Here is a 55,621-nt window from a genome sequence, read left to right on the forward strand (position 1 = left end):
TAAAAATCAGACAACCCGAGAGGTCAGGTCGAACAGGTCTCATATGGTTCTGACCAGGAGGCTTTGAAATAAATGGGTTCGGGGTGACCGCAAGTGCCTTCCAAAGGCGATTTTCTATTGTATCGAGATTCGGTCATAGGGGGGACAATATGAACCTCGATGAGGTTGGTCGAACATATCGCTGAGGAATTTTTTGTCAAGGACCCTCCGGTTTAAATAGGTAGTTTGATAAGAATGAAGAATGAAAGCAAAATTTGCTAATTAGAGTCATTAGACCAAGTGGTTTTTGTCCGAGATCTTATATTGTTATGCACTTCTTTCTAGTCTGGCCTAGTGGATTTTTGTTCCCTTGGGCTGGTGACTGAATAATGAACAAGCAATCATGGTGACTGGGGGGAAATCAATACAGGTGTGTGGAGCACAAAAGCTATGGTATCTAATAGCCTTTTTCCATTTCTGCTGAAACTTATTCTGCAATCTACTTGTTTGTGTTTGAAATAGATGCGAAGTGGTGACTTGGGTAATGCCTCTTTCCTTCTCGGTTGAAAGTAAAAAAAAAAAAACTCATTGGCATTCTACCTGTTTGCTTGAAACAGGTAAAGATTGGTGACTTGGGTATGGCAGCGATAGTTGGGAAGAACCATTCAGCGCATTCCATCCTCGGGACACCGGAGTTCATGGCTCCGGAGTTATACGAAGAGAATTACACCGAGCTGGTGGACATATACTCATTTGGCATGTGTGTGCTTGAGATGGTGACTCTTGAATTGCCGTATAGTGAGTGTGATAATGTTGCGAAGATTTACAAGAAGGTATCATCTGGAGTGAGGCCTCAGGCCATGAACAAGGTCAGGGACCCGGAAGTGAAGGCCTTCATTGAGAAGTGCCTTGCCCAGCCGAGGGTGAGACCCTCAGCGTCCGACCTCCTAAAAGACCCATTCTTCAACGGAATTGATGATGACGAAAATGATGTTAATGTTTGCTCATAGCAACCGAGTTTTTTCCCTCTTTTTTTTATCTTTTTTCTCTGGTGTGGATAAATCAGCCATCGCTGCTGTTTTGTTCTCTCGTTTATGTGTTTCAGGAAGTTGGGTTGGTTTGTGTAGCCTCTAAATGTATCATAATTTGGATTGTTTCAATTACATTACTTCTTACCAAAAACAAAGAAGAATTACAGAGTTGAAAAGAGCTGCTGGAGGGAAGTGGGGGAGTGATCGATTTGGCTTGGTGTGATGTAAATAGATTTTTACACGCAGATATGAACTGCAAAAGATTTGATTAGATTTCGATTCCCTGTTTGTGGGTATATATCAAATTATTCACATCTTTCAATCTTCTCCTTCACTGTTACTCTTGTTTCTTTAGTTTTTCGCATTACCTCTCATGTAAGTAATTGCATTCAAAGTAGTATTGTTTTCTTTGAAGTATAGTCAAAGGGAAGGAAATAAAAGAGATTTTTTTTAGCAGCCTATGCACAATCCCTCCATCAAGTTCAAGGTCAGGCTTTCTTAATGCCACCCAACCACCTGAAGTCATGAACACTCCAACGGCCATTTGTAAATAGGTGGAAATGTACGTTGAACGGATTGTAGTCGGGATTTGAATTCTTTTCTTTTTTAAAAACCAAGAAGGTGAATCAAATGAGTACACGGTCCAGTTCATAAAAGAGAGCTTTTTATTTGGTGGGTCTACTTATATAGTTCATGTTTTTGAAATCCAAATCAAATTCAAGCGGCATAATCTTCTCTTTCGTTATTTTCTCGTTCACTTAACTTTTCAAACAATCTTTCATGCAAATTATTCTATTTAATTTAGGGTTTTTTTTAGAAGTGGGGTCAAAAACGGTCCAGTTCATAAAAAAGATTTTTAATGGGTATAGCTATGTTCATATTTTTGAAATCAAATTATTCAGACCTTCTAATCTTCTCTTTTGCTATTTTCCCAATCCCTTAGCTTTTCGGATAATCTTTCATGCAAGTAGCTTGTGTTCAAATTAGGGTTTTTTTTTTTAAATAATAGGAGGGGTCAAAGGAAGGATTATGAATAAAAAATGATAGTAAAAGAAAATGTCAAAGCAAATAAATTAAGTGAAGAGAATATGAAAGAGAGGTCAAAGGGTTTGAATGAGCTGTGCCATGTTCCAGAGTGCCAGCTTTGAGGCTTGAGAAATTGAGACTAAAGCAAGAAATGCTTCACTCTTGAAAGGGATTTGGGTTAGTGCTGTGGGAAGGAACAAAGCATGTGGGGCTTGGGAAAGTGGGTGTGGGTGGCACAATGACTTGGTCTTGCTGCTTTCTCTCTCAAATTTGTTGGCGAAGAAATGGGAGAAGGAAAAAGCAAAGAGAATTCTCAATGGTTGGCTTGATTCCATTCCCTAGAGTAAATGGAATTTTAAATTCTAGGGTTTAGTAGTTCCTACACTCCTCCCACATGGTTAAAGTAGGTAATATTTTAAGATTAGATTGAAAATATTTTAATATTTTGGTTTTTAATACATGGTGTGTGATTCAATTGATGTTGATCTTAGAATTAAATGCATATCTAGCCATTAAATTTTGAATAATATTTTATCTTGATTAGGGTGGTCGTCAGTATCTTTTGTCTTCGTAAAAGATATCGATAACCCTTCAAATATTAAAATTTTAGAGATTTCCTTGAAGTTTTAAGAATTTTAAGGACTTTTCTAAAGTTTTGTAAAAAAAAAAAAATCATAAATCTTTTATTGTATTTTGTAAAAAGATAAATCTTTGAGGGAAAGTTTTTATCTTTTTGATAAATCTCATGAGAGGGTTATGATATTTTTAAAATTTGAGGGAAGGTCAATGAGATTTTTGAAATCTCAAAAGAGGTCCCTATCTTTTTGTCAAACCTCAGGTGAGATCACTATTTTTTTTTTTTTACCTTTTTTTAATATATATATCCTCTATGTGTTTTAAATTGTTGCAATTTGATGCAAATTCCATATTATTATTTGACTGAAATTGTAATGATTTAAAATGCAATGATTAAAATTTTACCGATTTAGAATAAATAGGAACTACATTAGAAAAATTTGTGACAATTATGATAAAAATATTTAAAATTAAATGATTGAGAATATGTTTAACTTGCCAATTTCTTCATATCAACACCCCTTATTAATGACACAAATAATTATTTTTAGACACATTAAAATAGAAAATTCGCCAAGAAATGTCTTGTACACAAATTCCACATAGGCAAGAGAAAAAATGCGTTGTAGCGAGATCGTAAATATGAAATCTTTATTTTTAGACTTGTGCAATTTTGTACAATATTTAATAAAACATTATATCATTTAAAATTCAATGGCATATGTGCCAAGAAATTTTTATCAATTATTTAATTAAATTATTTATATGTAAAATTAAGGAGTCCAAACAAAAAGAGAATGATGGTGATAAATGACACCCTCTTTAACTTTGTTTCTTTATTTTTTACAATAAAGATACCACTTGGGCCAGCCCAAATTAAGATTCCATAATTAATGGGTTGAATCAAGCCTGGTTTTTGTTGGGCTATTGTGGAGATGGATAATAGGGCACCAGTGTATCAGGCCCACTTCTCAAGATACAAGGTTGAAATTATCTCAGAGGTCACCACCCTTTCTAATATTTACATGGAGCTTATACAAATTGCAATGACCAGTTATTAAGGAAAGTATAATAAATTAATGAACAAAAATTTGATTTTACATATTATTAATATTTAATTTTTTTTTTTTAGTTTTTAGTAATAGTAGAATATATATTTACTTTTAATAATATTTGATACGGAGAGGAAATATAGTAGAAAACGAGTTTTCTTCCTATTTTCTTTTTTTTTTTTTCAACTAAAATTCTTGACTTAAATGCATCTTTAAAGGTTCACTGAGTCTGGATTACACGACTAAAGATAACGCATCTCTCGTCTGATACTTCTTTTCACCCCATATTGGGAATCGAACTCGGTACTTTAAACATAAAAATTTCAAACTTTTATTAGTACATACATATCCGGTTCTAGATAATTTATATTATGTGTAAGTAAATGTGGGGAGATAGTTTAGGTAAGGAAGGGTATTTATATGAACGGTTTACCTTATGGTTTGCTTAATAAGGATGTCAAAAGAGGGGAAAGCAAAGTGGCTCACAAAGAGAGTAATGAAGGGTCCATCCATGTGGTGGTGAAATTCCATAGCACAAATGGTGAAATTTCCTCATCTTCTGCTCATCATGATGTGAGAGTTTTCAATAATGGGGACCTCTCCACCCCCACTCCTCTCCTCATCTAAACACCCCTCTTTTTTTTCAATGTGTCTATTTCTGCCAGTAACACTGGATGGTGATATTATAAACACACACACACACACACATTAATATGATAGTTTTCAATTTGGGTTTTTTTTTATTTATTAATATTATATTTTGAAGGATTTTTAGCATTGAATTCACATGTTAAATTTAGATTTGTATGAATTTGAATAAAATATAATACAAAATTATATTAATTTTTTTTTTTTTTTTTTTTGAATTTACACAAATCCAAATTAGAGCTCTAAAATTTACACCCACAAACTCTACTTTGAAGTTGTGATTGTGAGCATAGATTTTAGGGATCGAATTTAAACTTACGGGTTTAGACAAAATTCAGTACAATTTCTTGTGATATTTAATCTAAATACACACAAACTCAAATTTAAGATCTATCTTCAAACTTCTGAAAATAAGGTTAAGTTGTGTTCAGAACTATAGATTTGAGACTTTAGATATGAATTTATATAAATTTGAACGAAATGTATTTTATTTAAATACGCACAAATCCAAATACAAGGTTTAAATTCTTTCCAGACACGAGTTTAATGGGTGGTTTAGTAAATATAAATCATACCTTTAACGATCCATACTCTTCTTAATTTTTGCACGCTCATCTTTATAACTATTTATGATTATCCAAAATGAGTATGAGAATGTTATTATGTGCAAGTGAGTCCACCATCATTTGTGAAGGATTTATTATTCATCACAAGAATAAATCATGAAATGTTCTGGCACCCCATCGTCTTATAGAATCACTAACATTTTTTCACCTAATAAATTTTAAGAAATTATGTGATGCCTTATCACTTGTACCAAATCAGATTTGTATAAACTTAATTAGTAAGTAGAATACAAATTAAAATTTTTTAAAATGCTTATCCTATATTTGGAGAAATATTGGATTTTGGAACTGTATTGGATTTTGATAAGACGTAATAAAAAATATATATTAAAATTTGTTCAAATCCAAACCCAAGATCTAAAATTAATAGTCCAAAATACAATATTAGTGTCACAGATTTATAATATTACAAATCAACGAGTATCAAAGTGGAAGAAGAGAGACTATAGACCTGCTTTTCCTCCCTGATACTACGTCATGAGCTTATAATAATCATAGATCATTGATATGTAGTACTGTTGTAAAATCTCAGTCAAAATCAAATTTTTTTCCCCTCTTCATCTTATATTATATTATATATATGTATATATTTGTATTACTTCTAGGTTTAGCCACCAATGGTAACGTGCCACATCACCCACATAATCATTCTTATTTAACTTAACTTAGTTTTTAGTGGTTGTTGATAAGCAAGACATCACTTATTAATCAAGGAAATTTGGAAGCCAAAGATCAAATAATAATTATCATTATTTGTTATTAAAATTGCACGATTGAGATTTTGAGAGGGACTAAATGGTAATTTTGAATATGGAGGGGCTGATTTTACCCACGTGCAGTATGACAGTATGAGTAATTAAGGCCGTATATACTGTAGAGGTGGCTTACACGGATGGTATATATATATATATATATATTATGCGGTTATATATTTATTTCATGAGACAATACAAGTTTGCAAAATTTTCGTAAGTCAAATTGGTCGGCCAATGAAAACGCATTGCCAATTACTTCAATGGACAGAAATTGACTATTACTCCAGAGGAAGAAAGTATATTTGAGATGGTCTTTGGATTATTTTAATGCTATGTTTGAATTAAAAATTTTATTTTTAAATTTTATTTTTTATATTAATTTTTTTTCAAATAAAAATTATTCTAATATAACTACTTTTTTTTTTTTTTTAAAAAAAGAACCAATGATTTTTTTTTTTTAAATTGATGTAACGTGTATTTTATTTTCTTTCTTACTTCAAACACAAAAAAGTAAATTCTTTTATATATTTTTTCCTTACATCATAATTTTTTTTTTAAAAAAAATGACGACACCTCCATTTATTTATTAATATACCTTCACTATTGGCGGAAGAATACCGTAGTTACAAGATAAAACAAAAGGGAGAGTACAAAAAAACCCTTCCAAAACTAGCAACCAACCAAATTAGGATAACAAAACTAAACATAATTAACATATAAGATAAACACATAGATACAACAAAAATTAAAACAAAATATACAAAATGAAATTCTAGAGTTGAACTAACAACAAACGGAAATAAGACTCCACCTATTCATCCGAAGAATACATTTCAGATAACGTGGTAAAATGTGTTGTTTTTCGTAAATTACATTATTTTATATTTCTCTTTCTTTAGCAAAAAAATCAGCCACACTATTGCCTTCTCTATATTAATGCATCACCGTGATGTTCAATCCTTTAACCTTCACCACGAGCTCCTCCCAAAATTCTCAAAGATACTACAAAGTACATCTATTTTTCCGAAGGCAATCAACTACAATTCGCGAGTCACTTTCAATAATCATATTAAAATAATGCAAACGTTTGTACAAACAAATTTCTTTCCTGATTGCTTTTAATTTCGCACTATTATTTTGTATCATTTCCAAAATAACTTGAAAAAATCGCTTTTACCATATCATGGCAATCCCAAATAATTCCTCTACCTCCTGAAGTGCCCAAATTGCCCCTACAACTCCCATCACAACTAAGTTTTATTTAATGCTAATTAAGATATATATATAATAAAAAATACTTCATTTTATGTTATTTGATAAGCCTCACCGGTCTATATATACTAATATTTTGCATCCGAGTCAATTAATATAAAGATCTTAAATTTAAACCCGGTAGATATATAACTTATAAGCATGTATGATTCATGTGCATTCGGAAAATCTTTTATAGCATATCTAGATTTGTCTCCATTCAAATTAATTTATAGAGATTAAATATTAGTACTATAGAAATACTTCCTAATTATATTGACGACATACAGAAACAAGTTAAATTAATTTGTAGATTTATCCTCTCCTAAATTGATTATATAGAAATGGAATTCTCAAAACTTTTTGAAAATTGATAGCACATAAATTAAACGATACGATTAGGTGAATAATTGCCCTGATCATATATATCGAAAGAGCAGTTCAATAATATTGAAAAATGATTGAAATATAAAAATTTGACAATAATTATTGCATATATCAAGTTGTTTTGAAATTTACCAAATTGAAATAAATTTTGAAGACTACTTAGCAAAACATTATTATTCTAAAACTTTAGTTTCGAGCTTTACTTACTCAAGATTGCAACTAAAAATAGTATGATAGTAAGAGCTTAATGAATACCCAAAATTTTAGTATTATTAAAAGAAAAACTTACGGTAAAAAGTTCGAAACTCGAAATATATATCACTAAACAGATAAAAATATATCTCAAGGAAAATAGGTATTACTACAACCGGTCAACAATCTTAACTTCGTCACTAATTATCTACAAATAGCAAAGTATAAAAATGAATTGCACCAAACACAAAGCCTAATTGTGCCTAAAAAAACTAGAAAACAAAGGTAAAAATAGGGTATTATCTGGCCGGTGATTGTTTTATAGGCATTGTCATTTTTCCATTACCAAGCAATCTAAAGATAAAACTCAAACACTAACTTCAAATTAATGAGTCGAGTGCCTAACTAGATTTGAAAAATTTTCCACCTTTGTCACATGGCACCTTTGAAAATTTTGTGCCATAAACATATAAGGCCATTTTCTTTCGTTATCGCTTGCATCATTAATCCTAGTTGTGACCACGTATTGCTTGCATACCCTACAATTGTTAGAGTAAATTTTTTAATTTTAAAAACAAATATTTTCTTATTTTATTATTTTAATTAAAATAGGAATATTTAAAAAAAATAAAACATATTTATATGAAAATGAGAAAAAAAAAAAAGATCTTCATTGTGTCAGCAGAGATTTGAACATGGTTGGGCTATTTTTGGAGGACTATGCCCTTCTTCTACTAGTCATAGGGAGACCCTCCCTACAAGTAGAGGTCATTGTTGAACACTGTGTTCCAATGGGCATGTGTTATGTGTATGGATTAGGTCTGGCTTTAGGTAATTTAGGTGGCATATGCATCCTTTGTTTTGATATTGGGTGAGGTTTGAGGTTTAGGGTTTAAGAAGAAAAAATTTTAATTTAGCTCGAGGGAATCCGACCACCACAAATGGGGATTTATGGGTATGACCCATTTTTGTCCTCATCAATACAATATTGATTCTTTTATTGTGTATTATAAAATTCTTAGGAGTTTATTATCTTGTTTGTTTGTTTTTTCAACATTCAAAAAATTATGTATTGTTTTCAATTTTTTTCTTTTTAATTATTTTTCAATATTGATTAATGGATTGTCTTTTCTCCTTCTTATTTATTTCAACATTTAAAGTTTATTTGTGTGTATGTGTGTGTGTGTGTGTGTGAATATATATTTATATATATATATATATTAAATTAGTTACTTATATTTATTTAAGGAAAAATTCATTCGTACATCGGAACACCATTTTGTCATTTTTCAAGAGAAAATAAATCCCTAATTATTTACTTTTGGTGATCAGAAGTTTATTTTAAGAACAAAATAAGATGAAAGTGGAAGACCAATTGTGCATAATAGTTTTTTAAAAAACATTATTATTCTGAAAGAATGACAGTGCAAAAAGTTGGTTCTATTTCAAAAGTATAAGATAAAAATAAATACATGTTTCATACAGTAAAATATGAGAATATTTATTTCTAAGAATAACATGAACTTTGTCCCAATTAATCATTTACTTTGAAATAGTGTTGACTTATTAGTCAATAACTACTTTATTCATACTCGTATTTATTTTGCAAACTAAATATAATATTAATCGTTCTTGTAATACATCTTAATGATTAGAGTTTGAAACTTTGATGGTAGAAGTTTCGAGTTTTAGTTTTGAGAAAAAGTGAGAAAGGTAATGGATGATAAGTTACATCCTGTTGTACAACTCAAATTTTATAGGTATTCGATATACCAAATGAGATCATTTAAATAAGGTAGATATTAACGACACATTTGGTATATATGAAGAAAATGAAATCAAATTTATCTTTCCATTTCTCCATATTTTTCATTTGATTCATTCTATTTTCAATCCATTATTCCATTTCAAAAACCATGCGAAATATATATTTTTTAAATTATTCTTATATTAGACAACATACTTCTTGCATTTCGGATATCTTTTGATAACTAAGGGCTTGTTTGGTGTTATTGTTATTTTCTATTTTTCATTTTATGTTTGCATAATGAAGAAATAGATTATAAAAATGCATTTATTTATGTTATTAGTTTTCTATTTCTATTATTGGTTTTCAACTATTTATAAAACAACTTAAAATCAAATTTTATGACTTTCAGTTGTTTTGAGAACTTGTTGTCAAAAATCATAATATCTAAAAATAGTTTTTTTTATTAAATCATTCATTTTATACACTTTTAAATTAAAATAAAAATGAAAAATCATACAAATTTAAATATAATTAAAATAAAAAATATACATGTATTTTTTAAAATAATAATACAAGGAAATTTGCAAAATATTTTAATAATTTTTCAACTGTTGTGTCCAATAAAATTTTTATGGTAAAGTAAAATTTGAAAGTATAACAATAATTAAATTAATTTTTATTTTTACTATAATTATTACTATTTTTATTATATTTTATAATATCATTTTATCCAAAGAAGAAAATGAACCTTTTTAATTAAGTTTTTAATTTGTTTTTGTTTGATAAATATTAATCAAACAAGTTGCTAGTTTCTGATTTTTTTAATTTTTATTTCTAATTTTTTTTCATTTTTGTAATTTTTAGCCTGATATGGAACCACCCCTATTTACATTTTTAGTTGTAAGATACAAAGAGAAGGTTTTATCAACCAACCCACTTGTGGCCATCTCTCTATAATTGATATTTGAAAACAAATATTAATAGTAATGTGTTGTATATTATACATTTAGATTAGTCGCATTCCCCAATTATCGCATTTAAATTCAATAAAGAATATGCAAAATATGCTATTGATTTAATTCTTTCACTTCTAGTAGCTTAATTTAAATGAGTAAATAATAATTAGTAATAATTGGAGCAATTAATGTGTGGGATTAATAATTAGTAATAATTTAAGCAATTTCTTGACATTGCAATTTTTACAATTGATGAATTAGCATAAGAAATATTAAATATTTCAATGTTATACGGGATATTTATGTAAGAAATTTTGTGTTCTCTTATATTATGTAGAGAAAACGTGTAATTGACATATTAAATTTTTTATCTAATTTAAAAAATAAAATTATAAATGGATAATTACAATTATGTCTTTTCACTAAAATTGTTATACCTATCTGAATAAATTCATTTGATATTTTTCTTCCACAATTAAAATTTTATATGCGTCAATCACTAAATTTTTTGATTTTTTTTTAAAATTTTAGTCGGTACAAATTTTTTAATATTTTTATTGTTCATGTAAAATTATAACCATTTTTCTGTAATTTCTAAATAGTTTAAATTTAGTTGAATAATTAATTAAAATTTTACATGAATTGTATAAATTAAAACGTACCTAGTTATATTTAAATAATTTATTTACGGTGATGAAAATTAAATTCAACTCATTATTCTTGCAACTTGAAATAAATAAGTAATTAAATAAAAAATAAAATATATATTTTTTGAATTCCATATATATCTTTTCTTTTTTTTTAAAAGGCAAAAAAAAAACATCATCTCCTGTCATCTCTCTCAGGCTCCTCCAAATATTCTTACACCAGAGGATTGCAAATCTATCTCTCTCTTTCTATTTATAAATGTTTCTTACCCGTCTCAGCTACAAATCGCTTTTCTTTTCATTTAATTAAGGGGAAGTGGAATCAAAGAGAAAGAGGGAAGAAGAAGAAGCGAAAGGCTTCGGAGGAAAGAGAGGATGAGCACGTCCCCTGTTTTTATAAAAATAATATTAAAAGTAATCATCCCCTCTTCTTAGATCTTAGTTTCTCTCACGTTCTCATCTGGGTTCCCTTCAAATTGTGAGCTTTCTTTCTCTAATGGCTTCGCGTCTCTGATCTTCATCAATTTTTTGATGCTCAAGTTTCATCTCTTTCAGATTCTCAGAAATCAAGGGTCGGGCTCTGATGGTGAATGCATGAAGGATCCGTTGTTCCTGGATTGAATTGAATTTGACAATACCCACTTGGTATTTTGTCAGAACACCAGCTGGGTTTTGTCTACTTCCGCGGATAAGGCAAGGCCTTTTTTTTTTTTTTCTTTTCTTGTTTGATTGTGTTCATCGGCATTTCGATCTGCTCTGTTGTATTGGTTTCTATATCTGAGAAGATTTCATTTCTATTCTCACCGTAATTTTCAATTAATCATCCATCTGTATAATCGCACAATTTGGATTTGTCCGATGCCAAAAACTTACCTATGTTGACTTGATTTTGAAATTGCAAAACTTAGATTAGTCTGATGCAGAAAACTCACCTATGTTGACTTGATTTGGAAATTCTACATGACTTATATAAAGGGAAAATTTTCTGTTCTCTCCTTTTCTGTTTGTTGGTGGAGCGTGGGGGTGGGTGGGTTGGTTCTCATGTCTGAATCCAATTGGGAATGCTTGTGCTTAGTAGTTTTGTGTGTATGACCTTGGGGGGTTGATTGATGAAGTAATTCAATAGGCAATTGCAGAACTGATGGAATCGGATCTGGGTAAACTCTTCATCGGTGGGATTTCTTGGGACACGGATGAGGATCGCCTTAAGGAGTACTTCAGAACATATGGGGAAGTGGTGGAGGCAGTGATCATGAGGGATCGCATGACGGGTCGTGCTCGTGGGTTTGGTTTCATTGTCTTTGCAGATCCTGCTGTTGCAGAGAGAGTTGTTAGGGATAAGCACATTATCGATGGTCGGACAGTAAGTAACTCAATTGTGAATATCTTAAACATGTATCAGTTGTAGTGTTTGGTCCTTTCAGTTAAGTCTTCTAATTTGACTTGTCATGACTTTATTTTTTTTTGGAAAAAGAGGGCGGAACCTCCTAGCTTTATTAGAAAACCCCTCACTTATGGTGGAGGAATACCGTGGTTCCAATCTTGACTTGTCATGACTAGTAGAATGTGTGATCTATATCAAGAAATGCTGTAGTCTCTAAATTTAGTTTCTTAAATGCAGGCAAAGATATAATTTGTACATTCTCTATCTGGCTTTGAAATAGTGAATTGGGACTTCTTTTCCAACTATAATTTCTAACATATGATTTACAAACAAAAGAATTATAAAGGAAATAAGGTTTTTTTTCTTGGGTCATTGGAATGAAAAAATAGCAGGTTACTGTTAATTTTTATTATTGGGTTCTCAAAATTTCAGGTTGAAGCAAAGAAGGCTGTTCCTAGGGATGATCAGCATATTTTGCAGAGGAGCACCGGTAGCATTCATGGATCTCCAGGACCTGGACGCACAAAAAAGATTTTTGTAGGAGGTTTAGCATCCACAGTCACAGAGAGTGATTTTAAAAAGTACTTCGATCAGTTTGGTACTATTACTGATGTCGTAGTCATGTATGATCACAACACTCAAAGGCCAAGAGGCTTTGGATTCATTACTTATGATTCTGAGGAAGCAGTGGATAGAGTTTTACACAAAACTTTTCATGAACTCAATGGTAAAATGGTTGAGGTGAAGAGGGCAGTTCCGAAGGAGCTATCCCCAGGGCCTAGCCGGAGTCCTCTGGTTGGATACAACTATAGTTTGAGTAGGGCCAACAACTTGCTTAACAGCTATGCTCAGGGATATGGTATGAACTCAGTTGGAGGATATGGAGTCAGGATGGATGGTAGATTTAATCCAGTTTCCAGTAATCGAAGTGGGTTTCCTTCATTTGGTGCTTCTGGCTATGGAATGAATATGAATTTGGAGCCTGGGCTGAGCCCAAGTTACAATGGGAATTCATACTTTAGTAGTAATATCGGATATGGGCGGATGTTGAGTCCTTATTATAGTGGCAACTCAAACAGGTATACTACTCCAATTGGGTATAATGGGGTTAATGGAAGAAGCGATTCTGTATTAACTTCAACAACTCGGAGTGTTTGGGGAAATGGAGCCCTCAACAATAACACAAATCCTGCTAGCCCAGGTGCATACTTGGGCTCTGGAGGTGGAAGCTTCGGAGCCTCTTTTGCCGACACTTTAGCAAATTGGGGTACTCCTGTTTCAGCTATGGGTGGAGGGAGTGCTTCGGGCTATACTAGTGGGACAAGGAGTGGAGAAGGCAGCTTTGAGTTAGGAGGGATGTATGGAAGAAACAGTGGAACAGCTGCAGGATCAGCATCATCATTTACTCAATCGGCTGATAGTTATGATGGGTCCTATGCAGACTTGTATCGTAATTCAGTTTATGGTGATTCATCTTGGCAGTCTGCCTCTGCCCCCTCTGAGTTAGACGATTCTGGTTCCTTTGCTTATGGTCTTGGAAATGCAGCTTCAGATGCCATGGCTAAAAATTCTGAGGATTATATTGGAAATTATAGTGTTACAAATAGACAATCAAACAGAGGTAACTTTTTCCTTCTCTAGTCTTTAAATTTAGTAGACATTTTCTTTAAACTTGATCTTATTTTATCGTAGAAGCCTATAGAGCAGTCCAAATTGCTATAAAGTTCAAATTTGGTTGAACTTTGTTAACTCTAGATGAAATTTCTAGCCTGGATTGAAGACAAAGGTTTTGATATAGTCTTTTCCGAAATAGTATATTTGACTTTAGGCCAGAGTTTCCCAATTTTAAAGTTGGTTTAGTCTTAACAGAAAAAGAAAAACAAAAAAGAAATTTTACTAATCCATTGAAAGTCATGGAAGTTTGAACCCTATAATGGAGATTACGGTCTCATGCATGTTAGTTCATGATAACTTTCTTACAGATGCTGCACATGGTCATTCGTCTAGACTCTAGAGAGTGTGCTAACGTGTTGAAAATCATGGAACTTTAGAAAATGATTAACATGCTCTACTATGCTTAGGCCATGATACAGTCTTAAAAGGATTATGTAGCTTGTCCTAGTCACCAATTCGATACGTCAATCTCATTATGCTGGTCCAAAGAGAGGGAGGTCCAAAGAGAGGGGGATTGGGCAGATGTTTTAAACCTTGAACTCATATTAATCCTAGAGGATGACCTCCTATACCAGTAAAAGCCAGAGATTCCCATTGAAATACCGTAGGGATTTTCATGCAAAGTTGATGAGCAGGAAGTGCAATGGTGCGTTTTTAATATTTTTAGTCAGCACATATATCATTTAATATTTGTCGCATATATACACCTGATATTGCTAACACATGCATGTGCCTATCCACACTATATTGATCTACACCCCCTAGCATGCAAATTAGATTTTCTTAACTTCTTTGTAGCCCTGAGATTGTCAAAATATTACACATTGTATGTCCATAAAAATATGTTCGCCAGCTTTTGTTTTGCAACACAAATGTTATGTCAATTGGACTAGCTGAAAAATTCAACTGATATTAAATGCAATATGATAATGATGATGAAGAAGATAACAATAGTAAGGCCTTCTCAACTGCTTTGGATACAACAGGTCTACTATGGTATAACTGTAACAACATAATCTAGTAAAATTCGAAATTTAAGATCAGAAGATACTGCTCTGAGAGGATAACGTCAATCTTGTCATCAGTTGCTACCTTGAAATGCTATTCTCCATCACCTGTACAGGCTGTGCAAAATAGGATTAGAGGAAGAAGGAGGTGGGGGTTTGAAGAAGAAAATTAATGGAAAGTGTAACGCAATATTTTCAATTAAAAAAAAATGGCACATTTGAACATTTTTGTTACAACATGAATGTATTTTGTGCAGCTGAAACAATCTGCCAAACTATATTCCTAGCTTGACTTGATAGTGCAAGGGCACCCAGCTGTATTAGTATGTTGTTTTTTTTTGTTATTGTTCATATTAGAATAAAAATGCTATCTGTGGTATTTATTTATTTATTTTAATATATTGTTCAGGAATTGCTGCCTAGGATGTATTTATTTGGACATCAAAAAGGTAAATGTAGGTGAGGAGAATATGGTGAAACAGGTAGAGGATTGTGAATTTTCATACGTCTGCCTCTTGATATATATATATATATATATATATATTAGCTTATGAGGAAATTGATGGTATAGAGCTAACGGGTTCGTCTACCGAAGTATACAAATTCAGAGAGAAAGAAAGCAGTTACAAGAGATTTTGTGTTATGGTTTGAGATTTGATTTTTTGGACTTAGGTTCCTTTATTGTCATTGATTGATGTGTAAAATCTAAAATCAGACCGCGGGATATACTCAAGCAGATTGGTTCCAGATAATGTACTGTGCATCTTCGGCGAGGCATGCCACTCGTAGTACATCAAAAGTAGAGTATTAATTCTTTTTATTTTTTACCCTGCTGTAATGTCTTCAAAAGTCGGTCCTTCTCGTTGGTATATTTTCTTCTTCCTCCTTTCCAATTTGTTTGTGTCAGATTGTATGTGAGCTTCTGTTTGATTATCTAGTGTGGAACGATAGAGGGGATACCCATCTAGGATCCCCCATTAAATAAGTTACTGAAATTCTGATTCATTTTCTATTGGAGATTGTCCTTACACCTACAATTGTGTATGAAATGGACACTTGATATCTCCATATTTTGCTTCAACTATATATTGTCAGTGTTTTTCTTGATTTACATTCTGTTTCCTGTATTGTTGCATTACTTTTATGTAGATAAACCCATGAGCTACCCACTCTTTGTGCAGACCTCAGAATGATGCACCTCTTTGAATATTTTCTGGGTTTTCCATCTGCAAAAGGATTTTCTCTTCACTTTCTGACCCAAAGGACACTCTGATCTTGCTGATTCTTATCCAGACTAGCACACAACAGATAGGTTTTCTGATTAGGCTTTTTACATCACTCTCACTTGAACTTCCCCATTTTGAGTGCCTCAATAGATATAATACATGTGGCTCTCTCTCTCTCTCTCTCTCTCTCTCTCTCTCTCTCTCATGCACACACACACACATCCACACATCAGTAATGGGGGAATATGTAGAGCCCATTCCTTGGTGATTGTGGGATGCACACATGACATTTTAACGCACAAAAAATGGAAATGACATAGAAGGGATGATGGTGATGGGGTTGGGAGATAATGGGAACCAAAGCATATGTGATATCCCAATATCATATTTCATATTACATTTAATGGGTACATATTCCTTCTTATTTGTCTGACCCTACTGGTTCGGTGGTTCCCCCTCATGAGTGAAGCATACACATTTTTTTAGGCCCACTTGGCTTTGAAGTGGCAGACCCCTACCCCAAGATGGACGGCATCTCCTCCAAAAGGCTTGCTTGAGTTTAGGAATTCCTTTGCTTCCCAGTTTAGAATTCAAATTTTAGATTTAAATTTATTTGCATTTAAATAAGTTAAGAGCACAAAATTATATTAAAATTTATTCTACCTTCTCGCAAAGTCTTCAAATTCATTTCGAGGTCACATAAGCTTATTGGACCGTCTCCCGGTTGGCCATATTTGTGCCCCAGCTAAGTTTCTTTTCCCCAATGTTTCTAGGTACAAAACCCAATTAGGTTTTTGGCTAATCCATCCTTTGGCTACCCCATCTGAGTGCTTTTTTCAATAATGATAATAACAATAAAGTAGTGAAGGAAAATTTTTTATACGTATCTTAGATTGTGTTCGGGAGTATTGACTTCTCAGGTTTTAAATTTGCAAATAAAATTTATTGTAATTTATTTTGCAATTTATGTAGGTTCAAATTTTACGTTTTCAATTGCTAAAATTGTGTCCAAGAGAATAAATTTTAGTGTTTATGTTTTAATTATTGTCAATAAATTTGACACTATTTTGTTCAAAATGATCTAAATTCAAATTTAAAATTCAAATTGAAGAATTAATTTTCTCGCATTTCCAAAATTTAGTGTACATTCTCATGGCCAGTGCATTGGGGAAGAAGCATTTTCTGGTGCACAGAGGCACCAAAATCTGGACATATGATTACTGCCCCATGGCCATGTATTGGGCCCACCCATGGAATCAATAGCCTCCTTTTTGACGGTTTCTAACTGGGCCTGGGCTTGGGGCCCATTAGATGGCAATCAAGACCCATCTGCCAGTTGTTAGTTGCTGCCAGCAAAACAAATGAATTTTCACATCTTGCCATGAATTAGCCTTAATAATGCTGCTCTCAAAAGTACAATAAAAGAGAAAACTTAAATAAATAGTACGGTATCGATATCGATATCGCTTATGTCACGTATCAATATCAAATCGATTTATAATGACCCACTTGAAACCGATAAAATTTACTTTTTTATAAATTACAACGGATACCACAAAAAATGATATGTTAATTTAGTATTTGATTATTGGCATAATGATGCGAATTGCAAAATACAACTATATCAATTTATTTATGACTGACATCCATAAGCGCCCTTAAATTCAAACTCAAAAGGACTGCTTTCATTATTTATTAGGATCCCTTGAGAAGTGGGTAATTTGTCAAGCACTGATTTGCCTTTTCCTTCTCCTTTATAGGATTCTTCACTCTTTCCAGTGGGAAAGGAAGAAAAGGAAAATCAGAATTCCTGTCAAAAGTTCCAAAAAGCGAACAAACCCCATTTTAATTTTCATCTCCTGTCTGATCATCTAAATGTGAACTGATGACCCAATTTTCTTTTACAGCTGTGAGTTTGACTTTACTCTTGTGTCCATAATGAGGGTCAAATTTTCAATATGTGCATTTGTGTGTAGCCAATATTGCTATTTGTTATGGGCCCGTGATGGTCATAGGATCATACCGATCTACTTCGGACTCACAATTGCTTATCAAGTTGGTCAAAATGATGTCATGGACCCGTGATAAGCAGTGTTTTTTAAGTGTTTTTACTTTTAACTAAGTATGAGTTAAGGAGAGACAAAAGTTTAGCACAATACACTTAGTACCATGTGGACATGATTAATTCAAAATATTAAAGGAGAATAATGTACAGAGCAATCCATACCTTTGTCACAAAATTGTAGAAAAGAATACTTTAGAGGGAAGGTGGGAATGTGATATACCAAAATTAGAATTCTACCACTTGTGTTGAAAATAACTATCTTCTTGTAAAACAAAATGAGGAAATTAAAGGGTGTTGAGATTTTCCATGGTTGAAATCTTCCGATGCTCAAGTTAGATGACAGAAGAAAGAATAATAGGAGCTTACAAGTTATTCAGAGACTACAAATTAATGCATGTGTGAGTGATGTCATGCCTATTAATGAAGTTCAACGACCCTCTTTTTATCCATAAGAACCCTAATTCTAGTTAGAAATCAATTAAGTCAAAGATTCCCACTTACTAATGTGTGAGAGATTTTTTAGGATCCTATTAATGATCTTGTGTTGTAATTAGGCTTTGTCTATTCATCCTAAAAGCCTAATGCTTTCCTAAGTTTCTAGTGTATCTTAGAGCCAATAGAGTTAGTTATGTAACCTTAGCCGCTACTAAATCATAACAGAGTTAATCACCCAATTTTTTTTTTATGTATAATAAAAAAAATGAATTGAATAATGCAATTATTTGGAGGGTAAATGGCTTATCCAAATTTGAATGACAGCTCTAAGTAGAATTACTTCTAATTAATGAATCTTTTAAAAAAAAAATTTATACAATTAAAATTTTAAAATTTGCTCAATGAGTGAGAATATATATATATATATATATATATATATATATTGACACTATGTTTGGAAAGACTTAAGATTTGGGTTTGTATTGAATTAAAAAAAAATGCAATATAAAATTATATTAAAATTTATCCAAACCTAAATTTAAGTTCTGAAATTTACATTTTCAAAAGTAAGAACAAGATAACATGATTTCAAAGCTCCAACTTATCAACTTCATGATCATATTTCCCTCATATATATATATAATAGTGCAAGTGATAGTGATTGTAAATTAAGATGTCCATTTCGATGGAAAATGTTTTCTAGAAATTTTAAATTACAAAATGTGGATTCAAAATTAAGTAGTGCCCTCCACACTAATTGACGTAAATTCAATTAAGGAATTGCTAAAGGAAGAAGCAACAGCATAATTTTCCAAAGCTGTCCTTCACAAGTATTGATCATGAAAAGGATAGATGTTCTTTATTTTATTTTATTTTATTTTTATTTTGCTTGGTGATTGATGTTCTTTAATCGATTCTGAAGTAAATAAAGCATATAAGTTAACCCCGCCCTGTACATGTAAAAGTTCGATGTTCTCACCATCCCCAATGGCAGCAAACCAAAACCAGAACCTCAGAGGTCTCCAATGGCTTCTGCAAACCCTCGAATCAGGGGGCCTCAGCCTGCACAACATCTCCTTCTACCTCTCCCAACCCACTTCAGGTTGCTACCAGGAAACAGAAAACTCCATGAAAGTAGACGTTTCCAAGGACAGCATCTTAGATTTTTCTCACCTCCTCATAATGTTAGGAATAGCCAAAAACTCCCAACCATTGCTGCGAAACCTGGAATTCCACCGGGTCGAATGGGAATTGGAGCAACTACAAAATCTCAGAATGTTGCTGGAGAATAACTCTAGCATCAAGCAGCTTGTATTTCAGAGAAACAGATTCAACAGGGTATGCTTATCAGAATTATCGAACATTCTAAAAAGAAATGCAGCAGTCAAAGAGATAATGTTCTCGGAATCGGGCATGGGCTCAGCCGGTGCAGGACTTCTAGCTTCTGCTCTCATGGTGAATGAGAGCTTGGAGGAGTTGCAGATATGGGAAGACTCAATTGGATCAAAAGGAGCAGAGGAGCTTTCGAAGATGATCGAAGTGAACTCGAGGTTGAAGATGTTGACGATCTTTGACTCCACCTCAATCACGGCAACCCCTCTCATATCTGCAGTTCTGGGAAGAAACAGAGCCATGGAGGTTCATGTTTGGAGTGGAGAGAATGGAGAAAAGACTTCTAAAGTGGTGGAATTTGAACCTGAGAACAGCACATTGCGAATTTACCGCCTTGACTTTTCTGGGTCTTGCAGGGTCGCTTGCTCTCTTGGCATGAACTCAACAGTCAAATCGCTGGATATGACGGGAGTCCGGCTGAAGTCCCGGTGGGCTAAAGAGTTTCGGTGGGTGTTGGAACAGAACAGGAGCCTCAAAGAAGTGAACTTGTCAAGAACTTGTCTTAAAGACAAGGGAATTGTGTATGTTGCTGCTGGACTCTTCAGGAACCGGACCCTGCAAAGCTTGTATCTTGATGGGAACTGGTTTAGTGGAATAGGGATAGAACACTTAATGTGTCCTTTGAGCAGGTTCTCAGCCCTGCAAATCCAAGCAAACGTAACTCTCAAGTCAGTAACATTTGGAGGGGGAAGGACAAAGATTGGAAGGAATGGGCTCACTGCCATTCTAAGGATGCTGACAACCAACCAAAGTGTGACCCAGCTGGGGATCTACGACGATGAAAGTTTAAGACCAGATGACATTGTCAAAATATTCAAGAGCCTGGAGAGGAATGCCTCTTTGAAATACTTGTCTTTGCAGGGTTGTAAGGGGGTTCGAGGAGATTCGGTTGTGGAGACAATTCTGGAGATGTTACAGGTGAATCCTTGGATTGAAGACATCGATCTTGCGAGGACACCGCTGCATCACTCTGGGAAGACAGATGGAATTTATCAAAAACTGGGTCAGAATGGAAAGGCTGAACCAGAACCAGAAATTGATGTTCTAAAGGACATGACACTTACGGTACCCAAGAGCTGTCGAATCTTCTTCTGCGGGCAGGAATTTGCAGGTAAAGCAGCACCAAACTTTGCAATTCCACATTGAAACATAGTCACGACTGGTCTAGAAATCAATTTCAAATTTCTCATTTGCAGGTAAGACCACACTTTGTAATTCCATATCACAGAATTTCTCGACTTCAAAGCTACCCTACTTGGATCAAGTCAAAACTCTGGTGAACCCAGTAGAGCAAGCTGTTAGAACAGGAGGAATGAAGATCAAAACACTCAAAGATGAAGACACAAAGATTTCCATATGGAATCTTGGTGGTCAGCATGAGCTCTATTCCCTTCATGATCTCATGTTTCCGGGACAAGGGAGTGCATCATTCTTCCTGATTATATCCAGCTTGTTCAGGAAACCCAATAACAGAGAACCTAAAACTCCATCTGAGGTTGAAGAAGATATACAATATTGGCTGAGGTTCATAGTCTCCAACTCCAGAAAAGCAGGCCAGCAATACATGCTCCCAAATGTAACAGTAGTCCTCACACACTTCGACAAAATCAATCAATCCTCACAAAACTTGCAGGCTACGGTGACTGCAATTCAGGGGTTGAAAGACAAGTTTCAGGGGTTTGTGGACTTCTACCAAACAGCGTTCACCATTGATGCAAGGTCATCTGCATCGGTGAGTAAACTCACCCACCACCTTCGGAAAACATGCAGAACAATTCTCCAGAGAGTGCCTCGAGTCTATGAGCTCTGCAATGATCTTACACAAATTTTATTAGACTGGAGATCAGAGAATTACAATAAGCCAGCAATGAGATGGAAAGAATTCAATGAGTTGTGTCAAGTTAAAGTCCCATTCTTGCGAGTTCGATCAAGGCACGATAATAAAGAGAAGGTGGAGAAGAGGAGGCGGGCTATTGCCACTTGCCTTCACCATATAGGAGAGGTGATTTATTTTGATGAACTGGGGTTTCTGATCTTAGACTCTGAGTGGTTTTGTGGGGAAGTTCTTGGCCAACTTGCTAGATTAGACGTTAGAAAGCAAAGCTCAACAGAGAATGGTTTGATAACCAGGAAAGAGTTGGAGAAGATACTAAGAGGAAGTTTGCAGAGTCATATTCCTGGAATGGGTTCGAAGGTCTTTGAGAACTTGGAGGCCAGCGACCTTGTGAGGATGATGTTGAAATTGGAGCTGTGTTATGAGCAAGACCCATCAAATCCAAATTCTCTGCTTTTGATCCCCTCAATTCTTGAAGAAGGGAGAGCGAGGCCACAGAGATGGCAGCTGAGCACACCTGAATGCCTTTATGTAGGGCGGCATCTCGAGTGTGATGATTCAAGCCACATGTTCCTCACTCCAGGCTTTTTCCCCCGCTTACAGGCAAACAACCTTTCCTTCTTCCTTTTTCTTTTTCCACCCATTTACCTTTTTGCCCTTCTCTATTTTAGTATTGCTTTTGCTTTTCCCAATATGAAAATTCTCTTTCCATGTTTAAATCCTCCATAGACAATGAGTTTGCACAGTGATCACAAAGCCACCAGCATAAGTCAAGTTAACTTCTATATTCTATAAAATTATGCTAGGAGTCTAGTGGAATAGTGTTTATTTTTTATTTTTTTTGAGTGAATGATAATATATAGATAGTTGATGGCCCACTATGATAATAAATTTTTGTCATGATTTGCTTTTTCCTCCTCAAATTTGACCAATGGTGTTTTCAAAATATATTAATAGTGGCATAATGGAGTTAATGATCTGTGTCCAGTGTGGATTCTTCGACATTAAGTATAAGGGCTGCTCCTAATAACCTCATATGATTAGGACCTTGCCTTCTCTTTATTTTCTTCTACCATACATTTTTTCATAACAATAGAAAAACAATTTATACAGTTGATCCTATATAATAAGACTTGCTTTTGTTTTTATTATTATTATTGTGCTTCTGATGATTTTTCAAGTAAGTTGCAACACCTGCAACATTTCATTTTCTTGCACAGTGAATTGCTAACAATCTTGCTTTCTATACTATGATTCTGTGACGTTACATATTTAGGCTGCTACTTTCATGCTCATATTTTATTAATAATTTCAGAAAAGGATTCATATAGCTAACCCAGCATACAAAAAGCCTCTAGTCTTGTTTTTCAAGTCGCTGTTCTGCCTCTGATGACCTTTCAACTGACTCTTAAGCCTTTTGCAATACCTCAGTATTTCATTCTTCTCGCAGTTGATTATCATCTCTCTCTTTTTACTGCTAAAGAATATTTGGGGGGAATTTGACAGACGGCCAAACGCTAAATTTTATGTATTCAGTGACACAATATATCAATATCACATTTTCTGCTTTATCAAAAAGCGCCCAGGTTGAAATATTTCTCCTTTGTGGAAAACAGGTGCATCTCCACAACAGACTTACTGATTTAAAGAACGAGCATGCAGCAACTTACAGCCTTGAGAAATACCTCATTTCAATAAATATCAATGGTATGCATGTTAGAGTAGAACTTGGAGGGCAGTTAGGTTACTATATTGATATCCTCGCATGCTCCTCCAAGAACTTGACAGAAACTCTAAGGCTCTTCCACCAGCTCATAATCCCAGCAATCCAGAGCCTGTGCAGTGGTGTTACATTGACTGAAAATGTTCTCCGTCCAGAATGTGTCAAAAATCTAACACCCCCAAGATATCGGAAAACTCAGTTTTTCCCGCTGCAACGACTGAAACAAGCTCTACTCTCAGTCCCCGCGGAGAGCATGTATGATTATCAGCACACCTGGAGTCAAGTCTTAGACTCTGGTAGACCTATTCTAAGTGCTGGATTTGATTTTGCTCGGAATCTCTTATCTGACGATGACTTCAGGGAAGTACTACATCGAAGATACCGTGATCTGTACAACCTCGCAGAAGAACTGCAGCTTACACCAGAATACAGTACAGAGGATGCAGATCACACACTATCAACCAGAGCAGAATCTGATACAGTTGAACCAACATTTGGTGGACTTGCGAAGGGTGTTGAAATGGTTCTGCAAAGACTGAAGATCATCGAACAAGAGATCAGAGACTTGAAACAGGAGATTCAGGGGCTGAGATATTATGAACACAGGCTCCTGATTGAGCTTCACCGCAAAGTGGACTATCTGGTGAATTACAATGTGCAAGTCGAAGAAAGGAAAGTACCAAACATGTTTTACCTTGCAAGAACTGAGAACTACACGAGGAGACTGGTCACCAACATGATTTCTGGGATGACTGCGCTTCGGCTGCACATGCTGTGCGAATTCCGAAGGGAAATGCATGTTGTAGAAGATCAGATGGGTTGTGAATTGATGCAGGTTGATAATAGAGCAGTTAAGTGCTTGGCTCCTTACATGACAAAGTTCATGAAACTGTTGACATTTTCTCTGAAGATAGGAGCCCATTTAGCGGCTGGGATGGGAGGAATGATACCAGACCTGAGCAGGGAAGTTGCTCATCTGGTGGACTCTTCTCTTTTATGTGGAGCAACAGGGGCAGTTGCAGCAGGGGCTGTGGGCGCTGCAGCTGTTGGAAACATAGCAGGTAGCAGAAGCAGAACTGCAAGGGACATGCAGCAAGATCAGAGAGCAGCACAGCAGTGGGTGATGGACTTTTTGAGGGAGCGACATTGCACAACTGGGAAAGAAATAGCAGAAAAGTTTGGATTGTGGAGAGTGAGATACAGGGATGATGGGCAGATTGCATGGATATGTCAGAGGCATATGCACATAAGAGCAAATGAGATTATTGGAGTACCCATTTGAAATTGTCCAGAGACGATGGGGATAAACAATGGAGGGATTTCATTTTCATTTATTTTTTCCCTTATTCCCCAAGGCTCCAACCTCCATTTTCCATTTCTTGATAATTTTTAGTATTCTCTTATTGTATCATATCAGGTCAAAGAAGTGCCTGGTCGCATACAAGAAATATGGGCACATATGACTCGTTTAGTGAAAAATAAAAAATAAAAAAAAAAATTCACTGCTGAAAGATATTAGCTTGTCGCCCATGACATTTAATAGGAAAAAATGGGAAGAAAGAACACTCAATCTACAAATTGATGGTCTTGGGATGGCACATTTTCAAAACAAGCAGGTCTCTGACGCCCCAAAAATTAAAAATAAAAGTAACAATTTAGCTCCGATTCATCATACATTAACAAAAATAAAATAAAATCACTTGGGTCCCAAAGTAACATGAAAAACATTCCTGTGGATGGAAATAAGAGAAAGAGAGATTAAAAATCTTGCAGATTTTGGACCTCAAAGTGATATGGCCAAAATAATGACAGATGCTTTAAGAATGATACAACTTTTTGTCTTGAATCAATGCGTGGATGTGGGACCCAGACATCACCATTAACTCTTAATACAATCCTCTATAGCTATATCAAATTCGATATCTCAATAATTGAGGATTGGAATCAGAACAAACAAAAGTAGTCAAGCTCCCATTTCACATCAGCAATAGCTAGAATCTGAAAAGAGGGAAGATTAAACGGAATAATTCCATATATACTGACAACAACAGAAACAGAACAAAGTCATGGTTTCCCGTCAGCTAAAGCTTCTCAACATAGAAGTAAAACACCATACTAACTCAACACATTATTCCACTTTAGTACTAGCATTAGTCTCAATTCTAAAATCTAGAGTCACCTGGGCGCCATTTGAACCAGTGAAAAACAAAAGATCAAAAGAAGGCTCTGCTCCCATAAAACACTCGGGAGCCGGTGTTCTTCGATGCCTGCAATTTTTGATCAGTGCTTGAATTCCCAGAACTGGTTTGTCCACTTTCAATGTCCATAGGCAGCTTCATTTTTGCCAATGATTCAGTAAATTGCTGCATACTTTTCATGTACATGTCCACAATATCTTGTTGCACAACTTTTTGCTCCTGTTCAACATTCACAGTGAGAACCGGTTTGGCAAATGCACTACTTGGCACCCCATCAGAGGAATTGCTCTCAACATTTCCAACATTTTCATCCCTCTTCTCTTTTAGCTTAGAAACATGCTCCTGGTCTGGAGATTTTGAAGCAGCTGCATTATCAGAGGACTCGGAACTTGCAGGAAGAGAAGCATGTGGAGGAGAACCATTAGTTGAAACACTGCTTGGGGGAGAATCATGAGTCTCGAGTTGGACAGAGTTGACTGCACTCGCCAAGAAGCTTTCCACAACTTGAACACCTTGTTCTGAACTAAGCTGATTTTCATTGTCAGAAGAGACCAAGCTCTCAGAGCTTTGAGAGTCCAGGCTGGAACATTGGATACCGATATACTCCGAAACCATCAAATGGTTTTCATTCACAATCTTTGGGTCTGGGAACTCAATCTTATCGAAGTCACTGGGCTGTGGTTCAGTTATTTCGGAATCCTTTGCAGTTGCATTTGTAGCAAGAGATGGAGGCATCCCAGGGATTGCCATTACCTCAGGAGAAGCCCCACTGTATGAAAGAGATAACTGAACAAATCCAGCCGGAGAATGGAAAAGATCTGTGGAGGACAGAGAAAACTCCTTTTCTAACTTCCCATTACTTATGAGGACGTCCGAAAGAGGAACCAAAGCAAACCCCAATAACTGGTCTTCAAGATAATTCTTCACCCTGCTCAGCATCCATATCTCACACTTGAGGGAGGAATCTATTTTCCAGACATTGAGCCGGAGATTTTCATTGAATACAGGGTTCTTCCCACCCCCATTAATAATTTGGGTGGAGACAGATTTCTCAGGATCACTGGTGAGGCAAAGTTTAGCATAAACATCTTGCTTATGATATATGCAGATGTTATGGATGTCCCTAGCCTGATGTATGTAAACCTCAAGGACACCAATGAATCCATCCAAGCCATACACCGCAGCTTCCTTCCTTTGGACCTCAATTCCCTTGGTCAAGCGACCAGAGTTGTGAACAAAAAGGTCAGATCTCTGATTCACAGGCTCAGAGACAAGTGAGTTCTTGAATGGTGACACGACGGATTGAGGGGAATCCATGATAACCAGAAATCAAACCTGAAAAATAAAAAAGCAAAAATGAACACAGTTGGATTGAAAATCAAGATTATGAAACTAAAACGCTAAAATTATAAGTCAAGAACCCGACCAAAGATTCAAACTCAACATGAGCAAGAGGTTATTATGATTTCTACAACTCAAAAGCCCAACAGTTAAACCAATCCCCAAAGCCTGAATCAAAACCCTAATTTAAAACTTATTTAAAACACTTAGCAAAACCATGAGCAAAGACCCACAAAACAAAATTTAAAGTCCCATGCAGACTAATATGATTATTAGACCTCAAAACCACGCAATAAAACCATTCCACATGCCCAAAACCTACCGGAGCTCAAATAAAGCCAAAATTCTCAGAACCCAGCAGCGAAAATCTCAAAACAAGAGAGGCCGTTCAGATGAGCACTCCAAAAACACAGAAGCCAAACTGAAATATAGGCAAATCCCAAAACTAAGAACCAACCCACAAGTCCAAAATCTAGCTAAAGCTAAGATGAGCACAAATTTTCAAGACTCAAAAAACCAAAAGCCTCCTGTGAAACATAAACTTTCACATGAACTGCTACTACTTGAAAGCCTAGACCCCTGGCTTAAAAACAATCACAAGGCGCCAACAGTTGCAGGAACAGATTCCAATAAAGCTATGACTTTTACTTCACAGAAACATGACCATCGGTATCCAAGGAGAAAGCGGGCAGGAGAGAGAAAAAGAACAGTGACCCAGATCTTATCCTCTCTTCAAAAGACTAACCCACTTAAACTTTACCATTGATCCCTCTAAAAGCATACGAAATGAACAGAGAAAACCAAAGCCGAAGCAGAAAGAGAGAACCCGTAAGGCTTAAACCCTTCAAAACACACGAATTGAACAAGAAAATTAAATCGAAGCAGAAAGGAAGATATAAAACTGGGATTAGTATGCTTTTTCCTTGCCTCTGGGTTCAAAGTCAAACGGATTTGCGCAGATTCTGTGCAGCGAAGAGCTCTAATCCAAGACCAGGACGGCGACCCAGTTCGCGAATGGAGGCAAGTGTGGAGAACAGGGTCACAAAACTACAGATATACGGAAGAATACAGCATAAAATCTGGGGGGAAGCTTGTCGGAAGCCTCTGTATTTGTGTGGGGGTGGGTGTGCGTGTATTAATATCTAATACAGAGGAGTATTTATGGATTTTTGTAGCGAGACTTGCATTATCTAAAAGGAGGGTGGCTTCTGGGTCTTGACTCCATATGAGAATGAGACAGAGGTACACCGACCCATGCCCATCCCTAGGGCCACGGCTCCCAATCACAGAGGCTTTGAGTGCGCCTTTGCAGGTAGGTCCCAAAGGCGGGAGCGTGGGAAGCGCGTGCGTTGAAATTTGTCCTCGATTTGCGGTTAATTGTCAATGGCAGCTCTGTTTTTTTATCCCTTTCCCCTGTTTTCAACCTTTATTTTTCGGTTTAGAATTTTTAATTTCAGCATAACTTTAAAAAAATTATATAAGTTAATAAATTATTAATAATATATTAATAGTCTTGTTTATTATCCTTTTTAAAATGCGCAAAAGAAGCACACTTTATTGGAGACTTAATAAAAGGATGTATTTATTTATGAAGATTACAAAATTTAATAAACTTTTCTTAAAATTTAACAAAAAAGTTATGAACTAACCTCAATATTTAAACCCTCTCTTAATATTTGAAGAAAAGATAAGTCTAATGACTTGTATAAGCCTATTAAAATCAAACATTAAAAAAGATTGTGAGATTTTTAAAATCTCAACAAATGATCGTATCGTCTTATTAAAATTCTTTTTAAAAAACCTACATTTTAATTTTATTACAAATTTGAACTGAAGTTTCTATCCAAAAATTATTATTCAAATAAATTTTTTATACATGCGTATATAGATATATATAAACTTTGATTTGTTAATTTTAAATTATTTTGAAAGAATATAAAAATTTATAACATTAGAGTAGTCCCGAATTGTCTAGTAAATTAACAAATTACAATTAACTATGTTTGCTTGAATAGTTAATACCCCCATCTCCATTTTGTGAAGATACGAGTTCAAATCACAATGAGTGCATTGTTAATTAACTTTAGGCATTTTTTTTTAAATTTAAGGTGTGACTTCAGGCACTTCCTGTTACATAGAGATTCTACAATAATAAATTGACGAAAAAAGATTCATATATTCGATCCCACTTAGTGGAATTTAAGGCTTCATTTTGTTGTTATTATTGTTTGTTGAAAAATGATTTTACCATATACATATATATATATATATATATATATATATATATTATGAATTGTTGATAGCAGCAGCAACAACAGAGTGGAGCAGTCTGAGCCTGCAGCAGTTTGTTAGTAACAGCAGCAGCAAAACTGTTAGCAACAGTAGACTAATTTAGTTATAGTTATAGTTTAGTTATTAAGTTGTTAAGAAATTTGTTATTATCTTCTTGTGTATATCTTCTCTCTTGTAAACTCTTATTGAATTGTAATGCAATAGAAATATTTTCACAAATCTTGATATGATATCAGAGCAATTTTAGAGCATTTTTCTCAAGCCTCTCAAATGGCCGATACTCCAATTTCATCCTCTCCTTCTTCATCATCAACCATTGATGATTTTATTAATCCGTATTGTCTTAGCAATTTAGATCATCCAGGTGTTGTACTTGTTTCTCATGTTTTAACTGGAGACAACTATCATACATGGAGTCGATCGATGCTCACTTCTTTGAATGCAAAGAATAAAATAGCTTTCATTGATGAATCTCTCCCTTAACCACAAACTTATGATCCTCTTCACTATCCATGGAGCCGATGTAATAGCATGGTTGTCGCATGACTTCTCAATTCAATTTCTAAAGAAATTGCAGCTAGTGTCATCTTTGCAACCACAGCTCGTGCAATTTGGTTGGATCTTCGTGATCATTTCTCTTGCAGCAGTGGTCCTCGAATTTTTCAACTCAAGAAAGCTATCTCAAATTTATCTCAAGGACAATTTTCTATTACTCAATATTATACTCAATTAAAGGGTTATTGGGATGAACTTCTGATGGGGATTAACATGCCCTATGTATCCCTTTTACTGATATGATGACACATGGACGACCTCCTGATGTCCACTCCTTTGCTGACATGGTGACACGTGGACGACCTCCAGATGTCCACTATTGTTTATATCTATTTTGCGGGAATACATGGGATTAATTGAAGATCTTCCACTTCTTTGATGGAAGACCTTTTTTGACTTTGCTATTGTGTTAATTTATATTTTTCATGGATATGTTATTTCAAGATTATTAGGTGCTTGAAGACCCAAGTGAAGTATTGAAGTAAAGTCCAACTCAAAACCCATGTGGCCCCCACATGGCTCTGATGGGTCCTACACAGTTTTGGCCTTCCTTTTGGAATGTGTTTAAATTTCAAATTTGAATTGTAATAATGCAAGACAACTAAGCTTGACTTGTGTGCTTATGAGTTGGAGTTCCTTGTTTTTTAGTAAGTATTAATTGTGTTAGCTTAATAGTTGTTGAAAGTTATTGAGAGTTGTTGAGTGTTTAAAGCTTTGTCTCCAAGGCTATACCTATAAATAACCTTCTTATTGTAAGAACAAAGGATATGAAGTTGAAGTTGAATATTGAAGAAGCATCTCTTTGCTTGAGCTTGTAAAGCTTGTTCCTCTCCTTGTAAGTGAGTAGTGTGAGGTTATGGCGTTCTCTTTAGAGATCAAGTGGTGAGAGACCACTAAACTATCCAACGACTCGATCAACCCCTCCTCGACCATTCCCGTCCTACATCAACTTCAAAGCTATCATCCTTCTCCCTTCTGTTCTTGTGTTCCTTCTTGTTCTTGTGGTGCCATACAATTTGTTATGGATTTTCAACATTATGATCATGTTTTACAATTTCTAATGGGATTAAATGAATCCTATAGTCACATACGAGGTCAATATCTTTTACTTGATCCTTTTCCGCTGATCAACAAAGTATTTTCTCTTTTGCTTCAAGAAGAGAGTCAACGACAGATTACAGTTCCATCTGCTCCTTCTTTTGATTCAGTTGCAATAATTAGTTCTTCTGTTCCAGCATCTTCCACACGAAGGAACACAAGGTCTTTTGTCAAGAAAGATCATCTCGTTTGTTCGCATTGTGGTATAACAGGTCATACTGTGGAAAAATGTTATCGACTACATGACTTTCCTCCAGGATACAAATTTACTAAGTCTAAATTTACAGCACCAAGTTCAGCCAACAATGTTCCTACTGAAACTACATCTGATTCTCCATTATTGCCTTTTACTCAAAAGCAATATCAGCAATTGTTAGCCCTCATTCAGCCACGAGTTTCGTCAGCCTCAACAGTCACTGGTGCTTCTTTGATTCCAACACACATGACAGGTATTCTCTCTCATCATTCTTGTTCTTCTTTTTCATCCCAATCACATGCTTTTGCTTCGCTTACGGGTAACTCTCCTTCCACTTTATGGATAATTGATACCGAGGCTATAGACCACATGGTTAACTCGGTTACTTTCTTTTCTTCCATTACATCCATTGTTTCGAGTTTTTTTATGCTTCCTAATGGTATTTAAGCACCTGTTACTCATATTGGTAACATTATGCTTTCTGATTCTTTAGTTTTAAAGAATTTTTTGTGTGTTCCTTCTTTTATATTCAATCTTATCTCTGCCAGTAAACTGACTTCAGATCTTTCTTATTCTTTCTTTTTTCTTTCTTCCTTTTGTTTTTTACAGGACTTGCAGCAATGGAGGATGATTGGCTTAGGGAAACTGGTTAATGGTATTTATCATTTGATGTCGCCTTCTGCTTCAACTTCAAAGTCTCTCACTGCTGCCCATTCTTCTTTTGATGTTTGGCATAAAAGGCTTGGTCATCCATCTGATTCCAGACTGTTATTACTTTGTGATTTGCTTTCTTTTTCTTCTTTTAAGTCTACCAATAATTGTCCTTGTAATATTTGTCCCATGGCTAAGCAACATCACTTGCCATTTCCTTCAAGCACTTCGGTGACTACTTTTAATTTTCTGCCTGTTCATGCTGATATTTGGGGCCCTTTTTCTATGGCTTCCTTACAAGGATTTCATTATTTTATTTCCATTGTAGATGATTTATCTCGATATGCATGGATATATTTAATGAAAAATAAAAGTGAGACACGTATGCATCTTCAGAATTTTTTTTTATTCTTGTTGAAAATCAGTTTAATACATCAATCAAAATTCTTCGCACTGATAATGGGTAGGAATTTCTTATGTCTGATTTTCTTGTTTCAAAAGGTATCATCCATCAATGCACTTGTGTTGCTACACCTCAGCAAATTCAGTTGTTGAACGAAAGCATCAACATTTGCTTAATGTTGCTCGTGCTCTTCGATTTCAAGCTCACCTTCCTTTATCTTTTTGGGCAGATTGTATTCTCACTGCAACATATCTTATAAACCAAATGCCTACTCCTATTTTGTCTAACAAATCCCATTTTGAAGTTCTCTTTTCTAAATTTCCTTCTTATAATCATTTAAGGGTATTTAGTTGTTTCTGTTTTGCTTCAACTTTATCTTCATCTTGTCACAAGTTTGATTCTCGAGTTCAAAAGTGTGTGTTTCTTGGTTATCCTTTTGCTGTCAAAGGTTATCGATTATTTGATCTTCACTCTCATGAAATTTTAATTTCACGTGATGTTATTTTTCATGAAACAAAATTTCCTTTTTCTTCTCTTCCTCCAAATTTTCTCACATCTACTTCTGATTTTCTTTCTTCTTCTTTAGTTCTTCCACATCTTTCTGATGATATTTCTTTTTCTTTTCCATCAAACATCATGGTCTCTCATTCAAACACTTTGGATTCTCCGCATAATTTTGTTTCTAATCATTCTCATGTTACAATTTCTGATTCTCCTCGTCGTTCTACTCGTATTCGCCATCCTCCATCATATCTATGTGATTATCATTGTAATATAGCCAATGTTTCACACCCCAGCAAATTTGTACTTCATTGCTCTCGGCCTTCTTCAGGTAAGGCCTATGATCTTAGTTCAGTTCTTTCATATACTTCCCTACCTCCTTCCTATTATTCTTTTGTTCTTAATGTTTCTTCCACTAAGGAACCACAGTTCTATCATGAAGCTATTAAGTTTTCTCATTGGAGATATGCTATGGCTGCTGAGATTAAGGCTCTAGAAGAAAATAATACATGGACTGTCACTGCCTTGCCTTCCACACATCATCCTGTTGGTTGTAAATGGGTATATCGAATTAAATATCGTTCAGATGGTTCCATTGAACGTTATAAATCTCATTTAGTAGCTAGAGGGTACACTCAATGTGAAGGTCTAGATTACATTGAAACTTTTTCCTCGATTGCTAAGCTTGTTAGTGTTCGGTGTTTACTTGCGATTGCTGTCTCTCAGAATCTTTTTCTTCATTAGATTGATGTATTGTCCGAGGAAGTATATCTGCTACTTCCTCCTGGTTTTGTAGTTCTAGGGGCGAATATGGTTTGTAGATTAGGTAAAAACTTGTACGGTTTAAAACAAGCTTCTCGTCAATGGTTTTCCAAGTTGTTACCAGCCCTTTTATCTTATGGTTTCACTAAATCGAAGGTTGATTTTTGCTTTTTACTCTTGCTACTGATGCTGATTTTACAGCTCTTCTCATATATGTTGATGATATTATAGTTGCTAGCTCCAATATGTCTTGCATCACTGCCATTAAATCATTTCTTGATGAGAAGTTTAAGATTAAGGATCTTGGTTCCTTATGTTATTTCTTGGGTTTGGAGGTAGCTCGTTCTTCAAAGGGTATTTCTCTTTGCCAACGAAAATATGCCTTAGACATTTTGCAAGATTCAAGTCTTTTAGGATGTAAGCCTGTTGTTTTTCCAATGGTGCAGAATCTCAAACTTAACAATGAAAATGGTGAGTTACTTGCTGATCCATTATCTTATAGAAGGTTGGTTGATCGCTTGCTTTATCTTACTATCACTCGTCTTGATCTGACCTACAGTGTTCACATTCTTAGTCAGTTTCTGGCAAATCCACGCACTCCTCATTTACAAGTTGCTGAACGTGTCTTACGTTATTGGCTAGCTGCTCTACAACTTGACGATCTCTTACTTGTTTTTGTGTCTTTCTTGGTTCATCTCTAATTTTCTAGCGCTCTAAAAGGCAAACTTTAGTATCTAGATTGTAATGACCCCAAAAATTATGTGCATGGAAATGCAAATAAATAAATAAATAATAAAATGAAATTAAAATTAAAAATTAAAATTAAAAATAAAATTAATTAATTTTTAATTTTTAATAATTAGTATTATTAATTAAATAATATAATATAATAATAATGTAATATTAGAATAATATATATTATATATTAATAGGATTGAATCCTGAAGCTTACAAAAGCTTTAGGAATTCAAAATTTGAATTCTTGTAGAGCTCTTGCGTTCTCTCCTTTCCTCTCGTCTCTCCCTCATCTCCTCTCCCACTCTCCTTAATTTTTTCTCTAACATTCAGCTGATAGGAAATTCGAAGATACCGTTGGGTTCCTACCTTCACCACCGACATTCTTACTAGAGCAGATTTGTCATGGGAGTGACGTAAGCATATTTCCTGAGGTAAGGTCAATTTTTACATTTATCTCAATTTTTATTAAATATTAAGCCTAATTAACAAACAAAAATTGTCAGGAGGTTCATAGGGAGATTCTTTACAATCTAGTTGGAGTGAGTTTTCAAGTTGTAGCTCTGGGGCACCAACCCTAAATCGGGGTAAGTTTAACAATTTAGGTTTTTAATAGGCTATTTAGGGTATTCAGAATCTATGGGAATTTTAAGAAAAATTATTCTAGGGATTGTGATAAATAATATGGTAAAATTTGAATTTTAGGGTTTTAGGAGTTTTGAAGGCCGTGAGGCATAGGTCAGGGTTTTATCGGGCTTTTTAGGAATCAGATAAGGGAGATTAAGTTAAGTTAAGATTTTATTAAACATGAATTTATTAAATTGTTATATATTTATTCATTTATTTGTTTAAGAAATTAAATGTTATTTTGAAAATCAACCGTGCAAAATAGATTTTACAAACTCGGGATATTTGGTATGATATCTTGAATAAAATAAACGGTGGAAAACTTTTTTGTTTATATGGTTATGTTAAAATGTGGAAAATCGTGTGGCAGATGATTTAATTGGTATGGATTATAGTATATCTGGATTTGAGATTTTGAAATACTGAATTGTTTGAGAAATACTAGAAATGCTTGTGAAAATACTGGAACTGTTTATGAAATGTAAGAGTTTGAAATAACGGCTAGTGGCCGGGTATTTTTTGATTGGCCAAGGGTTAGGATTATTATTTGACGGTCGAGGATCGAATTTTAATTGACGGCTATATGCCGGATTGTATTTGTGGCCCGGGGCCAGGTTTTTGGAATAATAGGAAATATATGTAAATTGATATTTTAAATGGTGATTTTTATTATCTAAATTTCATGATATGCTTTAGGAACCCTGGGGACCAGTGTATTGTGAGCATGGTACCGTTGCTAGTTAGACCATGTGCACCCACACTATTCTGGATAGAAGTGTAGAGAGTCCCAGCCGACTGCCTGCGTGAGATTGAAGTAAGGGTGTCGGACCTACAACTTTACTGTGGATGCCTGCAAATGTACTTGTAGAGGATGTTTCTTTTGAATTTGTTTGGGCTGATCACCCAAACTTAATCCAGCCTTTGGGCTGCACAACCCGTACCATGTGAGAAGTAAATGGTGTGTTTGTCACAGGGATTGTCTTATATGCATATCTGTTAATTTATGTGAATACGAATAATTAATAAGATAACTTCGAGGGCTTTCTGAGAAAGGTAAGTGCCCTAATAACAGTAATGGTATTAGAGTAGAGGGAAACTACTTGTATGGGCGTGTAATTTTCCCTATCTTCAGCTAATTGTGTGTTTGAGTGTAAAATAAGAATGATTTTATAAATGTATTTATCTACTTAGTGACCTCGTTATTTTCTGTACACTAAATGCATGCTGGCCACACACTGACATTAACTTAGTCTTTCCCTTACCAAGCTGTGTCGTACCCCTACTTTACAAACTATCTTTTCAGGAAATCCTAGAGATCAAGTCTAGCAAGTTAGAGGAGTCGGGCTAATGGTGTAAATTTATGTAGGTAGTGTGTATAGATAGAGATTTTATTTTTGTTTAATTTTATGGGATGTAATTATGAGAAAATAGATTAATTTGTGTTTAAAGGTAGTATAGAACTTTGGTAATGAATATTTGGAGACTGTATCTTTTATTTCCGCTGCATTTTATATAATGAGTTTGGTATCAGGTACACAGATGTCACTAAAGTAGCACCCCGGACCCACGTGGCAAGTCGGGGCGTTACATAGATCCTCTGCTGAAGCTGAGTATAGGACTATGACGTCTACTACTTGTGAGCTAGTTTGGCTCATTTCTTTACTTAAGGATCTCTGTGTCTCTCATCCGCAATCTATTGCTCTATATTGTGATAACCAAGCTGCTATGCATATTGCGTCCAATCCAGTTTTTCACGAACGCACCAAACATATTAAAGTAGATTGTCATTTGGTTCTGGATCATGTTCAATCTGGTTTTCTTCATCTGCTTTATGTGCCTTCACGTCATCAACTGACAGACTTCTTTACCAAAGCACTGGGTTTGGATGTCTTCCATCATTTACTTGCCAAGTTGGGCGTAATAAACATACACCATCTAACTTAAGGGGGCATATTGTTGATAGCAGCAGCAGAGTAGCAGCAATAAGCAACAGCAACAACAAAGTACAGTAGCCTGAGTCTGCAGCAGTTTGTTAGTAGCAGCAGCAGCAAAATAGTTAGCAATAGCAGGCTAATTTAATTATAGTTATAGTTTAATTATTAAGTTGTTAAGATTTCTGTTATTATCTTCTTGTATATATATATATATATATTCTCTTGTAACGACTTGCTTATTAAATTGATTTTTTTTTCAACATACTCTGATACCATAGCATTAACCTAAGCAGTAGGAAGCAGAAATCATACAAACATAACCATCAACTACTATATACAATACCAGAACCAATACCAGAGTGCTGTAATGTTTCCAAAATATACAAAGATAATTGTATCCCCAAAAATGCTCTCAACTAGCTAGGGCTACACAAAATCATTCCCAAAAATGATACTCACTCTCGGATGGGGTACTACAGACGCCCTCTATTTGTGAGCCTGATCTGCTCGCCTACTTGGATCACCTAAAAAATATTTCAACACTGGGATGAGCCAACGCTCAGTAAGAGAAAATATGCTATTACTAATGTGTGGCAAATGAGCTACATATATATATATATATATATATATATATATCATGAAATGAACATGAATAACTGAGTACAAGAGTACGGTAAACATAATAAAATTCATCACCCTTTTCCATGTTGCTTAACATAGCAGTTTTATAGGTTATAATATCAAAATACTTCTAACATACATAAATAGGGTCCCTGTTGCTGTAAATCCATACATATATAGTAGTAACTGAAACTGTTCCCTGTGGCTATCTGTGTCATGACATGCCCCTAATGACGAGATTGTGCGGCCCGTAGGCTGGATTTAACTTGACTGGCCAATCAGGAATAAATCACTGAGCTCCGTCAGTCGACCTGCCCACCTCAACCCATATCTGGATAGGGAGTCTAACCTCTTCAAGGGCCTAGGTGGTCGACTTTACCACGTATATCTGAATAGGTGGTTGCACTCATAAAGTAACATAGTATTTGTAGCAACAGTATCGTGCTCTGTAGCTGCAAGTCCAACAGGGTCTGATATCATATAATATATTTCTATACATAACTAACTGATTTACCATGATTCTGAAGTAATTATAATAACCATGAAGCTGCATAACATACTGAAATCTGAATAATCATAACATGGAACTGCATATTCGTAATATTGGAATTCGTATAATCATGGTACTAAAATTTGTAAAATTATGGTACTAAAGTTCACATAATCATAGTACGTAAATTCGTAAGATCATGGTACTGATATTCATAAAAATCATGAAACTAGCATTCGTAAAACATATCCCCGTACTACATACATAATCACAAGCCACACCATGCTAAAATACATAATTTTCGTAAATAAATATACTGTATAATATTTAGAAATATCTTAACATAGCATATTTCCCTTACCTTAACTCTGAAAAGCCCCTATTGTACTTTAGTCTGATACCCGCAGAGCTTCTACAAAACACCCTGAAACCAACATATGTCAGAACTAAACATCAGTATTTTTCTGCCTATATCATTTCCTATAACTACTATAAGGCCAAAAGGAGACTAAAAGATCTTATCCTGAATTCGGGATGATTTCCAACTCCGATTTCCCGACGATCCGCTCCGGTAGATGCGTGGAGAACTCCGTCAGGCGCGTCGTAGTAGCTTCAGATCGTCGATCCGGCAACTGGTGGGGCCGGAAATGAAGAGAGAAGGGAGAGGGAGTCGTAAGAGAGAGAGAGGAGAGAGAAATGAAGATTATCCCGGATTTCCACTATTTATAGAGCCAGGTTCGTCGACGAGACCCTGTATTCGTCGACAAACCGTTCACAAAATTCGTCGACGAGGTCCTGTGTTCGTCGACGAAATTCAGAACAGCCCAAACCGTCTCTCGGTATTTTCTCGTCGACGAAACCCTGTGTTCGTTGACGAAATTCTGAATACCTTCGTCGACGAAGTTTACGGCCTCCTTCTGTTTCTAGTTCTATTTTCTCTTCCTCTTTAATATTTAAAATGCTATTATTCTTCGGGTCACTACATCTCTCTTGTAAACTCTTATTGAATTGTAATGTAATAGAAATATTTTCACAAATCTTGATAATATACAACTTTTGTGCAATATTGGTGTTGCATTTTAACTTAATAGGTTTTAATTGGGAGCTGCAGCTCTCTCGGATGCATCAAGCTGACCACTTTGCTATCTTCCTCCAAGGTGAAAACCCTCCATTAGGCTTTCCATTGCAGAAAAAAACAAAGCCACATGACAGCACTGTTGCTTGATGATGCTCTTATTATTATTATTATATATAATCATAATTCATGTGATCACATGAATACTCAAATTAATTAATAATGCATAAAATGAACAAATGATGCATGAACAGCATTCCTTCATCAAATTCAGATAATGACCACTTGTGAAACTTTAAAAAAAAAATTGAAATAAACTAAAGAAGCAGTCACTTTCTTGCTCCAAAAACAGCAATAGTGGTTCCTCACTCCCATCCCCTCAATGACAAAAACAAATAATAGCAAAAAGGGCGTGCACTGCAGAGCTGCAATTTGCAGATGCTTGGCTTAGAAAATAAAGCCCTAAAGAGAACAGTCAAGAGCAGCCAGCCACCTAAAAGTAAAGAGAAAGAAAAGAAAATTCCTACTTTGGCAGCAAAATTAAATCTTCTTCCTCACCAAGTCATAAAGAGAGGGAGCACTAACATCTTTCTCCTCCCAAAATTTTAAAAAAGTCCTGCAAGTCTAGAGCCATGGTGGGGTCTGCGTGGTGCACAGTGCATATAGGGATGACCATTCAATCATCCTTAACTATATGTTTGAAATTATATAATCAATCCAAAGTAGACTTTTGAGGAGATTGCCTGGTAGACCCTCCTCAGTCCTTCCCAAACCCTCAAAAGGGCTGCTTTCCCTTTCTCAAGAATTAATGAGCTTGCCTTAGGGTTGGGTCACCCTTGATAGGGACTAGGGAGAGGTGAAACTCTTTTGGTTTTTTTTTTATTTAAGGAAAATTTTAGTGGGGCTTCTAGAGATGAAGAAACCCATATGGGTTGAATTTTTTTGAGGTGTGTTGTCTATATGCTGCCCTCTAGAACCCTTACATAACCTTTTTTTAAATGATTTTATATTGCAATTTGAGTATCTATTGTTTTACATTTTCGAAGCGAAATCATTAGTACCGAAATTTTCTCCCTTTAATTTTCTTGGCGAAAGTACACTAATAGCATCCTTAAAATTTGAAAAAGGCACTTATTTTTTGGTATTCAAAAATAAAGAAAGTGGCACTAATATTTAAAAATAATGACATTTATATCCCTTTATTTCACCTTGATTACTTGTTGAGTTTTGGCTCATATTCAAAATGAGTGTCCTCTAAAAATTCATAAATAAGTGGATCGTTTCCTAAATGGTACATTATTTTTTAAAGAATATGTACTGTTCACAAATATTATTATATGGGTTGACATATTTTGAAATATTCACATGAGACTGTGCACAATTCTAAGAATCTATTCACATGGGTCAACTTCCTAAAGTTATCAAATGTTTGTATAGATTGGATAAAATGAGTACGACTCATATGAGGTATATTTAGTTGGTTTCCTTTTGGTATTGGTATATGATTATTTTCTTTTTTTATTTGGTTTGATGCATGAGGTGTTTTATTGGTTATTTGTAAGCTCAAGTGTCCTTTTATTTCCACGATATTCTTCTGTCATAAGTGAGAGTTATTAATAAAATGAAGAAAGGAGGTCGCGCCCTCTTTTACCAAAAAAATTAAAATAAAAAAATCCTAAAAATCTAACATTGATGGTACTTAAGCAAGGGTGTCATTGACCTAAGCACATTAACAAAACGCCATGAGATACTCACAAGTCACAACATTTCTCATGAAAGCATAATATGTCTATCTTAATAATGAATTTGGCCTCCTAAATGATTAGGAGAAGGTATATATATATATATATATCCTAATATGGTACAAAATTACTTGCCATTTTGAATGAATTTCAAGTTGATCCTAAATAATAAACAATTATAGCACTAAAAAAAAATACATTTATAGACCGTAGAGAATAAGTTGAATGTATGTAACAAAAAAAAAAAAAAAAGCATTTAATTTTGCATTTGTTTGTCTAGATTATTTTACAATACTTGCCAATTATGAAGAAAGGCAGTGTAAAAAATTTTATTAAGCATTCAATTTTGTATTTATTTGTCTAGATTATTTTACAATACTTGTCAATTATGAAGAAAGGCGGAACATGCTAACTTTTATTTTTACTATAGATGACAAGTTGACAATAATAATATAAGTATAATTATATTTAAACGTTACACGCCGAAAAAATCATATCTTTTCGATATTCTTAAATTTTTTGGTGATAAAAAACTTTATAGTAGCCTCTTAGACAAGAGATGACACCCACCACTAAACTACTCAGCTTTGTAGTTATAAAGCTATAAATGGATTGTGGAGATTGAAAAAAAGAAAGAGATGAATCTTTAGAGGCATCAAATAATGATGGCATGCATTTTGTTTTCTGTAGCCTTTGTAGGCTCCCTCCCTCTCAAAGAATGCATCAATAATTGCCCTAACTGTTGGTTTGATCATTGAGTAGACAAACAAAAAATTTTAAACACATAAAATCCCAAGAAACCCTTAAAGTAATCCCCCACCAGCGACCAAAACAAGCCAAAAAAAAAGCCTTAAAATCTGTTCATAAAATTTTAATTCTAAACTAAAAAATTAGGTATCAAATATTTTCTCTTCATTACGGCACCGGTGGGGAAAGGTCAAGAAATCTCATTCTTCCTAGAAAATTCTATTCCTAATTCGCTTTAAAAAGTGCTTTGAAATTGTAACAAATGCTTGCCCTCTGCATTGAGTACATTGTGCATTGTTTAAGCTGTGCCTTTTGACTTTTGACATAATCCAAATTCTCTAAATAAACAAAGCAAAATTTAAAAATATAAATGAATTTTAGACTAGTTAATTAGTCTCGGTGCATTACGCGTGCAAATCTTTATATGATGTTTCATATGATTAGGAAATAAAAGAGGTTAGAGTTTCAATTTATTGTTTTAGAATTTGAGATTATTTTTATTTGTTTTAAAGTTCAATGAGAGCGAAATCAGTTTCAAAATTATCAAATTGCAGCTGGTTTAATCAGGGTTAATTTTAATTGACAAAGAAGTAAAACGTGGTCACATAAAATCAAATTATGTGCAAGTTAATCAAATTACACATGAGTTAAATTAGGTTTTCGGGATATCTACTCTTAAGAATAGTTGTAATAGGCTAATTATAATTTGTTAGAGAAAAAATTAAATTGTTTGCTTTGTTTAAATTTTCTTAATTTAGAGTTGAAAAAATTTAATAGATTAATTAATCCAGCCACCAAATGCTATAGCATTATTACATCTAACTTGTTTGTGAGTGGAGAGTAAAGAGATGCATCCTCTTCCCATCTCTCCATTAATAATATAGAAAAAGAATGGAATCAAATTTTAAATGAAGAGGGTGATCAAATCAAGTAATAAATCTAATTCCGCTCAATTTCTACGTATTGAACGAACTAACATTAGGATTGTAAGCGAGTGACTTGTGACCTATTTGGGTTCAACTCAACCAGATTCGGTTTGAATTCGAGTTGTGGTTAGGGTAATCGATTAGTTCAATGAGTTTGAGTTCTAAGTTCATTAATAATATTTGTGAGTGTAATTCAACATAATTGAGTTTCTTTGGTATAAATTTTTTATTTTTATTATACAAGTAATATTATATATTGATATAATATTATTTTACAATCAAATCAGGCTTAATAATTGTTTAGAAATCAATTATTAAATAGATATGAGCACAATGAAATGCATGGTTATCAAACAAAGGCTCTTTTTTTTTTTTTTTAACTTTTACACTTTATAAAATGTTGTTGTTCCTCCTTTCACTTTTTAAATTAGAACATATGACATGACAAGTATATTCTTCATTTTTTTTTTTTTTGCAAAATTATGCTAAAAAAAACAAGAAAAATATTATTCATGAAATGATAAATGGTAACTATGTCATTTTGCAATTTATTAAATAAAAATAAAATAATATGTATACATATTTACACCACCAATATTAATTAAAAATACAGATATTACAATATTTAAATGCCAATAAATACATGTTAATGTCATCTTAAAGCAGTTGAAAAATATGTCTTAAGAAAGTTCGACTTCATAGAAAGTATAAATTTTTTATTAAAAATTAATTTTCGTGTTTTAAGGGACGACTTTATAATCAATTATTGTGATATTTAACTAACAAGAAAAATTATGGTCGGTGACAGAGTCAAGATTTTGGTTAGTAAAGAAAATAATTTTTTAAAAATGCATAAGCTTAACATTTGGTTCGTCACACTTAATTTAATGAAAAATAATATCTTGTTTACGAATTCACTCATCTATCCAATGAATAAAAAATAAAAGTAATACTAACTTTTTATCATAAAAAATTATTATGGTGGCCAAATTATGAATTATTATTCACAAATTATGAATTATTATTCACGACTTCGACCACACTTTCAAGAATAAATGGCAAACATAAGTTATGATATAATAGTTGTTGAAAAGTACTTTACAAATCATATACCTGATTGCACAATTAATTACAATATAATTGAGAAATTACTTTAGGGCATCTTAGAGCAGGCAAATAGTAATATGAGACTCTTATTCAGCTTTTATAACATGGTCCTCCCATTAGATCCTCTTATTTAATAAAAATATTTCAAATAATGGATCCCATCAAATTATATATGGGTCATACCATGTGAGATCTACGGTTTATAGTATTTTCATTGGGTGGAAGGGTCTGATTAGGAGGATCATGTTAGTCTTTCCGGACGATCTAATTTTTTTCTCTTTGTGAAGAATACTTTGGCAGCAAGGATTCTTAATCCTTCTAATTAACTTGTTCTTATTTTATTTTATTTTGTTTTTTTCCTTTGTTTTTCTTTGTTTTCCCACTTGTCTTTTATTCCTTTTGTTACAAAAATTTTTTATCCAATTTAATAATTGCAGTTTTCAACCAAGTATGCAATTATCTAAACAAACTAAAATTAATAACACAAAAAATGAAGTTTGGGGTTTATTCCTCCCTAGAATGGCCAAATATTACAACATTAATGAACTTTAAAAAGGAAGATTTTTTTTTTCATCATTTTGTTTTATCTTTCTTATAATCTCTCTTTTCTAAGTTTTAAATAATGTTTGTCATTATGCACTCAAAAGTTTTACATATATATAGTAATTTCATAAGTTCAATTAAATGGCATTTGAAATTGAATTATTATAAAATTAATTATGCATTAAAAGTAAAAATTTGAAGTTAAATTTTTGGTACTTATTCCTACCAAGAGTTTGCATTCAATATGGATTCATTGATCTACTTCCCCTCGATTACGTGCAAGGAAATTATTAGGTACATCGAGTGTACACATTGAAACCGATACTATTTCATCATGTGTACAAAGAATAATTGTAATTGCTTAATTTAATTAAATTACAAACACATGATAAAATCGTATTGGTCTCGATGTATACACTCAATGTGTGACGACCCGGAAATTTTGTTCAAAATTTCTTTGATACCCCTTGTGATAACCCGAATATTTTATACAGCGAAAGACCTCCATAATAATTACCAGAGTACTAAATTATCCCAATACAATAACAATATCATCTCTAACATCACAATTTACTTATCCCTAAAAGAATAGTCTGAATACATCAAAAACATAATTTTATTAAATATCTAATCTAAATAAAACTTTCTATTCCACCCATGCTTCCACTGCGCTACTCTGATTACTGTTACGTTCCTCATGGCATCTGAAAAATATTCGATAATGATGAGGTGAGACACCTCTCAGTAAGACAAAATAAATTATTGTCGATGTGTGACAACATGAGTTTTAATGTATCATAATACATTCATTTAATAATTAATTTAACTAAAAAATCATGAAAACTGTACCCATAACCATATATATACATTTTGCAATCATATATTTTTTCTCAAAAAAATGCTCGTGCTCAATAAGTTTCTCTATGTACGAAACACAACATGTCTGTTAATGTAGAATCATCATGTCTATAATGAGGAACCAACCTGAATGGACATTCTTACATAACCATCATGTAATAACCCCACATGACCAGGTTGTGCGGTTTGAAGGCAGGACTTAACCATGACTGACCTACTAGGTTAAGTCAAACTGTACCCGTCTATAGTATGATTGGCCTACTGCAGCTTGGTCCGGACCCAAGGACGGTCAACATCTCTTCGCAGGCCCAATCGACTTCCAATACCAACACTCTCCTCGAGTAGTGTGGTTGCACTAACTCATTCACTAAAAACGGTACCATGCTCTCATATACATCACTGGTCCTTTAGGGTTCTCATTTCTACATCTCAATATAAAAACTGTCATTTTTGTCATTTCATTGCCTGGTATAATACTGTCATCACATATCTTAGTATCAAAAATATCATGTCTGTATTTTAGTATAAAACCATCATCACATATTTTAATATAAAATCATATTTCATCATTTCACAATATTTGCCGTATTTTCAATATTTCCCATAAACCAGTATAAATCACATTTCATCATAAAATATTCTCACATGTTTATTGTACAGTAACAAAACCATTTCTTATACCACATAAATTTTAAGTAATATTTCATAATTTAATATATGTCTGAAAAGTACATACATTTTATTAAAAATAAAATAGATCATCATCCTCTAGGGTTTAATCAACTCAATATACTCATTTTCCCAAAAATATACTTATAACAATTATAATCTAGAAACCCCATTTCCATATACCAGAATATCCATAAAAACATATAAATAATTTATGTAACCACATTTTATAATTTAATTGGTTAAATTCCTGAAAGTATCTCACATAATCTATTCCCCTAACCTTATCCCAGGAGTAGTACCTACGACACTCAAACCATGAAATTTCCCCGATTAAAACGTTGGTGGCCGAAATTGGGACCCAAGGATATTTTTCGTTTTTCAATCGACACTCATTTTGCCGAAAAATTGAGGAGAGAGAGAGAGAGAGAGAGAGAGAGAGAGAGAGAGAGAGAGAGAGAGAGTCGTTAAGGGGGCTTTCTGTTTCTCCTGAAGCTTTAGAAGATAAGATTTACATATATATATATACACTTTCTTATACATCATAGTGCCTTATCACTACATACCCTATATAATACTTTCAAACCCTACCCTGGAGAGCTCTAAGTTTGGTTACCTAGATTTCCTAAGATGTTAAAGATTAAAAAAGTGAGACACATCTCAGTAAGAAGAAATAAATTATTATCAGTGTGAGGTAACATGAGTTTTAATGTATCATAACACGTTCATTTAATAAATAATTTAACTGAGTAATTATGAAAATTGTACTCATATGTGCGCGTGCACACACACACACACACACACACACACACATATTGACTTTGGTGTGATCCCAAGATGGGGGTGAATTGGGTTTTAAAAACTTTTCGGCTAATTAAACATTTTTCCGATTCACTACTAATCATATCACATTCATAATGCAAACGTATATGTAAAATAATAGAACTGTGAGTGCAGGCATACACGTGTGCATCACATCTTATTTAAAATAAAGGTGTGCATGCAATTAATATAACAGTAAATAAATAGACATACACATACTGAATTTAAAGTGCATGAATTAAAATGAGATAGGGAGAGAGTGACATAATATATTTGTTATCGAGGTTCGGCCAAACTAGCCTACGTCCCTGCCTTGGGCATACCCCCCAAGGATTCCACTATACCTGCTCACTTACGATTGGAGCAAAAACCATTTACATCCTCTCCTTACGAGGCGAGGAAAACCCTAACTCAATTACAAGGCTGAGCCAAACTTGTCTTATTTATGAAGCTGAGACTCCCCAGTTCAATTTTGGGCTGAATCGAATTAGTCTCATTTATAGAGCTGAGACTCCCTAGTTCAATTAACAGGATGAACCCAACCATACAATAAAACATATTTTTGTACATGATAAAACACTTCTGAATACAAGCAAAAATGTACACGTTAAAAGCTCTGTACAAACACTCTAGTATGATATGAAAGTAGAGTAAGAGTGTAAATATATTTAAACCCTAATGAGAAATTTTCTCCAAAAAATATTTTTCAAGAACAGAACCTAGGGTTTTGGTTTCAAATGATTTTGCACAAGACAAAAATACATGCATTTGAAAATCTATGTGCAAATCAAAACAAGTAAAAACCCAAATAAAATATATGCTCTTTTTGAAAAGATTTTTTAAATAATAATAAAAAGAGATTTGGAGAGTAAAAGATTTGGCCCAATGAAAGAGTTTTTGCAATAAAACTATTTTTGGGGAAACTTTAATTATGATAAAAATTAGAGAGAAAATGGGCTAATCAAAGTTACTAATTTGAGTTATGAAAGGGGTATATATAGACTCAGGGGAATTTTTGACCGTTGGGGACATGATGGGTATTATTAAAAAGTTTAATTAACTTTTAACCCTAATTACCCCAGTTAAAAATGAACAACCCGAGAGTTTTGGTAGCCCAAGCCATAGGTTCGGTCGCCCAAACACTCACAAAGATAAAAGGCGTTTTTGAAGTTCGGGTGCTCGTGGATAGGGTCGGTTGGCTAAATCGAAGGCGATTTCAAAAGACCGTGGTTTGATAGCCTGGTCTAAAGTTTGGTTTACCGAACTCATGTGTTTGGTCACCTGAGGTTATTTTGAACGTGAAAGTTCGGGCGCCCAAGTTGTTGGGAAAAGTTAGTATATGTGTTCGGTTGACCGAGGACGGTGAAGTACTTTTTGGTTCGATCGCCCAAAGTCAAGTCAACACTTTGACTTCCTAACGGTTCAGTCAACCGAGGCGTTTTCAACGCCAAGGTTCGGTCGCCTGAAACCTTATAATTTTACCCTAGAAGTCCAGTTTAACCCTTGTTATTTTCTTAAGTGAAGTGCAAAGTCCTATGGTATTTTTAAGGTCTAGGCATTTTAATTTACCCTAGAAAACCTAGCGTCAATCGATCGAAGTCAATCCTAAGGTAATTTGATTAACCTACGGTCTCTCTACGACATTACTAAACATCCAAACATATCATGTATGCATATGCAATATATTACCGACCATATAGAAAAATAAATGCATATACAACTGAAATATGTCTTCTTCTTCATTCTTTACTCTTTGACTCCATGGGATACGCTAGATTTGAGTTTTAAGATGTCCCTTGGCTTCCATGTTTTCTTGATCTTATGTGTGACCTGAATAATACCTATTCACGTACTAAAACACGCACATAAGAAACACTTGTGTTTGTCAGTATCAAAACAGAGATTGGACTAAAAAAGCCAACAATATATATATATATATATATATATATATTGCAACCATATATTTTTCTTAAAAATATGCACGTGCTCAATACGTTTCTCTAGGCTCGAAACCCAACATGTATGTAAACGTAGATTCATCATGCCTGTAATGAGGAACCAACCTGAGTGGACATTCATATATCACCGTCATGTAATCACCCCACATGATCGGGTTGTGCGGTCCGAAGGCGGGAGTTAGCCATGTTTGGCTTACCAGGCTGAATCAAAATAATTCTCGTCTGTAGTACGATTGGCCCACCGCAGTCTAGTCCGAACCCAAGGGCGGTCAACATCTCTCCGCAGGCCCAATCGACTTCCAATACCAACATTCTCCCCAAGTAGTGTGGTTGCACTAACTCATTCACTAGCAATGGTACTGTGCTCTCACGTACATCACTGGTCCATCAGGGTTCTCATTTCCATATCTTAGTATAAAAACTGTCATTTCTATTATTTCATTTCCCGGTATAATACCGTCATCACATATCTTAGTATAAAAAATATCATGCCTATATTTCAGTATAAAACCATCATAACATATTTCAATATAAAATCATATTTCATCGATTCACAATATTTGCCATATTTTCAATATTTCTCATAAACTAGTATAAATCACATTTTATCATAAAATATTCTCACATGTTTATTGTACAGTAACAAAACCATTTCTCATGCCACACAAATTTTATGTAATATTTCATAATTTAATATGTGTCTGGAAAGTACATACATTTTACTCAAAAAAAAAAATGGATCATCATCCTCTAGGGTTTAATCAACTTAATATACTCACTTTTCCAAAAATATACTTATAACGATTATAATCCAGAAACCCCATTTCCATATACCAGAATATCTAGAAAAACATATAAATAATTTATGTAACCACATTTTATAATTTAATCGGTTAAATTCCTAAAAATGTCTGACATAATATATTCCCCTTACCTTATCCCAGGAGTGGTGTCTATGACACTCAAACCACGAAATCTCTCCAATTAAAACGATGGTGGCCGAAATTGGAATCCAGGAATATTTTCCATTCTTCAATCGGTGCTCGTTTCGCTGAAAAATTGAGGAGAGAGAGAGAGAGAGAGAGAATTTGAGCAGAGAGAGAGAGACGTTAAGGGGTCTTTCTGTTTCTCCTCAAGCTTGGCTTCAAGAGATAAGATCTACGTGTATAATAATAATAATAATAATAATAATAATACAATATAATATAATATAATATAGATATAAATATATCATTATATTAATTAATTAATTTTAATTTTAATTTTTTGAAGATCATTTCCATGCATATTATTTTTTGGGGTGTTACACGATATAATTAATATTTTCTCATTATAAGTGCTATAAGAATGCTTTTGAACCTGCCCATTAATTATGACTTTCATCTCCCAATTATTGTCTCTAACAAAAATCAATCCCTATTAAGGCAACAAGATTTGAAAACATAATCAATATATAGCAGCTTGAAGCAAATAATTAAAACTCTTCCTTGTTTAACTATACATGTAATTACTACTGTTGAGAATTCCACCTGTGAGCTTGTCCCACATTGAAAAATTAAAGTGAATGATGGGTGCTTATATACATGGATGGACCCAAGACCCAATTAGCTTGAGCTTTTGGGTCAAATTGGTTTCACCCATGTTTATCAAGCCCACCCATGGGCTCCTCCGGTCATAACAAGTGGTATCAGAGTCGACGGTTCGTAACTCTGGGTGAAAGACATCGTAAAAGTCGAGACGGGAAGCTAATTCTCCTGACGTGTTAACAGTTGGAAGACCAAGTGTGTGGCTGAGGCCAATAAGGATCATCTAGGCTACGGATGGATCCGAATAGGGTTAAGACGTGGGAGGTAGGATTGGTTTGGAGGCACGTGGAATGCAATCTGAGGCATGTAAGATGCCAGTGGTAAGGCCCACTTGAGCAACTGTTGGAGAATTGTCCCAAAAGGAAGACGGTTTCCGTTCAAGGGGGAGCAAGAACTCACAAGTGAGGGCGAGATTGTTGAGAATTCCACCTGTGAGCTTGTCCCACATTGAAAAATTAAAGTGAATGATGGGTGTTTATATACATGGATGGACCCAAGACCCGATTAGCTTGAGCTTTTGGGTCAAATTGGTGTTCACCCATGTGTATCAAGCCCACCCATGGGCTCCTCCGGTCATAACAACTATTACTCTTTACCATTTATAAAAAGTACGTATAATAAATAAGCAGTACAATCAATAGAACATATTAAAAAGTATTCATAAATAATTTCTTGAATAAGAAATTATTATTATTTTTTAAAATACTTAGGTAACGTATGCTTGTGGGCTCTCATATGACGTTAACAAAATATATATACATTAATTATGCTATTATAATGCAAATAGTATATTTTATTTATTTTATTATAACTAAAAAAATTGATGCTATTGTATTTTTACACATAGTCAAACTCAAGCTCGGTAAATGTGACGATCCAAAAATTTTACTATTTTTTTTAAACACATGAAACTCTGATACCATATATAAACTACCCAACCCCTAAGTGGGTTACCGGGTACAAGTGTCCATAAGCTACTACAACAAAGCGAAAGCATAATATACATAAATCCCATATACAATACCAAAGTACTAACATCTCCAAAATACATACATAAATCCTCAAAACATAATACATCCATAGTCCATTAGCCAAAAACACATAAAATACTTTCTTATACATCACAGTGCCTCATCACTACTGACCCTGTATAATACTTTCAAACCCTGCCCTAGAGAGCTCTAGGCCTGGTTACGTGGATTTCCTAAGATGTTAAAGATTAAAGGAGTGAGACACCTCTCAGTAAGAAGAAATAAATTATTATTAGTGTGTGATAATATGAGTTTTAATGTATCATAACACGTTCATCTAATAAATAATTTAACTGAGTAATCATGAAAACTGTACTCATATCCATATATGTTGACCCTATGGGTCATACCCTATTTTGATTATGACAAATACTCAGGTATTTAATGACTGCCGAGTTGATGTGCTGGTTTATCTTGGTAGTATCCTATAATGGCACTCGGAGATTCGAAAGAAAACGAAGACCCTGAAGATCCTAAATATAATTTGTATGTTGTAATTTATATTTGGGTCTGTAATAATTAAGTAGGAAAGATCTGTAATAGTAAATAGGGCTTTGATTATAATAATTGCATGCATCACCTGCATGGCTTAATACGTAAGTTCAAAATGAAAATGACCTTAGACAGACCTTAGGGAACATCCTTCGGTCGATCGACACCGAATTTTTTCGGTGTCTTCAAAAGGACCCAAAAATGACCCTAAGATACTCACCATTGCACCTATGAATGTTAGACACTTGATTAGAGATTGAGTGGATCATAACAGGACCGAAATGCATACATTGTGCACTTTCGATCGATCGACCTTGGCAGTTCATTCTGCCTCGGTTGACCGAAACAGGCTTGGGTCAACAGTTGACCAAGACCCTGGTCGACCGAACTAGTATAGTTCAAAACCCCTCGATCGACCGAAATCCCCTAAGGTCAACAAATTGACCATCTGGTTGACCGAGCCATTTTTGTACACCAACTACCTAGTTGACCGAGGGTCCTTGACAAAAATCTCAGCGATATGGTCGACCAAATCAGCGAGTTCAAATTGGCCCCGATTGACCGAATCTCGATAAAATAGGAAAATCGCCTTTGGAAAGGCACTTTCGGTCGACCGACCATTTAGTTCAAAAGCCTCCTGGTCGATCGAACCATATGAGACCTGGTCGACTGGACCTCTCGGGTTGTCCTGATTTTTACCTTAGTTAAACATTTTTTAAACAGGATTAAAATATTTGAAATATCATTAAACTTTCCTAATAATACGAACAGGTCTCTAACGGTCATATTTTCTCTCATGTCTATATGTATGAGATCATTTGTGAAAATTAAAGTAGGATTAGCTACGTTGATTAGGAAAAACTCTCTGAAATTTCCAAATCTTATAATACTCATACCTAAGCCCCAACCACTCATACTTACCTTCTCTTATTGCTTAAAATCCTTGTAAGTTGATTGAATGCTTGATTAGAAAGGTTTACTTTTCTTGCTCTTGTTGTTTAATATAATTTTATTGAGAGCTAAACCTAAGTATTCTTAGGGGACTTTGTTAATAAGTCTCTCCTAAAAAGACTTTTATAAAACTTCAGAGTATTGTACACTCATTACAATATCTCGAGAAGTTTGTATTTGTTTTGGATTGCAAAAACTTCTCAAATTGTTATTTAAAGAAACCTTTAGCATGTCATGCAAAAGATTGAAGATTTCAGAAATTCGAAGACAACGACACCAGCATGAACATCGGAAGATTGAAGAGACCTTTTACAACACATCGACGAGGACGTCGATAAAATGAGTGAGGGAGAATGTTAGGGAGTGACAATGTAATGGGGGAAAGGAGGGAGAGAGATATTGCTCTAATTATATTCTCCAGTGATTTATAATGAATCTATGATTGCCTGTGTTAATGTTTGTATAGTTATTCTCTTGGATATGAATAATACAAGTAGTTGTTTTTATTATGGTGTTATGTTGCCTCGGATTGTGATATATCTTATTGTTGTTGCATTATTTAGTGTATATGAATATCTTGCTCGCGCGATATCATATCATTTCTAGTTTCTATTGGGTACTTAGACTCGCCTGGTGCTTGTGCTTACAGGCTTGAACGTGTGACTATTGGTTGACTTGTCGGGGGAGAGCTCTCAATGAGCGCTACACGACCTTTACTTGAGTCCTATTTTGGGGGGTTCGTGACACTTAGCATTTAGTTTTTTGACTTTAAATTGAAGGTGGATTTTTCTTTCTAGACTATAGTAACGATAGAATAGTAAAAAGAGAACTGATTATAAGAAAGATAAAAAATAAAATAAATAAATAAAAAAACAAAGAGAAAAAAAAATCTTCCTTTTTAAAGTTCATTAATGTTGTAATATTTTTTCATCCAAATAAGGAGGAAAATAAATCTCAAACTTTATTTTTCGTGCTATTAATTTTAGTTTATTTAGATAATTGCATACTTGGTTGAAAATTACAATTATAAAATTGCATAATTTTTTTAGTAATGAAACGAATGAAAGATAGATGGGAAGAAATGGAGGTGCCGTCTTTTTTTTTTTTTTTTAAAAAGAAGAAGATAGATGGGAAGAGCAAAGGGTAAAAAATACACAAAAACAAGAAAAATTCAAGAACAAGTTAATCATGAGGATGAAGAATTTATGCTAGCAAAGTATTCTTAGTAAAGGCCGAACAAAGTTATGCCTGCCATTTATTGTTGAAATTGTGGTTGAAGTCGTGAATAATAATTCATAATTTGGCCACCATAATTATTTTTTACTGTAAAAAGTTAGTATTACTTTTTTTTTTTATTCATTGTGCTGTTGAGCGAATGTGAACAAGATAGTTATCTTTTTATTTTTTGTTAAAATTTGAAAGCAATCAAATTAAGTGTGATTAACCAAAAGTAAAGATTATACATCTCAAAAAATGACTTTCTTTACTAACCAAAATCTCGACTCCATCACCGACCATAATTTTCATGTTATTTAAATATCACAATAATTGATTATAAAGTCATGCACTTAAAACACGAAAATTATTTTTTAATAAAAGATATACATTTTCTATGAAGTTGAACTTTCTAAGAACAAACATATTTTTCAACTACCTTAAGATGACATTAAATGTATTTATTGACATTTAAATATTTAATATCATTATTTTTAATAAAATTCATGGTGTAAATGATAATATACATATTATTTTAATTTTATTTAATAAATTGCAAAATGATATATTACCATTTATCATTTCGTGAATTATAATTTTCTTGTTATTTTTGGCATAATTTTGCAAACAAATGAAGAATATATTTGTCATGTCATATGAAACGAGGATCAATAACATTTTATAAAGTGCAAAATTAAAGAGAAGAGTCTTTTTGATAATCATGCATTACATTGCGCTCATATCTATTTAATAATTGATTTCAAAACAATTATTAACTTGATTTGATTGCAAAATTATATTATATTTATATATAACATTACTTGTGTAGTACAAAATAATAAATTTGTACTAAAAAATTTCAATGAAGCTCAATCACACTTAGAAATAATACTAACGAACTTAGAACTCGAACTCATTGAATTACTTGATTACCCCAATTGCAAGTCTGGTAGTGAATTTGAGTAGAATTAGGTTGAGTTGAACTCGAATAGATCACAAGTCATTCATTTAAATCCTCACTGCATGTATGGTACCTAAAAAAGGAATAAAATTAGATTTATTGTTTGATTTGCTCATCCTCTCCTTGCAACTTTTAGTTAATTCCCTTTTTACCCCATTCTACTTCGCAAGCTAAATATGCCACAAATAGAGATAGGAAGACTAAATATCGATTGAGAAGCAAGATGCATAACATATGCTATCGTGTAAACTAGGCTAACAAATTGTAGGACTTCCAATTAACCAAGAAAAAACCAACATATAATTAATAAGTCCTTATTATTTATTTATTTATTAGTGAAATATTGTTGCATCTACATTTTAAATTAAATAATGCATCCGAGTTTATGTTACCATTTATCAAACGTCCCATTTGGGAGTATTTAGAGTCCAAAGAGAGGGTGAATGGACTCTTTTTGCGTATTATAATTTCTCTACAAAATGAAACTCTTGGCAAGATTCAAGCAATTTAATCACAATATATGAAATATAAATCATGCACAAGACAAATAATAAAGAGAATGATAGAGAAAGATCAATACCGAGATATTTACGTGGTTCGGCACCAAGCCTACGTCCATGCCTTAGCACCAAGCCAAGGATTCCACAATCCACTAAGGAACTCCTTCACCGACGGAGCAAGCCTTACAACTCGGGAACCAAGTCCTACTTGCTCACAAAGAGCCTTCGCCAAGCGGTTCACCAAGAACCTTCATAATGGTTCACAAAGAACCTTACAAGAAGAAGATGATTACAATGAAAATGCTCCTTGAATGAGCAAATATTAAATACAAAGAAAACCTCACACTTAATCTCTTAAGAAATGAATCATACAAGATTAGGGAGCAAAGAGATGAGTTGTGCATATGAACTCAATGTG

At 34.1% G+C, this 55,621-nt stretch overlaps 4 protein-coding genes across 9 annotated transcripts; 3 read left to right on the forward strand and 1 right to left on the reverse strand.

The window, feature by feature from the left end:
* Nucleotides 1-382: 382 nt before the first annotated feature.
* Nucleotides 383-989, forward strand: LOC131149856 (probable serine/threonine-protein kinase WNK11). The gene is made up of 2 exons (XM_058100632.1): nucleotides 383-409; nucleotides 597-989. Exons 1-2 carry the CDS (start codon nucleotides 383-385, stop codon nucleotides 987-989), a joined length of 420 nt encoding a protein of 139 aa, XP_057956615.1.
* Nucleotides 990-11,016: 10,027 nt separating this feature from the next.
* On the forward strand, nucleotides 11,017-15,953 carry LOC131156617 (heterogeneous nuclear ribonucleoprotein 1-like). 6 transcript variants are annotated; one of them, XM_058110459.1, is made up of 5 exons: nucleotides 11,017-11,354; nucleotides 11,432-11,569; nucleotides 12,003-12,239; nucleotides 12,693-13,881; nucleotides 15,351-15,953. In XM_058110459.1, exons 3-5 carry the CDS (start codon nucleotides 12,018-12,020, stop codon nucleotides 15,362-15,364), a joined length of 1,425 nt encoding a protein of 474 aa, XP_057966442.1. In that variant the 5' UTR covers nucleotides 11,017-11,354; nucleotides 11,432-11,569; nucleotides 12,003-12,017; the 3' UTR covers nucleotides 15,365-15,953. The 6 variants fall into 6 exon arrangements, with proteins under 6 accessions (XP_057966442.1, XP_057966461.1, XP_057966425.1 ...); XM_058110478.1 differs by having other exon boundaries at nucleotides 12,013-12,239; XM_058110486.1 differs by having other exon boundaries at nucleotides 11,055-11,290; nucleotides 11,417-11,569.
* A 3,701-nt stretch (nucleotides 15,954-19,654) lies between these two features.
* On the forward strand, nucleotides 19,655-27,710 carry LOC131156508 (protein TORNADO 1). The gene is made up of 3 exons (XM_058110243.1): nucleotides 19,655-21,170; nucleotides 21,256-22,496; nucleotides 23,510-27,710. The coding sequence occupies exons 1-3, from the start codon at nucleotides 19,655-19,657 to the stop codon at nucleotides 24,896-24,898; spliced, it is 4,146 nt and encodes a 1,381-aa protein (XP_057966226.1). The 3' UTR covers nucleotides 24,899-27,710.
* Nucleotides 25,628-27,131, reverse strand: LOC131156647 (uncharacterized). The gene has a single exon (XM_058110498.1). The coding sequence runs from the start codon at nucleotides 27,129-27,131 to the stop codon at nucleotides 25,830-25,832; it is 1,302 nt and encodes a 433-aa protein (XP_057966481.1). The 3' UTR covers nucleotides 25,628-25,829.
* Nucleotides 27,711-55,621: the final 27,911 nt, after the last annotated feature.

Source organism: Malania oleifera, chromosome 1 (genome assembly GCF_029873635.1).
Source record: "Malania oleifera isolate guangnan ecotype guangnan chromosome 1, ASM2987363v1, whole genome shotgun sequence".
In the NCBI taxonomy this organism is placed as follows: Eukaryota; Viridiplantae; Streptophyta; class Magnoliopsida; order Santalales; family Ximeniaceae; genus Malania; species Malania oleifera.

Coding starts and splice junctions, on each gene's coding strand:
- LOC131149856 (XM_058100632.1), top strand. CDS start 383: ATGGTGACTGGGGGGAAATCAATACAG. Junction 410..596: donor CTGGGGGGAAATCAATACAG/GTGTGTGGAGCA, acceptor TGCTTGAAACAG/GTAAAGATTGGTGACTTGGG.
- LOC131156617 (XM_058110442.1), top strand. CDS start 12,018: ATGGAATCGGATCTGGGTAAACTCTTCATCGGTGGGATTTCTTGGGAC. Junction 12,240..12,692: donor ACATTATCGATGGTCGGACA/GTAAGTAACTCA, acceptor TCAAAATTTCAG/GTTGAAGCAAAGAAGGCTGT.
- LOC131156508 (XM_058110243.1), top strand. CDS start 19,655: ATGGCAGCAAACCAAAACCAGAACCTCAGAGGTCTCCAATGGCTTCTG. Junction 21,171..21,255: donor CTGCGGGCAGGAATTTGCAG/GTAAAGCAGCAC, acceptor TCTCATTTGCAG/GTAAGACCACACTTTGTAAT. Junction 22,497..23,509: donor GCTTTTTCCCCCGCTTACAG/GCAAACAACCTT, acceptor TGTGGAAAACAG/GTGCATCTCCACAACAGACT.
- LOC131156647 (XM_058110498.1), bottom strand. CDS start 27,131: ATGGATTCCCCTCAATCCGTCGTGTCACCATTCAAGAACTCACTTGTC.